A 64,322-nucleotide genomic window follows, 5' to 3' on the forward strand; every position below is an offset into this window, starting at 1 on the left:
GAACAGATCCCTACGCCTCCTTCCAGCGAAGCAGAAGCGCAACGCGGAAGCTCTCATCATGTATACGGTATGGAACATTTGGAAAGAGTGGAACCGGAGGGTCTTGAGAACAAGACACTGCTGCCACTGCAGGTCTTCAGGCTAATCAAGGACGAGGTCGCCTTCAGACTAATCAAGGACGAGATCGCCTTCAGGCGATTAGCTTGTGGGCAGCCTGAGTTACCTTAGTTAGCTCTAATTTAATGCTATTGTTAAACTTAGAGGCGCCTTTTCAGTTTCCTATGTAATCGCATCTGTTGTAATACTTGGTTTCTTCCTCCTACTAAAATGAACGAGCAGTGCTCCTGCTCATGGTTCCAAAAAAAATGTGGTGTTCATTAGTTGCAAGTCAACCGAGTTCTATGGTTTCTTTCAAAAAAGGAGGAACAGAAACATATAGAAGACTCACTCCGATCCTGCGCAGATTAGTCGTACCTTATGCTCCAAGAAACTTAATTGCATGTCTGAATTATCCTAAACTATGAGAGATTCATTGAAATTCAACTGTTCCTGCGATCTAGAAATTTCATTGAAGTTTTCAGAAGACTAATGGCAACATCAATGATCAAACTTACATTGTCGTACCAAAAAAGATTTTAAATAAACTGGGAAAGACTTGCAGAGTAGGATTACACAAGGGGATAGTGACCGAAGAATAAATAGTAGTGTAAATATTTCATTTTATATCAAAGTTAAGGACAGTTCTTGTGATGGAAATAACGCCCGTTCTTGTGACGTTGCAGGATATACGGTCAACTTCATGAAGTACAATGTTATAATCAAAAGATGATGGCCAGAATTGATTACTGTATATTCTTTCAGCTGTCCAGAACCAAATGATTTGTTACTCATAATACTAGAGGGAGGTTGCCTAGTCTGAACTGTATTTGTGACTAGAACTGTTTTGAAGGAAATATAATACTCGAGATTGGAATTAATTAAGTTCAGTTATTTATATTTGGTTCATTTCATGCTTATCTTATGGTATATTATCTGCTACCCTAAAGTCCAAACCTTCTGCTTTTAGTTGCAATTAATTTTTCTATCAGGAATACTGAATCAAAGGCTGCTTATCTCTGTTAGTTAAGCGTGCCTACGTGTTACACAAATGTGCTGCTCCTCCACAGGAAATTCATCACCGGAAGAATAAGCTAGTTTGATCAGTCAAGAAAGGAAACTCGATCTCTCTGAAAAGTCTGAAATGATAACACAAAGTACTTGTGCTAGAAGTTAGACTCAATCTGATCAGTGGACGCCACTCATTGATCCTCACAATAAACAGTCATGGTGTGCCTTTTGAAATCGATGTTTCATTCCCAACTAAACTGCTTTACTCCCATTAAGAGAAAAGATGCAAGGTACATGAGGCAAGCAAGAAGAGCCAACTGCTGATTAAAGCAAGTATTATGGGCAATGGTTGACAAGTCAGTTTCTCAATTGCTAAGTATTTGCCTCCCAGACAAATAATAAACCGTTGTCTCCCAGGACAGCGTATATCATGTTGGCTAATCTACGGTGAGCACTTAATTTCAGCTTTGTGCTGCTAAGAATTAAATACTGAGACATGATAGGATGATAAGTACTAAGGCTTTTTTTTATCAAATAGAACCATACTGCCATTTTGCACTAGATTGTGCTATTCTGAGGCAGGATACATTATTCCTTCAGAATATTTTCTTTTAAGGAATTACTTCAGAATATATACGTACGATAAATCAGACATTGATTTGTGGGTGGACGCTTCACGCAACTATGACATTGCATAACTCATGCTTTGCCTTTCGCTTTCTTAGCCGCGACTACTAGCCGTGACAACGGGCGAAGGTATTTATTTGATTATCACCGTTATGCTAAAAAAAATTGCTGTAACACTGAAACCTCTAACATTTTCACTAGATCTCGCCATTTGTAAATTGACAGAAGAATAAGGACCATTTAAACGGTCAAGGAATGTGATTTTTCATAGGTTATCAATTGGATAATAGAAATGCTCGCATCTTACCTGCACTATTTTTCTTCTGCAGCTCCCAGGACTTGTCATTCAGTGTGCCTCCGAGCAGATCAAACAGTGGCATAAACAGACAGAAGTTACTGTCCTTGTCCGTGTGGTGAATACTATGATATCTGTACCAAGCAACAAAAACAGATAAAAAAATCTCTGGCAATTTAACATCTGAAAGAAATATACGTGCTTATGTGGATTTAAAAAACAGTAATCCTCGAATAATAAATATAATTAGTACTATAAATAAGCAGAAGCTGTATATATGACTTCTACATCTGAAACATATGCAGAGAAGCACGCTGCACTTTGTTGCTCCTATTTATAGTATCATAGTATTCCAACAACACCATATCTGATAGGGATCCCTATCTGATAAGACTGGCGTGTAGCCAAGAGCTAGCAATATGCTACAGGGCTAAGTACTGACACGCTGAACTGTCGGAAAGACTCAAATACCTACTACCCACTTTATCCGTGATCAGTGTTAACAGATTCCGAAAATTATTTCACCTAAAGAATTCTAATCCAAATAATCTGTTCAATTCATGGCATTAATCAGACATGAGGGCACAAGAGTACCCCACAGCAAGTCAACATCTGCCACGGCCACGCACCATTCCTGTGCGATTTGAGTTTTGTGTCGCCCTGGAAAGCTACTAATATGATTGAGAATTATCTGAGTTTTGACAATTCCGAGTGCTCACGTTGGCGGGGCGATGAGGTATCTGGCGGCCGGGACGGCCTGGAAGAGCCGGCCGGGGAACACCTCCACGTTGCAGAGCCCCATGCCCCTGAGGAAGTCGAACGCCAGCGTGTAGCCGAACAGCAGCCCGGACGAGCCGAGCCCCGTCGCGCAGGCGGCCGCGATGGGCACCGCCATGAGCCCGCTCATCGCCAGGTGCTCCAGAGGCGTCGCGAGCCCGGCTGCATCGCCACAAGACGTGCTTTGACCAAGAAAAGAGGCTAGCTTGCAAAGCTCAGGCTGGAAGAGTACAAGTGGTCAGTGCTTACCTGTGGAAGGCTGGAGGACTTTGACGGAGTGGGGGAGCGAGTGGTAACTGGCGAAGAGCTGCCCTTTGTGGAAGGCCCTGTGCACGAGGTAGAAGAGGGGCTCCGTGACCGCGACATGGAACAGGAGCGCCATGGCCACGCCCCTTGCGTCCCAGAGTGGGAGGTGTCTCAGGGAAGGGAAGGCGTACAAGGCCATGGCCGCCATCCAGAACTGTAGGATCAGGAAGTTGTCCCTGCATGCATGCACCCATCCAACCATTAGAGAACTGGCCAAGGCTTTCATCGTAACCTGAGCGATTGATGGTGTGTGCATGACAGGTTCTTGGGCTGCAGACAGCTCTTAATTACCAGTGCCGCTCCTTGTCAATCTGCTCGAAGTCGGCGCCGTCCCGGACGATCAGGCGCCGCCGGTTGAGGAACAGCATGTTGCTGAAGCCGCACCAGAGGTTGTAGGTCAGCGCCCGGAGGCCGAACAGGAGGAAGAGGAGGAAGCACCAGTGGTCCGGGCTCGTGCTCTCCCATGCTCTGGAGGCTACGGCCTTGGCGAGCAGCGGCCCGTACAGCAAGTACTGCAACAAGTTATTAGCATCCAAAGACAACGTCAGAAACTAAAACAAGTCAAGCAGGATCGAAGGCGATCAAGCTGCATGCAAGCAAAAGACAGATGCATCCATCGTATCATTGTCGTGCCTTGTAGGAGCCCAGGTTCTCCCATGGCCAAGACGCCAGTGGGGCTCCCATGCGTGTTGATTTCTTGGTCGATCGTGAGCTAAGAGCTGCTGCTGGCTATGGAGAAGGTTTCGGCGGCCGGCGCTTCCTATGTATGCAGGTGTATATATCTAGGATCAGAATTCAACTGGACTATGATTGCGCGGAGGAGAAGACGATGGAGGCGCAGTGTACGACCAACGGCCCAGCTCTCCAACTTACCCCAATGAATTAACAACCAGTGGAATGATATTACAAGGAAGATTACATGTGGAGAGGGAGCTGAGGATGCGTTTACTTGCACCCAGGACGACGGAGCAAGCACATAATTTTCTCCGCGATAGCTGATTGGAAGCCGGCATTTGATCGACGCTCCCGAGCGATTAACATGTGCTGGGGTGGCTGTTGTCTACTGGTACATGTGGGAACGCGCGTGGTGCATATGCGAGCATGGATTTCATATGCGTCGAATTTGAACTAGGATGGTTTACACGTGATAGATTCTATGACATGGTTGCTAATATCTAGCAAATGGAACAGTGGGAGAATAATGCAACACAAAGATGGTAGAATAAGACGAACCCTAAGACAATATATGAAGGTCTGTTTGAAGAATAGCAATGGCCAGAAAAAGAAAGAAAAGACACTCCTCATATCAAAAATTGACATTTTAGACAAGAAGGTAGAGAACACAGCTTTAACAACAAATGAAATTGGGCTCAAACAATATCTCAATAAGAGATTAGCACAATTATTAAGAGAGGAGAAACTCAAATGGTACCACTGAATCCTTTGACCAACGGTCTTTTTCTTACTATACAATGTACGAGAAAGAGAAATGATTTCTGTATGGTTGTGGGAAGAGCTATTTATTTGTAGCTATTTTTCTTATACTCTGAAATTAGATAAATATGTTGTTCCTCGTAATGCAGCTGTTCAAATAGGCAGGTTCGAATCTTGTCCCCACCTAATCACGTCAGATACTTGTCCACCAATTTCAAGTCCTTATTATGATTCATTTTATGAGGAAAAATGTCTAATGATTTAGATTCTCTCATTACTAATCATTTGAAAAAAGTTCTTCTTCTTAAGAAGCAAATAGCATTGCCGACAAAACCCTTGGTACGTTACCCCAAAACAAAGCTTCACTTCATCATCTTGTTTGCTTCTAGCGAAGCTTAATGCACTATAACATAGTCATGCATGAAAGAGCCAAAGTGACAGAGCTACTAGAAGGAAATAACAATACTGAATATTTTCATCTGCTAGCAAATGGTAAACATAGAAAACAACAAATATATAAGTTGGGACAAGAGGAGGGTACCATAATAGGTGATAATGAGCTCAAAAAACACATCATTAAATTCTAGGGTTGTGTCACTCAAGGATGATATACCCCCAAGTGAGTGAATAAGAAAATAATTTCTTGACTACACCTTTTAATGAGAAAGCGATTAAAAATGAAATCTTCCAAATGTAACATAACGAGGCCCCAAGGCCAGGCAACTTCGTAGCATAATTTTACAAGCATTCTGGGAAGCAATGAAGGGAGATGTCATGGCTCTTTTCATGAATTTCGCCAAGAATCCTTATCGCTACATAGCCTCAACTTTGGGGTAACTACACTAATACCAAAGAAAGATAACACTTCTGCAATACAAGAATATCGGCCTATATGTCTGCTTAATGTCAACTTTAAAATATTCACCAAGTTTGCACTAACAGAATATGTAGAGTTGCTGAAAATGTGGTACATCCTACGTAGGCTGCATTCATACTTGGTCGAAAAATTATGGATGGTGTTATAATCCTCCATGAGACTATCCATGAACTACATAAGTGAAAAATAAACAGTGTAATTCTTAAAGTTGATTTCGAGAAGGCCAACGACAAAGTAAAGTGACCCTTCTTACAACAAACTTTGAAGATTAAAGGTTTCTCAGAACAATGGTGCCAATGGATACAACATTTCGTATATGGCAGAAATGTTGGGATCAAAATCGATGATGATGTTGGCCCATACCTTCAAACCCACAAGGGATTGCAACAGGATAACCTTTTATCTCCCATCATTTTTATAATAGTGGTGGATGTGCTCGCCATTTTGATCGATAGAGCAAAAGCGGATAGTCAGATTTCAGGAGTTGTACCACATCTAGTTGATGATGGTATGTCCATCCTGCAATATACAGACGACACCATCATCTTCATGAACCATGGTATGGAGCAAGCAAGAAATATAAAACTCTTGTTATGTGTTTTTGAATAACTATCTGGATTTAAGATCAACTTTCATAAGAGCAAAATTATGTGCTATGGGGAGGCAAAGGAGTGTGAGGACCAGTATACACAATTATTCAGATGTGAAATTGATTCATTCCCCTTTAGATATTAGGCATCCCCATGCACATCCACAGATTAACAAACAATGATTGGAACAAAGTTGTAGAATGTTTTGATAAGCGCCTGAGCAATTGGAAAGGAAAACATATGTCAACAGGAAGCATATTAGTATTGATTAACTATGTCCTCAGCAGTTTATCAATATTTAGGATGTCCTTTTTTGAAATTACTAGAGGGGTACTTAAGAGATTGGACCAATTAAGATCCAGGTTCTTTTGGCAGTATGGTGGTAATAAACATAAGTATAGATTGGCAAAATGGAACATCATTTGCTAACCCAAAGATGAAGGAGGTCTAGGTATAATTGATCTCAACCTAAAATAAATATCTCCTTAGTAAATGGATATTTAAGCTTTTAAATGAGGATGAAGTTTGGCAAACGATGCTAAAAAACAAATTCATAGGAATTAAGACTCTCAGACAAGTGAAAGGAAAATCAGGAAACTCTCACTTCTAGTTATGACTAATGACAGTCAAACAACAATTCCTAAAATGGGGTACACTCCAAATACGGAACGGCTCCCGAACTAGATTTTGGAGAGAGAGATATAGATACAAATGTCTCCACTTAACAAACAAAACACATCACTTTTTAACATTGTGAGTCACAAAATACCACAGTAGCGGAGGTGATGAGCACAATGCTGCTTCATATATCCTTCCATAGACTTATTGTATGGGATAACTTATAGCATGGCATATCTTAGTGAATAAACTATTATGCATACAACCATCTCACAGAAGAGATGTCTTTAAATGGAACCTACACACGAATGAAAAATTATCTGTCTGATCTTTGCATTGCCATATGGCTAACAAAGACAATATTCTTTCCTAGCAATTTTTGTGACATTTAAAACTTCTAGTGAAAATAAAGATCTTCATGTGGTATATGGAGAGAGGGGTCATCCTGACGAATGATGATCTAGCAAAACACAATTGGAATGAGAATATCAAATATTGCTTTTGTAATCATAATAAAAATATACAACACCCATTCTTTGATTGTTTGTTTCGCAAAACCAATATGGCGTGTGGTTAAAATTGCTCTAGATATAAACACACCAATAAGCTTTACATAATGATGGGTAATTAGCTAAGGGGTGTTGGGCTTCGGCTTTAGAATTTGTTTCTCAAAAAGGAAGAGAGGGCATCTATACACAAGGCGTGCCAACAACTAGAGACTGTTACTATAGAGGTCTTCACCAAGAATGGGTGGTGGTTTGATAACATGCTATGTGGAGCTTGAAATATCAATAATCATGTAGAGTATTACTTTTATGCATTTTCTAAGATGATCGCTTGTCGCGACAAATTGTAATAATGAACTAGGTAGTGTGCGTTGAATGGTGCAGAGGCCAAAAATAATCTTTTCATTATCTAAAAAATACGAGTTTCAGCCTCTTGATGAACCATGAATTGTTTTTAACATTTTTAAATCCAAAAAATACAAATATATATGTTCGTTTTGAAATTTTGCAATTCTATACTCTTGTTGCCTGTTGGAAGGGCAACAAAGAACCTGTTGCCCTACCAAAAGATGACATATAGTTGAATTTATTTTATTTTTAAATGAAATTAGGAATGATTATGAAATAGAAATTTCTAAATAAAATAAATTATTGTGAATCCATTCCACAAATATTTTTAAAAGTGGATTAATCGGATGAGGAGATTAGAAGCTGATAATTTGATTCGGGAAGGTAAACATCAACGATTAATACAAAGTTTGCGATATATGGTTATAAATATTACAATAATGGGATAGAACATGGATCCTATTGCGTGGATTGGGGATATTTCCTCTTCTCTCATGTACCGCTTCGCGCTCCTCTTCTTCCGGGCAATGCAGGAGAGCTTGACGCCTCTAAAATAGTCCTCATGCCATTTAAGTTTGACCTCATGCTTCCTTAAAATATCCTCCTAGAGGTGGTGTTGCTCGTCTCTCTCTTGAAGGTCCTCAGCATGCCACTTGCATTCCTATTCTCACTGTTGATGTTCTTGTTGCTTCTCACGATATGCCTCTTGCCTATGTCGTGCTTCCTCCATTGAACAACGACCTCACCATGTCGATCCATTACTTGAAGCGACAATGTTGTGGTTGACAAACGTGGTGTTATGAGTGTAGTTCACAATACGGAATCGGCATGTGCGGAAGAGTGGGAAAGAGGAACACACCATGCAATTGGGGTCAATCTCGGACACATGAAGAACCTCCTACCAAAAGTCTCCACATTAAAGGACATCGACATCCGGGCTCGGTTGCCACAGGAGCACAACATACACTCATGCCAGTGTGGCACTCCGAGGGGTTGGTTCCTCCAGGAATCGATGTCACCCTAGTAAGATGTAATATCACAATTTTTTTATATTAGTAAATAATTAGTAAATAAATAAAGTACTCCCTAAAACAAGAATTAAATGGAACAGAAACTTACAACAACTCAATCTTACAACACCAATATTTTATTACACTTGCTACACCATTTCACACGATGTCCGGCTTCGGATTCATCCATGTCATTATGAATGTGTGTGTTCTTGCGACATCCCTTCTTCTGCTTCATGGTGGCGAGATCTAGGACATACATTTTGTTAGGTCCAGGGTTCGCTATGAATGAACCCACTATACCGAACACATATAGCTCATGGTTCCGCGTCTCGAAGAGATATTTCTTCATGAAGTACTTGGAGACATACCTCCAAGACCGCAAGTCAGTCTCAGCACAAACAACAATAACATGGGAGCATGGCTTGTGTAGTAACCTTGCTTATAGCAACTACAAATGCATATTTCACTAGTGAGAACACACTCTTGAATAACTCTTTTATGATTGCACCCCCCCTCCTCTCTGGCCTTTGTCCCCACACAGGATTTCAAATTGGTGTTGCATAGTCCCCATAGGCTTCACCCATTACATCTATTCCTTCTTCATCTCATCAGTCATGTATTCAGTCAACTTGGACCCATATATCAAGCGACTTTCATTCATTGATGTTGACTATGCTGCAAATCGGTCCATGAAGTATTTGCAGGTCTCTTGCAAAATGATTTTCGCAATTCTGACTAGTGGTAGTCCCCTCACACTGCGCATGACCCAGTTGTAGACTTCAGCTAAGTTTGTTGTCATGATTTTATACCTTGCCCTATTGGTGTCATACATCAGAGCTCACTTCTCCTTCAAATCATTCTTAATACACTCAAAAAATGTCTTAATAGATGACCCGGTTGTGAGGAGCGGTGACATCCTAAGAGAGGGGATGAATTATAACACTTAAAAACTAAGGGCTCCAAAAGCTTCACAAGATAAACCTATATCAATTTATATCTAAATGAGTTATAGGTTTATCTAGTATGTCTACTTTACCGTTTAAAAAGTTTTGCAACATACTCTAGAAAGGTATATTGCAAGTATGTAAATGTAAAAACGTAAGTAAGGTAGAGAGAGCAAACTCGGCACAAAGGATTTTTATCCCGTGGTGTCGGTGGCACACAAGCCATCTCTAGTCCATGTTGGAGCTCCACAAAGGATATACTCTCGGTCGCCAAGACTCTTTCGGTCACGGCTCTTGAGCTACCAAGATACCAAAGTAAGGCCTCAAGCATGATGAGCAACCAAGTTACTAAGGCGAGATCTCACTACTAACCTCTCTTCTGGTTACTTGTACGCCGTCTTCACTTTCAAATTTTAGCCATCAAGGCAAGGGCCTTCGTTTTCCCATACACGCTTCTTGCCACCGCTCCATACCAAGTCAGAGGGTCAACAAGCTTGAGCCACCAAGGCCTGAGTTACCGACGAGTCACCAAGACTCCAAGACGTCGGTACCTCTCGGTACAAGATTAGATCACTCCTTGATCCACTCTCTAGGTTGCAGCATATAACAACACTTCTCTCTAGGCCTATAAGCACTAATCACTCTTTAATCTTATGCTTAGCACTTTGATGGCTTAGATGTCTTCTCAACTATATATGAGCTTCTCTGGACTTCAGCACCTTCAAATGACCAAGTGGAGGGGTATTTATAGTCTTAATCCTGTGGACTAGCCGTTGCCCCAATGGCTCGAATTCTTTATATACGTGAATGTTCCGGTGTAGACAAATTATACTCACCAAAATATTCATCGTGTACACCTTCCAAAAACTAGCCATCAGAACTCTATTCAAAACCAATGTGAACACCGGATGTTCCAGCATGTTCACCAGCTCCATCGTCAAACCTTTTAGCGTGTTCAATTTAGCCATCCTGCACCTTCCTCGGTGCAAAATACTCTGACATTGCTTTGCTTCATCGTTGGATCATTTGGTGTGTTAAACTACACCAAACCAGACTTTGATATCTTCTCTGCAATAAATGCTTCGTTGTATACTTCAGTGTGCACACTTCAATCGTCGGACCTTTCAGCGTGTAGTCCTTCAGTTTTCCTACTATTGCAATCCTCTCTGCAACAATTGCTCTGGCGTATACTCCATTGTGCACAGAACCGTGCGCCAGACCTTCCGTTGTGTACCATACTTGATCTTCAACTCAGAAATGCTCCGGGGGTCATATCTCCACATCGTCAGATCATCCGGCATGTAAAAACACCTGGCAAGAAAACACTCCGGCGTTCATAACTCCTCTGCGTCGGACCTTTTGGTGTAGTCATTTTTCCTAGGACTTCTCCAATTCAACCAAACTTTATCCCCACTGCAGTGGCTTCTTAATGTATTGCATCCATAAGACCTACTAATATATATTCTTGATAAACATGTTAGTCTCATTGACTATATTGTCATTAATCACCAAAATCACAATTATGGTCTAATAGGGTCATTTTCGCTACACCAGTCATCCTACTCAATTCTGAAGGATCCTATAGGAGTCTACCTAGAGCAACATGGATGTCCTTTTGTCCCCACACTGGCCACCATGCATGTTCTTCTATTTGCTTCGTGGTCAGCTCATCTAGTCATTTCCACAGGGCATCGAACTTCTGCTGCTAATTCTAACTACATAACCTCTTCAAAAGGTTCATCAAGTTCTTGTTCTTAAAATGTCTAAAGAAGTTAGCACCCAAATGCCTTATACACCATCGACTCTTTAAATCTTTCTAGATAGGTCCTACTTGGTGTTCAACTGAATCATTATGTAGGTCGAGGATTGCCTACAGAATCTCTGCATGTTGATTATGTATAAGGCAAATATCAGACCGATCCCCCACAACAAAAATCCTCACACACTCTAGGAACCAATACTAGTTGTCTAAATTCTCACTCTTGATAAAGGCAAAGACCACTGGTAGTACTTAGTTGTTTCCATCAACTTCAATTGCAGTGAATATCTAACCTTGCACTTACCAGTAAGGAATGACCCGGTGATGCAAAGGATAGGATGGCAATGCTGGAAAGCTCGAATACATGCTCCTAAAGCAAAGAATGTGCATTGCAGGACCAACATACGATGTTTTTTCATCGGTGGATAATGCGCGGTGTCAAAGTAAGGTCTAGGGTTCCTCTGAGCAATGGTGCGAAGCAATCATGGGAGATTTTGTACTATCATTCACACACCTGAGAAGGATCCCTTGAAGGCATGCACCCGCCATGAGCAACTCTTATTCACATACTTCATGTCATACTCCTTCATGTTGGACTTCACAATAGTGTATTGCCTCTGAAGAGATGTCATATATTGAACCACAACATCCTTGATAGTCTGGATGTTATGGTACCTAGCCCTTGGCACGTCTCGTTCTGATTGTACTCTCACGACACACGATAAACTTCATTCACCACTAGGTTCTCAAAATCATAATTGTTCCATCTAGAAGACATGATACCTCAGTTTGGAGGAGCTATCAGTTATCTGGATGGCATCCCAGTAAAAACCTTTACCTCCGTAGGGATAGGAACATTATCCTAATCATCCAAGATATTATCCTCAGGAGCTTACTCATCCTCTCGATCCTCTTACTCCATCTATTCAATTAAGCCAAGGATGAATTCCCCCTCGTCTGACTCACATGTTGGTTCCATCAGATTGGCTAAGGATTGCCCAACATCCAGCTCTGCCACCTCATGTACCACCATTTTGACATTCTCCTTCACATTACCTGTAGCCTGTAACGCCCCAACTCCCTCCATATACCTCCGTTGTACAAGTAACAGGTGGTCAACCTCTTTTAGTTGTCTGCTCTAGGTACCTCCTTCAAATTGAGGTATTAGTTATCTAGAAGAAATCCCAATAAACACCTTCATTTCCACGGTCTACTACAACATTAATGGTCATCTCTTGTTGCTCAGAATCTATTATGAAACTTCGCATTAACCAACCGTACAATGCCACAAAAGTATTTTTCATTGGTCTAGCTATACCCTTGTCTAGTGAGTCAAACCCTAATAAATCTACCCCTTGCAGACCATAAACAATATCTCATTCTCCATAAAAAATGTTGAAATGCCACTTATCCGACATACTTATCCACAATCGACAGAAAAACTATACTATTATTTTGACTTATAACAACTATATGCTCTAAATCTACAACAACATAACATAATAAACCAAACAGCTAACGTTACTCTACGTTGCTCTAAAAACCTAAATCTAATATTTTCTCTACATCCCTTAAAAACCTAGATCTAATAACAGTATAAATATTTATAAAGAAACTAGGTCTAATATCACTAAATCCTACATCTGATGTCTAACAAATGTAGTGCTAACCTAACAAGTTTGTAAAAAAAAAAAACACTAAGGTTAGGCTATTACGGTAGGGCTTCGGTACACATGTGAAAGCTGAATAAGCTATTTTATAGGGAAACCCGTCATCTGTTAGAAGGGCGCCTTCTAATGGACAACATGTGGGTGTCATTACCATAGCCTCGTCGCCTAGTCCGAGACCACTAACACCACTTGTTGCTTGTTGAAAGGACAATAAGGGGTGACTGGTAGATTGTCACCCTTTCAACATACGGCATGAGTATATAATTGTAAAATTTTAAAATAGGTACATATATTTATAATATTTGAATTTAAAAAAGATAAAAAAATCGACTATCCATAGGTTTTTTTAAGCCTCAATACTAGGTATAATCTGTAATATCTGAACTCACACCACACTCTATGTATATACACCCACATATATTAGATCTATAATCTATGCTCACATATGTCTATAAAAAGATTTATGAAGCCTCAGGCTACGCTAGCACGGACACATCACTATCTCATTGTAGTCCATCATACGCTTGAGACGGATCGAAAGAAATACCCCTGTGCGCACCAGCGGAATGGAGCCCGGGCGGGTAGCGTCCAGGATGGGACGACTTATTGGCGACTATCCATAGGAGTTGAGTGAGGAAGGGGGTGTAATGGGCTACGGCACAGCAAAAAGCTCTGTACTTCGGCCCTTATTGGGCCTCCACCCCTCACTTTTCGTTCATCCAAGGGCAGATCTAGGCCCGGTGCTGCTGGGGTCTGAAGTTCCAGGCAGGCCAAATAATATCTGCGGATCCCAGCGGGCCAGCACAATGCGCAATGGCCCGCTCATGCCATCAGCGTCGGGGCCCTACCATCGCTCGCTCCGGACGCAAGCGAACGGCGCCGCTTGGATCTCGTTCGCATCCTATCCTCCTCCTTTAGTCCTCCCCATCACCCCCAATTCCCAAACCCTAGTTTCTTCCGACGCTGCCGGCCGCCGTTGCGCCCCTCTGCCGCCGGGCACCCCGCGCCGTCGATCGCTCTCAACTCCCGTCTCCGACCGCGCCCGGGCACCCCGCAGGTGAACCCCCCATGCCCTTTGTTAAGCACGCCCTGCCATTGAATCCGCCCCAACTCACGAAGGTTTTTCTTTCTCCCATTTGCTTCTTTCTAGGTAGGGTTCTGATTCAGGTGTTACCGGATCTCGCGTTGAGGTGCCAGACCAAAGCAATCGGCCACCATGCAGGTTGGTAGTCCCTGACCTATCTCTCTCGATTGGTTCGCTTGTTGCCTTGTCTTCTCTAGGCTCAGCTGTAATATGCAGGCGTTTGACTTCTTCTGCGGTTAGGACCCCTTGAATGGACTAATTGGTGCATCCGTGTTCTATGTGCTGTGATCTTGACCGATGCTTTCCTGTCCTGTTTGGAGACTATGAAACTCTTAGATGCTGTCTGAAGCATAGAATTTTAAAGATAGAGGTTGGTGATATAGTGATGTCGATCCCTTGGGCCCCGATGAATTTACACCAGATGAATTGGAGGTGGTTTGTTTATGGGGTGGGGGTGGGGGTGGGGGTGTGTTTCGTGTTTGATGAGATCTTTGCTCATGTAGTTTTCCCCCTGAACTGAATTTACATGTTTGCTGGGGGAGACTCGCTGGTTCTTTATCCATAATTGAAGATTTGAAGTACTAGGGCATGTTCAATATGCTACTTGTCATTTTCGTTAACTTACAGTAACGTTATAGAAGATTCTGATTTTGTGTAAGATATACTTTTTTGGAGTTCCCTGGGCTGTTGTGAAGTAGGAATGTAGGAGAGCATATGTCATTACATATAGGTCATGACATACCTGAGCAACCTAGTTCTTTAACTGCAGAGATTCTTTTGGCCTGTTCTTTTACTTGTTAAAGTCCACATGCTGTCACATATTTAGAATTTCAGATGCTGTGATGTTCATTTCTCTGCTTGGCTAATTTTAGGACATTGTGGTGAGAATTGCCTGGTCTTGTAGAGTTCTTTTTCCCTTTAAACTCGATGCGGCTAACTGGATCATAGTATTTCAGCGCTACTTTAGCTAGATTTATCTGATATTTCTAATACATCCACTATTTAATAGGCTAGCGATAGGTTCAACATAAATTCTCAGCTTGAGCATCTTCAAGCCAAATATGTGGGAACAGGACACGCAGACTTGACCAGATTGTAAGTACTTGTTTCTTTATTTAGAAAAATGTCCTCACTAACTTGTAAGACATAATGCTTAATATTTCTTTATTTACAGTGAATGGGCTTTAAACATCCAGAGGGACAGCTATGCCTCTTATATTGGGCACTATCCAATGTTGGCATATTTTGCCATCGCTGAAAATGAATCAATTGGAAGAGAGCGTTACAATTTTATGCAGGTATGTCAACTTGTCTTAACTCTTCTACTAAGTTATAGCTGATAATTCTGTAGAACAAATCTGAGGCATAGATATTGGAATAAATTATGACTATATGACTTAGCCTTAGTTGGACGGTAGTTTTGCTTAGCTTTCTTAAGTAGTTTCAAATTGTTCCTAGTGGAGCATAGTTTGCAGCATTGCTGGTTTTTCTTGTTATGACTATATACTAGTATGCAAGTGCAATTTCCGTGTATGGACTCTGCAAGTTTTAAAAAAAATACTCTGTGTTCTGTTGGCCCAGCAATCCCAGTTGGTTAAGGTTTCTGTACTAATCCCCAATACAACTTGGTATCTAAGACAGAACTAGCTGGAACAGTATGCTATGATTTTCTCATTATGCTACCAAATGAATCAAGAGCGCTTCCTCTCTCCCTGCAAGAAAGATGAGATGATCGAGTAGAGTAGATAGAGGTCTACTTCAGACATGTATCCACTACCTAGAATTATAGGTATAAACTAACATGGCAATCTACATATTTTTTCCAAGAGTTTTTAGAAACAAAATCATCGATAAACTAGAATTCTTATGATTGTCATTATTAAATACAAATGTAGTTCAATTGTCTTTCCTTAGTCCAATCAGTTGCCTCTGATAAGAGGGCTATGTAAGTAATTACACAACTGTTGCAACTATCAAGTAGACGTTTTCAATCACTTGGTCGAAGGGATGGGATCTGTAATCAATACTTGTCAAGGGACCCGTCATAAATAGAACAAGCATCTCTTGATAAGATAAATTCTCTGTTAGCTAAACACTTACATTTGATAAGATGGCCAGGCAACTACATATGCACCTTAAAACGTGCACTGTAGCTAGAAGAAGTTTTGAAGTAGCTAATTATCCACACCAAGATCGCTGCAAGTGACAAAGAACAGATAGGTATTAGCCAATCAACCGCTAAATCCAGTTAAGTTGGGGATTGTACTGACATCTGTGTTGTGCTGTTTTATCTTATGAGATATTATCGATTGGGAATTGGACCCTGTATATTAGTGAGGCATCGAGTGTTACCCTTCTTGATCCCCCCTATATCTGCGGGCGTGTCTGAGTGCCAACGTTTCCAGCGAGTTGAGCCCTACTCCCACTCCCACTACACACTGTCAGCACTGCCCTTCTTGTTAGGAATACAAGGACCTCACTACCTTGTTTTATATGTGGTGTTGTGTCTCCTCTGCCCACCAGACATCTCTTGGCCTCGCCAAAGCGAATGATGACACAGATTGGCGTGATCAACTTTTGTACACAAAATTTTCTGATGTGCACCTATACTGAATGCAATCATCACTGTTTCAAAATTTGGCCACCTTGCCTAGGTACCACTTTCCCACCTAATCGGCACCTAGGCACCACCCCACTGCCCACTTAGCTTATCGCATAGCACTTTTTAAAACTCTAGCGATCATGCCTTTTTTCAATTTGATTTTATTGCTGTTTGATTGAGCAAGCTAAAAGTGTTTTTCTTCTCAGCTGGTGAATGGTAACCAGTTCTCATGAGTTCCAGTGTTGCCAGGATCTTAACAGTCACTTTTTTAGCAGTGGTTTTCTGATATTGCAATTTAAATTGTTGCAGAAAATGCTGCTTCCTTGTGGCCTCCCTCCTGAGAGAGACGAGGACTGAGGAGCTGGTGCATTACTTTAGTGTCACCGCTAGAGCAACTTATGTTCAGCCCCAGGTTGCTATTGAAGTAAAAGAACCAGGCTAGGTAGCCACCTTAGTACTGTTTGTGACTTTGTTTGAATGCCCTGAACATGTTAAGCGCAGGCATGCACTTTGGATTGTCCTACATGGATTTTTTTACCATGATTCGTAAATGTTCAGAATTTGTATGCGGTGTTAAGAAAATGTCGTTTCTGTCTTGTGAGATTTTATGGTATGATTTATCCGTGGCACAGAAAATGTATCGGTGCCTACTGTACAAGTACCTTTGCAGAACGTCTGATATAGACGAAAATATGGTGAGTGTTCTTTGCAGGATATGCTGCAGGTGGGTACTTACCCATCAAGTCAAGTATTTGGGAGTGTCGGTCTTATCTAGAATGCTGTCAGTTGCAAATTGGCAGTTTCTAAAGAGATGATGGATGCTTATCTAGAATGATTGTATGCCTGAAGAGATGATGGATGCTTTATGTTTATCCCAGGGTGGCAAGCTAGCTCTTTCGGACAAGCGCAACCGTAGTGTGCAATCGAACCGAATGGGAAAAGGTCGAGCCACGTCTGTTTGATTTCTATTCAAGTTCAAGCGAACCATAACGCTCCAGTGTGTGTGGGACCCGCTGCAGTCCGTCCTCTTCCTCCCGATCACCAACCGTAGCCCGCTCCTCTAAATCGGCGTCGCCGCCACCCAAATCCCCTGCTCCCGCCGCCCAAAGTCGACCGTGCAAACAGGCAGCGAGATCCTCGATTGGTGGCGCGGCCTAAGGATTTAGCGACCGGTGTTCTCTTGATCTCTTCTCAGGTACCGCCACCCAAATTCACTGCCGCCGCCGGCCCCCGCGCAATGGTCTCTCTCTCCGAAATGCGAAGACTGCCACTCCGTTGTGTTTCTATGATTTCTTTATTCCCCTGTGTTCGAGCCGAACAGACGATTCGACACGATAATCTTTTCCCTCGGTTCGGTAGCTCAGTGGCGGTCCGCTTGGATAAGTGCAGGTATATAAGTTTGTTTTAGGCATGGGACCAAGGTTGATCGAAGTTGAACATTCCTATGGAACTCCCCTTCAGACGACTTCTCTGCGCTTTCCCAGCACCTTTCGTTTTATGGACCAGGACCAATTTCACCTCAGACCATGGTGGCTGGATAACGTTCTCTCAAGGACCTGCAAAACTCTCTAATGCTGATGATCAAACGTTCCTTCAGATGTGTATGAGAAGGAAGCGTCTCACAGGACTCTTAGATAGAAACCAGCATAGTCTATGAATTAGCATGAACAGTTTATTAAACTTGGTTGCACTCGTAAAGCGAGCGTGAAGAGAGCTGCGAAAGAAGCCCACGGGACGGAGCGGTTCTTTTTCCTGACTAGCAAGTGGACAGGCTCTGATGGCGTAGCTATTGGTAAAGCTTTAGTTTAGATAATATAGAGTTGATTATTTCTAACTCTAAAATTTTTTAAAGCTAGAGCTATTAGTAGACATTATGGTCTTATTTTAAACTGAAAATGGATATTAAGCCACTTTATTTTATCCTGCAAACTATAAAAATCCTACATAGATCTCAAAACTGAGCTCTATCAAACAAAGTCATATTCTTTTAGAAATGTATCAGTTCTGAATTCTATCTAAAAATGTTTTTCTAGTGAACCAGAATCTCCTCTAAAAATTGTTTAGGAGCTTATTAGATTTAGTTTCTTCAAAGAGAGAATAACGATGCAATTAACCAATTTACTCTTGTCCTATTTACTATTTTTTGTTTTTAGTGAGTATTTCATGGTTAGTAGTAATTTTAACATGTATAACATGTCAATACCTGCTCAACTCTATCCTCTCTCGCCATTTCGCTCTGGGTTGCAACCCGGTCCATGACCGGTTGGCACTAGGGCATGACCTGCCCTCTCTCTCTCTGAAGGTGATGACCGCAAGGCAATGGCGAAGGGCAGCGGAGCGTTGGTGGGGAGATGCTAGGAGGGCAGATCTGGGTGGCTCCCCACCTGATCTGGTGGAGCGTGGGGGGTGGGGGGGGAGGGGAAGTGTAGGTAAGGGTAGCGGAGCTTGGAGGCATGTTAGGAACTCATCCCCTGGGTTTCTCCCACGAAATGCCTTCTAGTCCGTTTCGCGAATCGACTTGTATTTCAACCGACCATGATTCCAAACCAAACGCCTTCTCTCCCCTCCCACAGTTCAGTTTCCATGCACACTGGAGCTGCTCACCTCAGTTCTATTCCAACTTATTTGATACGTAAAACTCCGTCCTTCAATGAAATGGACATTGGGTTTCTTCCCTTCGTCTGAAACTCACATGCCTATTGCTCTGTTGGAACTCCTAGGAAATTATAACATTGTAACTGTATTGATTAGTGAGCAATTACATCTACTAGTAAAGTGTACATACATTGTAACAATTCCTAAATCTCTCACATCCATTATCTATTTGATTCCCCCAACGAAGTTAACAAAATATGAAGTTAAAGACAATACTTAGGCCCTTAAATTTTCATTAAAACTTAATTCAATGTCACTCGTCGTTGGACTTCAGCAATACGACTATGATCCCAATTTTGCCCAAACCTCGTCCCCACGCACGCCACGCTCCACCATCGCTTGCTATGAGCCTCCACCACCTCGGAATACTCTTTTCTTGATAAAGCATGATCTCATTCCTCGAAAGAGAAATGTCAATCTTGTAAGAAAAACCAGTATCTTGACTAAGAATGAACGGACCACCATCCAAAACAAATACTAAAAGACTGAAGCACATCCTCGTGCTACTTTCCGGTGCTTTCATATCATCTTCTTTGTGTACTCATTATGTTAACTCATCTTTGTCGTAGTTTCAAATCCTACACGAACAGCTCTACTCCTTGTACTCTTAGGTCGCAAAAGAACATGCTACAGTAAAGGGACAGGAACACTCTTAAAGCTCTACACATGCTCGAGGTTCCTCGTGCCCACGTCCTTGGTAAGTTTATCTAGCACCAAAGTAGCATGCCTCTCAAGGTCAACCACACTCCAGCGACAAGCACACTACCTCTAGCGCGACCTCCAATCTCCAGCACCTGGAAATCGAGTGGCAGCTTGTGCTCCGTACTGTCGCCTCACTAAGATAGGGCATCTGATCTCATGGCAATCCGTCCTGCTTTTCCACATGGCCATCACCACCACATTCACCATGTTTAGATTCCTGATGCTACCTTGATTGGTCAAGAAAGAGATAATAATAATATGGAAATTACAAAAGGGAAGAAAGCAAAAGAGATTTCCTATTCACCACATAGTCATAGTTTGAAAGAGATAAGAAAGGATGTGTTTGCAGGTCAAATCTAAACCAGCAAACACAACCATAGTTATCATGGCATCACCGTATCGTCGCCATATCGACAATATGATGACGTGATGGTGTATTGCTCCTCGCCACGGTGCCAGAGTGTATGGCGCCCGCCTGGAGCTGGAGCGGGAGAGGCGCGAGGGGCGCGACGGCGCGCTAGGGCTGGGCAAGGCGGGGTGGGGAGGTGGCGCCAGAGTTGAATGCGGGTGGAGGGATGAAATCCCTAACCCTAACACCCCCACCCCCAGCCTTATATACGTCAGACTGGGTGGGTCGGGGTTGGCATGGGCCGAAAGGCTATTAACATGGTGGGTGGCGCAAATTTTGTAGAAACCTCCTAGTTTTTCAATATATTACACACTGATTCCATATAACCTCAATTATATTACAAGTTTTTGTATTTAAACCTCTCAGGGTATTAATAATTGCAAAAACTATTGTGCATTTCTGCATTTTACACATATTACCTTAGTAATACATTGTTATAAAATTTTTGTATTCACCATGCTGATATGTCTATGGCGTCGCCACACCACACGCCATGACGTTGTAAAGTTGTGAAGGTGGTGAGTTGCCGCGTCTCACCACACCGTGTAACAACCATGAACACAGCCACTTTGAATGGCCAGCAAATATTAAATCAAGGGCCGTTAAGTCTCATATTGAAAAGACAAAGGCTTTCATCATGGAACATATGGAATGCATGCCATTGAGAACAAAGTACTGAACTACTTTTTCAAACAAAATAAGACTGAAATTAAGAACAAGATTCTGCATGGTTCACCCGTTCTACTAAATAACTAAGTTAACCATCCAAGTGACATGCGAATTTCACAAGAGTTTCTATTTCAGCAATAAATCAACATAAAAGAAATCTAGGGGCGAAAAGAAAGTGCAAATGCCTGTCTAGATATCAAAAGATTATCAATTACAGGGCCATTACCTGCTTGCTTGAACTGGGAATCTGAATAATACCTACTTGTTGCTGTTTGCCCACACACCATAGGCATGTTGTATAACCCTTGATTCCTTACAATCTGAACATAAAACTATAGTTAATTTGATTCCTCATAAAACCTAGAGAAATATACAAAAAGATATGCCTTTTTATCTATCAAGTATATAGAAATGACCACATGTCAAATTATACAATGTAGTCACTTGGAGAACTTTGCAAAAACTGCAATACTTGGAAAATGTAGAGAATTTGCAATATGCAGACACTTGTTGATATATAAATATGTGAAATTGAGACGGAGCACCACTTCTACAGGCACTCATCTAAGTAATAGCAAAAATATCAAATTCCGTACCAGATTAATTTGATGAACATACCTAAATTTCTCATATCCATATAGCAGCCCAAACAATTAAGTGCCTGAGTCTCTTACCATCAGAATACCATATCACCACACAAATCACAACCCATTTTAATCATCACGTGATAAATATGTACCAAATCATGCAAAAGCCCAAACACTCAATGTTAAAACCCATGATTGACGCATATGCCCCTTGTCTTACTAAGCTGCTTCTAAATCTACAACCAAACAATCTCATGCCTATCTAAACCACTAACCGATTCCAAATAGAAGCAATCAAACTTCCATCAAACTGGGTCAGCACATGATCATATTATACAGAGGAGAGGGGAGAAAGGAGAGCAGAATTAGGCACCTCGGTGAGGAGCTCCCATATCCAGTAGGAGAGGAGACGGAAGAGCAGAGTTGGGTACCTTAGTGAGGAGCTCCCACACCCATCAAATGGCCTCCTCCTTCTAGTCCCCTAGGGACGAGTCCCAAAGCATCTCAAAGAAGGTGTGATGGTATGTGTCCTGGACTGGGGCCTTCTGGATGAGCTTCCTTTGACTGGATGTGGGAGGGGAGCGGCGGGTCTGACTGGATAGGAGTGTCGGCAGGCGTAAGGCATAGTGGATAGAGGGGAGGCAGCGGTGACCCCTTGGATGGCCGTGGAGGACCGATCCACGACGGTGATAGTGTAGGCAGGAGCAGTTGGGGAGGGGGTTTGCAAGCGGATGTTGCTCCCAATCACTCGCTTAAGTCGCTTCCAGAGGACGGAGTGGTGGCGGAGGCATCCCCGGAGGAGAAGACGGTGGACGCGCCCTGGCTGAAGGGGAGGAGACTGTTGGGAATGGGCAGGCTACGCTAGCCTAAAACAAAAAATTTCTACCACATTCACTAAGGAAATCATGTTAGTATGAGATCATAAATCTTTACCGCTCGACACGCAGTGCAGCGGAAGAAGAGTTGGAGTAAACCGATATAACATCGTGGGTGTCAAAATCCTCAAGCAGCTTCTCGATCAGATCTGCGACCAGTCCCGCGCAGGTGGCTACATTCCTCAACCAACTCCAAGCAGATGGTCGTGCTCTTCGACCAACTCCGAGCAAGTGGTCGTGCTCCCCGACCAACTCCGAGCAAGTTATTGACTAGTCCTGAACACGTCGCGTTCAACTCGCCGAGAAGATCAGCGCCATAATAGCAGCAACGCCTCTACGGTATCCACATATACTGGGCAGAAACGTCGAGCGTCGATGTGCTAGCACCCACGCGTGGCTAGGGTTTTGGGAGATCGTGTGAAAGGCAGCATGCCTCTAAAGCATATCACCTTCAGATACTTCAACGGTTAACAGATGCGTCCACGCACACGGGGATGAGATCCGTCCATCTTTGATAGGGAACAATAGATAAGTGCATCAACAATACAGTGGGGTGCTTATAGAATAAAATCTCAATTGCATTATCACATATGCCTAAAAGAAGGATAATATACTTATTTAAATATCGATGTTTATATTAGTATTAATATAATAATCGATAATATTTAAATAATTGTACTCTTTGTTTACATTAGAAATTACAACTTTTAAGTAGATGTTTAACACGAGTCCTGCTATTTAGCGCGCGTGAAGAAGTGAACGCACGTACCACCCTGACAGCCTCTACTCTTTCCCTTTTGGGAAAAATATTTCCTTCCATGTTTTTTCGTTTTTGGAAAAATTTGCATGAGAAAAGTTTTAAAAAGTTTTGAGAAAAAGAGTTTTTTTAAAAAATTATGTGAGCACACGCTATTTCCTTAAACACTTAGCATTTTTTGTCTTCCCTTAAACAAGGAGCAATGTTTATATCCTAATAGGTAGATGGTACATGCAGTTGGGAGAGAGGGGATGTGAGCAGTAGTTGCGCTAGCGAAACGATGTTTTCTGTTCTTTTATTAGATAGGGTTGGTAGAGATTTTCTTTTAACATTAACACCGAGTACGAGCTATAGTATCTAAACGTCTACTTACACGCATCCACATACATCCTAAGCTATAGTAGAGATGATCTATGAAGAAACAGACAGTGAAAGAATACTGATATAATGTAGGAAATCATGGAACGTATATATACATACACAAAAGTGGACAAAGAAATGAAAAAAAAATACAGAGCCTATCCCTGATTATTCAGAGTTTCAGATAGCCAAATATGGCACTGTTCATGTGCGATACCGTTTATAGCCAGGCCATATTCAGTACATGGTGCGCCGAATATATTATTGTAGCATAGATGTGCCGAATACGGTGCTACAGACCATATTTGACACACAGTGTGTCGAATATGACATTTTCAGGGTACGATATACTGAAAGTTAATTTTCGGTAAATAAGATATCAAATACGAATATTAAAATTATAAATACGATGATATGTTAACTATTTTAGTAAATAGAATCACGTATGTTATCTAATTTTATATTTTTATCCAGACTCTCGTATACAAACTACTAGTGCTAAACTAAACCAGATGAAGTAGAAGACGATGAATAAGCACGAGTAGCACCCGATCATTCAGCCAAGTGCATGATCCGAACTCAAGACTCTCATATACAAGCAGCAGCTGGTGAATCTGCTTCTGGTCAGTAGTTTAATTAAGCGTACCCGCCTTGCTTCCATCCGCCGCCGCTGTGGTAGGCGTTGTTGTCCCGGCGGCTGTTCCTGAACGCGCAGCACCCGATGGAGTAGACGACGATGATGAGCACGAGGAAGACGACGTTGACGATGGCGGCGCGCTTCCAGTCCCGCTTGAGCGTGTCCACCACGCCGGCCTTGCACGACTGGCAGCCGTAGCAGAGCTTGTCCGCGTCGTTGCTCCACGCGCTGCAGTCCGGGTTGGCCGACGCGAAGCTCGCCGTCTTGGTCCATGCCGTGCCGCCGGCGTGCGTAAAGTTGCAGCTCGTGGGAGGCTTGCAGCAGCTAGACTCGACCGGGGACAGGTCACTGCTCAAGAACTCCGCCAGCGTCGAGTTCTTGTCCTGCAGCCTCCTGCACACGTCGGCGTCGGCGATGCAGCTGCGGATCCTGGCCCAGTTCTTGCCGCTCCCGACGTGGCGCTGCATCCAGGTGGAGTAGTCCCCGAGGCGGTACTCCTTGTACCCTGCCCCCGACACGGCCTCCCCGGCGCCCCGGTTGGTGACGGCGAAGGCGAAGGCGGTGAAGCAGAGGAGGGCGACGATGAGCGTGAACATGGCGAGGAGGTAGAGCCAGAGCAGCCAGGTGACGCGGCAGCAGGCGCCGACGAGGCCCACGAGGGAGACGGCCATGAGTACTGCCCCGAGCGCGATGGCCGGGGACCAGAGGAAGTGGTCGCACTCGGTCCCGTCGGCGCGGGTGCGCAGCCAGATGCCCGCGCCGAGGACCGGGACGGAGAGCAGGAACGTCACCAGGTTCAGCGCGCCGATGACGTTGTTGCTCAGTCGGAACGCCATGGCTGCCGCCGTGACCAGCTCACCTCTAGCTCTACTGGTCGTGCGCTTGTCCGTGCTGTGAGCCTGTGCCGGTGAACCGTCGCGGTGCGAGGCGGGGCATGTTTTTTTCTGTGATGACGTGCTGCCGATGGGTTTATGCGGTGGTTGGGGCGGCACGTATTTGTAGGATAGTGGGCACGGAAATGCGGAATGAGTTGTGTCGGCACGGGAAAGTTCGTGGGTTTTCCCATGGGAAAAGACGGGAAAACGTGTGGTCCTTGCGGGGCGCTACGAGCCGCTCGGCAACCGGCAAGGGAAACCTGCTTGGTGGGGCGAGGGACACGTTGCGCGGTGCGCGGCCGTGCCCTCTCCACGCCGGCACGCGCAGTCGTGATGCACCCTGCTAGCCGTACCGGTTGCATCGCCGGCCACGGCTCGCGACTCTGGACTGACTACCGGCTGCGAGCTAGACTGGTTGTAGCGCGTCATTAGTGCACAGGTGACCAGGAGACCAGGACAAATGAGAGCGACGTGTGTGTGTTGAGTGTTGACTGTTCGCGAGAGTCAGCCGATCCAGACTCGAGAGACGAGTTGTTGGTAAGGCCCACTCTATTACCCAAAAGTTTTGGTCTTCTAATCTAATTATTTTATTATTTTATAGGGAGTGATTCGGTAGAGAAAATGAATTTATGGTTAAAATTGATTATTTAAAATAAAATATATGAAGAAAGTGATTTTGTACGGGAAGTGAATCAGAGAAAACTGTTTTTTTTTACTCCTTATCTTCTACTTTATTTCAGATAATCACTCGCACAAATTTCACTCAAAAAACTAAAAGCTGAAAGCTACTGTTTAGCAGAGCTCTCAGAGCAGCTTTCTAGCTCTCTGATTACAGAAAAAAAACTACTCTGAGAGCTCTGTTAAACAGACCTTTGGGCTCGATCTAGTTTCGCTCTTGAAGGAACAAGCCCCTCCTTCAATCCTGATCTTATTTGAGCCTTCGGACTCACCCTGTAGGCCATTTCTGTTTTGTGGACAGCTACTTTATTAGTAAGCACATGTGTACAAGCAAGCAAGCGCCTAGGAATTGTGTTGCACTAACACTTCAAAAATCATTCCATCCATCATCTGGATAGACAACAGATAAGTAAACAATTAAAATATTGAATGTGCTACAACCATATAGTCACATAGATATCTCTCAACGCATAAAGTTTTCTTTAAGGGAAAAGTTAGTGTCCAGATTGCCATTTTAAATAATCTCCAAAAGTATCCAATAGAATAATCATGTATACATTTGTAAGTAGGATCCTAATCAAAGATATTGCATATGATCTTGCAAATAGTAATAACAAAGAGAGCCTAAACTAAAAATAAAGTGAGTATTCTGAACATCCTCATGTAGTAAGCAAATTGCTTCTCCTCTTTAACTCAACTTTTTAACTCCTGTTGGTAATGCATGTAGTAGCATCTTCTTCCTCTTCCAGCTCAATGAAGCTATGTCCTCCATTGGTTGGCCTGCATATTGAATAATGAAAATATTAATAAAATACTGCTTAAACTGATGGTAAATATTGCAGTCATCATCAATTTGCCTTCATCTTCTTCACTAAATCCAACGAACCAATCTCTGGCGCAAATTAGAGTCTCAAGAGTTTCAGGAGATAGACATGTCCTATTTTTACCAAGTATTCTTCCAGCAGCACTTAATACATCGTGCTCACATGAATTACTAGAAAATCTTCGGCCATTACAGACAAGACAAGGTAGACGTCTGCATTTCTTTTCCAATACCCTACAACATCAAAGTTCTTATCAGGCTTTAAAGGGACCCTAAGATCTTTTAAGTACGAGTCTAAGTCAGACTGTTGTGTGTGTCTCTCTGTATCTTGTGAGGTGAATTCAGCGAATGCAGACTCTACCCGCCTTTTACCAAAAAGTGCAGCTACAGAAGAACTAGAATTGAGGTCACTTGCTACTGCATGCTCATCGGATTGGATAAATGTTGGAAGTGAATGACTCCTCACAATTTTCTCACGCTCTAAATAGTACTTTTCCAAAGATTCACGCAATAGCCTCATCTTTTCTTGAATATTTGTTCCAATGGTATGAAAATAGAACCTAAGGAAGTCAAATTTCAGCAAGGGGTCCAACACAGCAGCTATAAGAACAACATTTGGTTTATCCCAATACTTCTGAAAATTTCTTGTCGATAGTGCATTGTGACATAAGATACCCGAAGTTTTGATTAGCAGTCAAATTAACATGTGAGACCAAATTTTCAACCTTGTTAATCAATTGGTTCTTCTCTTCTTCATAAGAAAGACAATTTGAGTGAACACTTTGTCGACCAACTACCCTCATTGATGGATGACACTAGTTCATCATTTTTTTCCAATATGGATCATCAGCTTTTTGGAATGCAATCTCGGAGCTGATACAAAATTGGGCAATTAAATTACGACACATTTGGGGGTCAAAGACAATTTGGTCCACATGAACAGATTTTGGCTTCAAGGTTAGCAAGAATTTCTCTCTATCCTCAAGTGGAATGCTATAACAGTGGAACCCAATATGGCTATTCAGGTGATTTGTTCCTTTCCCAAGTTCAGATGATAAGTGTAGCTTGCAATATTTGCATATTGCCTTTTCTTTGCCATCTACAAGTTCTGATTCAACATATTCCCAGACATTAGCCCTTTTCTTGGATGTATGGCTTGACTGGTCAGCCAAGAGAATGTTATAATTATCCACAGAAATTTCTAACATCGATGGAATCCTATCCATAATATAAAATTACCTAATATGCAGGAGCATGCGTAATTGTATGCTTAATATTGATGTCATTTCAGGATATATATATATATATATAGACACACACACACATACACACAAAAAATGTAGGATATGAAGCAGCAATTAATATTAAAAAAACGATGAAAACATACACCAGCTACAAACCAACAATACTACTGTTTTGTTCACCGGTTACAATCATCATAATTGCATTTGACATCCTCATGCAAACACAAATATATTAATTAAGCTATCCAAGGAGACAAATATTCAACTAATTTACAACTCTATCAGGCACAAGGCATAATATTAAGGATTCAGAAGTCCACATTATTAATCGTACACTAAGCTAAAAGAAACATGGAGAAGCAACTGCTAATATCTAGAAATAATGAACATACACACCAGCTGCATCAAGGTACGTCCCTGAGTGCCAAATAAACCAACAATGTTGTTCTTTTATTCACTTGAGTGTAGAATAAAATTCCATCAGGCATCAGCAACAATATGTTGAAGTTGCAGCACACAAGAAGTATAGGTAGCACAACAACACTGGAGAAGCACTAATCCAGCAACCACTAATCATGTATTCTCAATTTTCGATACTAATCATTAGCTAATTGCAGAGATCATACCATAAACAAACACCCGATGGCGGCAAACTAGCAGGAGAGGGCTGCAGCGATAGTAAAAAGAGAGCCAGAGGACTGGGAAACGAAACCGGCGAAGGTGGGAAACCCGCATAGCGCCATGCCGTTCTCGCCTCTCAGCCCTCGTAGCGCTGCGTCGCCATGGCTACTTTCCTGCTCGAGCCGACACAGAACGACAAAAGCAACAAATGATTCATGCTAAGGAAGCTGGCGCTCATGACCCACGGCTTGAGTCCTTTCCTCACGGCCCACATGTTGACATAGGCCATGTCTAGAGGCCAGCCCATGGAAGCCCTTTTCAGACATGGCCCGATCCAACCCTGCCTTTTTCTTTAGAGAGCCCATAAAAGCCCTTTCTTTTCAGCCCGTTATCTGGTAGCCTGTATGGCCCTCGGGTTGTCACGGCCCATTTTCAGGCCTAGGTTAGTACCGTGACCGTGGCCATGACTTGGTTGTGATTTGGAGCACGGGCTCAACTGCTTGTGAACGGAAACAGGAACGTTTCCTTCTGGGAGTTGGGCGCTGCGCAAACGGGATTCCGCGCCCGCCCCCATGCCATGGCTTTTGACGAAAAGCTCGAAGTTTATAAGCTAATTTAGCTCGTTTTTGGTTCGGTTTAACTCAGGCTCGGCTCATTTAAAACCGAGTTGACTTAGAGTTTTAGCTTTTTTAAGATAACGAGCTGGTTTGAGCAAGCTCGTGAGTTGGCTTGTAAATCAAACGAGTTAGGTGATAGTCCATATAATATTGTGCAGTTTAGACTAAGTAGCTCATTTGCACAACCAAATATATACCCTTGCTCCTAAGAATCCTAATGCAACGATCCATTTCTGTTCTTCCATAGCCAGTGACTCAGTAAACGGTGAATCGGCAATGCCATCCTTTGTCCACAGCAGTCCTCAGTCCCCCGTCAGCCGTCCACGACGTCCATACTATCGGCCATCTAGATCTCCATCTACCTCGACTACTCGACGTCATCGTGAATCTCTATTCACATCACCGATAGTTCTTCGACAACCAAACAAACTGACTTACGAGCATAACGAGTCAAGCCAAATTAGCTTTTTTCTCGTTTCATTAACGAGCCGAGTCGAACTAGCTTGTTATCTTAACGAGCCATAAAAACCGAGCTCACTCGTTATTGAGCCCTATCTCCAGCCAAATGCAACACGACATTGCCGCTTCAGACTTATTTTCCTATTCTTCTGAGAATTATCAATGCCTCTTGACTCTTGAGAGTCGAGGACTGGTACTACGTGGTACGTACGTATGTAACATGTTAAAAGAAAAAGATGGACTCGATCTCGATCCCTTCCATCTCAGAAGAGAAAATGTTCTTAATTCCCATGGGGCAACTAAGTAAGCAAGAAATGACGCAAAGTTGAGCTGGAGGGAATCATGAAAGCTACTACTCCGTACCGCGAAACCCTTGTCCAATGCCGGACGACAAGAAAGCCACACGTATAGCATACAAGTATGTGTATACATAATGGTGACTGGTATTTTCTATTCCATGCATGCCTAATGGTATGAGCGAAGTAAATGGTATTTTCTCTTCCTGCTACTGTAGCAGCTGGCCCAACAACCAGCCGGCCTCCCACACGCCGTGCCTGCTTGCTCGGCCCGAGTGCCCGCGCACACCCTGTCTCCCCTGTGCCCGCGCCGCTCACCCTGCGCGTGCCACACGTCCTCGCACCCGCGCCGCTCGCGCCAGCCATTCCACACGTGCTCCCACCCGTCCAGCAGCGCGCCCAAATAGTCTACAAATGATGGTGACTTACGCCAGTAATTCATATCATGATTTCTTTCTGACAACTCTTTTTTACTGCATGTAACGTACGCATACCTAATCATGCATTTCACCATCCACTTTCATTTAATTTTTCACATGCATTTGTATTTGCATTGTACCTACTTTATGCGCGCCGTATCAGTTGTTTGTATGAGTAGTTCGTAGTAGTGTTTTTTTAAGCTATAAATTTGTTCAGTATTGTGTGTCAGTAGCGTTAGTAGTTGTATTAGTTATTAATAGTATCAGTAGTTTGTTTAGTATTGTTAATAGTTTAATTTAGTAGTTGTACTGTAGTTCTAAATCGTAGTAAAATTATTCAGTATTTTTAGGTTAGTTAGTAGTTAAGTATACAGTAGTTTTAGCAATTCTAAGTTAGTAGTTATCAAGTATCTAAGTAGTTTCAATAGTTGTAGGTTAGTTAATAATTCTTAGGTATTTATTAGTTTTAGTAGTTTCAATAGTTAAGTATTCAGTAATTCTATATTAGTTAATATTTTTTAGATATTCAGTAATTTTAGTAGTTCTAGATTAGTCAGTAGTTAGTTATTTAATAGTTTTAATAGTTATAGGTCATTGGGCAGTCAAAAATTTGATTTTAGCTAATTCTACTATTAAGAGCTAATGAACTACTAATAACTACTGAACTTCCATTAACTACAAAATTAATGAAACTCCAAAACTCCTAAATATCTATTAAGCTGCGAATCAAACTATTTAGTAGTCATCAGTAATTTTTGTTTTTTTTCTGCTCTGAGCTTTTTTTTTATTGGCATACTAAGATAACATCCTGTCTCATGTATGCATGCATGCATATTGTTTTAGCTACAAAATATATGCATATGATTTTTAGCTACAAAATACATGCATATGGTTCTGCACTCACATACTTATTTTATACCTAAAAATTTAAGTAAAATACAAAAACAACCAAATTTTGGGAATTTTCGTTTAAAATCTGTAAAAGGTTTTTAGTTGGAACCAATTGTAATAGGTTCTCTGTTATTTATTTTATTAGTATAAAAATTAGTATGATTTTAAAAACTCTATAAAGTTATTTTTTAATTCGAAAGAGGAGAGAGTAAATGGAGTTGTGAAGCATTTGGCTAATTGCTGTCGTTTCTTTCGCTCTCACCGACATGCACACGTGGCGCGCATGGCATGCAGGCAGGCCCACGCGGGGTCGCGCATGGAGAGCAGGCGCAGGGTCGCATGTGGCGGACTTGTTGGCAGGGGACCAGCGGGACACGTGGCAGGTGTGATCAGGCAGAGGAGCGGGAGGCAGGTTCGATCGGGGCATAACACCGGAGGTAGGTTCGCTGAGATGTGAGTTAAGTGTAGAATAACGTTCTCGTGTATATATATAATTCATAATTGTTTAATTCGATAAATAAAATAAAGTTAGTCGTTCATTAATATTTTATCTATAATTTTATAAAATAAACACGTTATAATAAAACCTAACTAACTTAACAAACGGCCCGTCCTTCAAATTCGTTTAGCCTTCCCCGTCGCTTTCTTTTGCCAGCCGCCGCCCCCTTCGCCACCCGCCGTGTCGCTCCCAAAACGCGGGGCATAGTTGGAGTGAACTGGTGAATGGTGATCACTCTTGACTCTTGTCTAGTGTCGCAACAAGAGATCATGTGATCGGATAACACCTTGATGAATTTCATGTCAATGTAGGCAAATACCTTTTCCAAGCTTCTTTTTCTAACACAACCTTTTAGTTAAAGATCTGAGTTCCATGTATGTTGAAGATACTGTGTTCAAAGGGCGTGCCCGAAAGCTGAAACCACTCCTTGGCCAACCTCGTTCAGGTCAAATTGAAGCTGAAGTACTGAAGCCCACACACTTAGTTTTTTCAGAAGAAAAATCGACAGTTCCAAGTGGCTGTGTCAAATAGAACTGAACAATAAATAGCTTAACTAAGCCAAAATATAACCATGAAACACAGTCCTTGAATCATGATCACGATGAATGCAACAAAAACCAAATTGGCCATGACGAACTTGGGCAACCTTGTTCGGATCAGACTGAAACTGAACCACATTGATTCAGTTTTTCAAAAAAGACATTGTACATTCAGTTACAAAATTGAGACGTAGTTTCTTATTCATGATCACGGAGAATTCTATAAGAAGAATGCTAATTGACCAAGATCACTAACACTATTCTCACAAACTTTCTCAAGAGAAAACAAAGTACAGGAAGCTGGAAACCATCAGCTCTGCAAAATGATGGAATAGTTGAACTGCTCAATCGGAAACAAATCATTGTAAAACATCAGCTTAGCAAGATGATTAATTTGCCCATTCCATTTGCCAGGTCATATCCTCGAGAGGCTCATAGAAGATCACTAAATCACGACCGGTGGTGGCAATCTGCCGGTAACACGAGCTGGAAAGAAACCATGCACAAAACTTATAACCATTTTACTGAACAACACTCACACTTGCATGAGCATCGTACCAATTCTGAAATTTTACAGCATTGGGTCTCGAGTCTGGACTGTGATCTTCAGAGTGGCCGTAAGGGAAAACAAAACAACGTGATCAATTCACTGACTTCCTATGTAAATCGATCGGCCTCACCACGATTGAGTGGGTGAGATTATCCCGATTACATTGAGCTATCTCTACTGATTTCAACATAGAGAACAACTAATACTAATTTACCGGCAACCAGCATAAGTAAAGAACTAAAAGACATGTCCGCTTAGATCATAGAGATCATGATTTTCAAGTTGCAAAAATATAAACAAACAATTTATGGATTATATCCATGCAAATTTTACAGCAGGCATAAAGAAAATAAAGAACAATGATAGAGTCAAGAAAATTAAAGATTTTTTCAATTGAAGTTTTTTTGCTAGGATTAAAATTTATTTGTAGAAATTATATGAAATATTAGTTTTCCAACTGTGAGGACTAGTCAACTAGAAAAATTCTTAAATCCAAAATCAAGATACCTTAGCCATCCTTAATTAAAAAATTGGAAATGAAATAAAATATTGGGATTCTCGATAATATAAAAACTAGACAAGAAATTGAATGGGCCATTGAGCACTTAGGAAAATGCTTAAATGAAAAATTAGTAAAATGGGGGGCACGATGCTCCTTAAATTAGAAAATTCAAAGAAAAAAACAAAATTCAAGGATAAATAATGAATTGTCACCTACAAGCTAGAGCCCGCTAGGTCGCCTATGTGTTGATAACAAGAATTGGCATCTATGATAATTTGTACATGTGTATATGCTTGAATAGTTTCCGGTTAATTGTGTAACATTTTTCGGTTTCGTGGCTAGTTCAGTGCTTTCTGGTTAATTATGTAGTATTCTTTGGGTTTGTAACTAGTCCAACATTTTTTTGTTAATTATTCAATATTTTTTGATTTCATTGCTAGTTCAATATTTTCTGGTTCATTGCAATATTTTTCAGCTTCATGACTAGTTCAACATTTTCTGGTTTGTTATGCAATATTTTATAGTTAGTTATTTAATATTTTCCGATTGTGTTACCAAATAGACCTTTTCCGGTTAATTATACAACATCTTTCGGTTAGTGATACAACATTTTTCGGTTTTTATAGCACATTTTGGCATACGACTGAATAAAGTGATTATTTTTCGGTTTAGAAGCATGGGCTTTCCATATTTGAATACACAGACGGAATTGTGCAACATGTGAGAGGCTATTCAGTTAGATGTTCATTTTATAGTTCAGAGATATATTTGAGAACATGTGTGATCGAATAGGAGAACATCTTCTTGACTAGGGAAAGATATAAACAAAATTAAGATATTCTATATCTATGTGGACGAGTCAAACAAGGAGTTGTATTTGATTTGTATGAGGGAGAGTCCTGGGCGGTTACTAGCGAAGACTTGTGCCACATAAAAAGGGGTGACCGATTCGGAGAAACACAATCAACTTCAATCTACCAGTATCGTTCTTTTGTTCTTAGAGCTTTGTTTAGTTTAACTAGCTATCTTCTTTGTCGGTTAGCTTGTAAACCCTCGATGCATCTCCACGTAATCAAGATACTCTTTGTTGATTAGCTTATAAATCAACTATGTGCTACTACACAAGTGAAGCGATCTATTTACTTTCGACCTTCATTCATTGGTGTAAGAGGGAAATAACGAATGGCAGACAACTGAAGTTGTATTGCTCAAAGGCTTACGCCTATATACAGGTACATCACGGTTGAGATTAGCTACAAACAAGGAGAGCCTTAGGTCGTGCAGAACATGGAGAAAACTGTTCGCTAACACCCCCCTGCAGTGTGAGCGTCGTTACCGGCGACGCACAGACTGTTCCGGAACTCCTTGAAGCTCGCCGTCGGTAGTCCTTTGGTCATCACGTCGGCAAGCTGCTGCGTCGTGGGTACATGAAGAACCTTGCATTGGCCAACGGCAACTTTCTCCCGTACAAAGTGCACGTCGAGCTCGATGTGCTTCGTTCTTTTGTGATGCACTGGATTGGAGCTCATATAGCAAGCCGAGACGTTGTCGCAGAACACGATTGTGGCCTTGGTCAGTGGACAGTCCAGCTCGCCAAGCAGCTGCCGGAGCCAAGTGCATTCAGTCACGGCATTTGCGACGCCGCGGTACTCCGCTTCGGCGCTGGATCGGGAAACTGTTGTTTGCCGTTTGGAGGACCACGATATCAGCGAGTCCCCCATGAACACACAGAAGCCCGATGTTGAGCGCCGCGTGTCGGGACACCCCGCCCAATCAGCGTCTGAGTAGGCAGTGAGATCGGACAGGTTAGACCGACGGAGATGAAGGCCGAGCGCCGTAGTCCCGCGGATGTATCGGAGGATTCGCTTGACAAGTCCCTGATGCGCTGTGGTCGGAGAGTGCATGTGGAGGCATGCCTACTGGACGGCGTACTGCAGGTCCGGCCTTGTCATGGTCAGGTACTGAAGGGCCCCGACCATGCTGCGATAGTCGGAGGCGTCGGCAGACGATAGAGGACTGCCAGCAGCACCGGATAGTTTGCCGGCAGTGTCAATCGGCGTGTCGCTGGGGCGGCAGTCCACCATGCCGGCTCGTTCCAGCAGGTCCATGGCGTATTGTTGCTGCTGAAGAAGGAAGCCGTCAGAGCACCGGGTCACTTGAATGCCAAGGAAGTAGTGCACCGGCCCCATGTCTTTGAGCTTGAATTCAGCATTGATATCGTGGATGACGCGCCGCAGGGTGTCACTGGAAGAAGACGTGAGCACGATGTCATCGACGTATAGCAGCAGGTAGACGGACTCCTTTCCTTGTCGAAGCACGAGGAGGGAGCTGTCGGATCGTGTTGGCTGGAAGCCTATGGTGCCGAGAAAGCTGGCCAGCCGCATATACCAGGCCCTGGGCGCCTGCTTGAGGCCATAGAGGCTCTTGGAGAGTCGGCACACCAGATTGGGGTTGTTGGTGAACCCAGCAGGTTGACGGGCGTACACCTGTTCGTCGAGGACGCCATGAAGGAAGGCGTTGTTGACGTCGAGCTGGTGCACAGGCCAATCACGCTGGGTAGCCAGAGTCAGCACGGTGCGCACTGTCGCCGGTTTGACGACGGGACAGTACGTCTCACCGTAGTCGACGCCCGCGCGTTGAGTGAATCCGCGAACCACCCAACGTGCCTTGTACCGATCGAAGCTCCCGTCTTCCTTGAATTTGTGACGGAAGATCCATTTTCTGCTGACGACGTGGGCGCTGGGTGGGCGAGGAACGAGTTCCCACGTGTTGTTGGCGATCAGGGCATCGAACTCGGACTGCATGGCTGCTGTCCAGTTGGGATCCTTGAGCGCCTGATTCACCGTGCGCGGGATCGGCGAGATGGTCGTCGTGGTTACTGTCCCGGCGTAGCGTGGGTTCAGCTTGAAGGTCCCGGCGCGCGCCCTGGTCAGCATGGGGTGCGGTACAGGAGCAGCGGGCGCCTGGGTAGACGAGGAGGAGCCGGTGGCCGCGTCCGGCGATGAAGATCGCGGCCCTGTCGGGGACGCACGTGACGCAGAGGTGCCGTGGGACGGCGTGGACGATGGTGAACGCGCCACGGAGGAGGAGGGCCGTGGCGTGGAGGCGCCGGTTGACGCAGCTGTCGATGGTGACCGCGGCGACGATCCGTCGGACGGAGCTGGGGAAGCAGTCCGGGGCGATCCTTGGTTCGCGCACGGTGTCCTGCGTGGCGAAGCCGGTGTGGGAGGCGGGAGATCCGCAGCCGTGCTGCGTGGATCAGGCCGCCATGGATCGTAGGCGATGGTGGTTGGAGAGGCAGACGACGATCCCGAGCGATACGGGAAGACACCTTCGTCGAAGTAGACGTGGCGCGAGGTGATCACTTTGCGCGTCTGCAAATCATAGCACCGATATCCACGATGATCCTGCGAGTAGCCAATAAACACACACGCCACAGATCGTGGAGAGAGTTTGTTAGGGCTGGTGGCTGCGGTATTTGGGTAACAAAGGCACCCAAATACTCGCAGGGAGGTGTAGTTAGGATCGGTGTGATAGAGAAGGGAGTAGGGAGTGGACAGGGAACGCGGCTTGCACGGTTTGCGATTGTGTAGGTAAGTGGATGTGTGCAAAGCCTCGACCCAGAAGACAGGTGGGAGGCCGGCGTGCAGAAGCAGTGTACGAACGCCGTCGTTCAGAGTGCGCAGCACACGTTCCGCTTTGCCGTTTTGTTGCGAGGTGTAAGGGCAAGAAAGTCTGAATGAGATGCCATGCTCGGAGTAGAACTGACGGAGTGTGGAGTTATCAAACTCCCGGCCATTGTCAGTTTGAAAGGAACGGACACTGCTCCCAAATTGTGTGCGAGCAAGGGCATGGAACGACATGATGTGTTGGGCAACCTCAGATTTGCGGCGCAAAGGGATGGTCCAAACAAAATGCGTGAAATCATCCAAGAGCACAAGATAATACTGAAAGCCAGTGAAACTTGCAACCGGTGACGTCCAAACATCGCAATGAATTAATTCAAAAGGTGCAATTGTTTTATGCTGTGACTGTGAAAATGGGAGATGAACATGTTTGCCAATCCGGCAAGCATGACAGGTATGAGGGAGATCTTTATTACAAGAGAATGCAAAGGACTGAAGAAGACGACGGAAAGACTCGCGCCCGGGGTATCCAAGTCGTTGGTGCCACAGGTCTGCAGAGAGGGCGGTGAGGCAGTGGGTGGGTGCAGCGGCCGTCGGATGTAGAGGATAGAGGTCGCCCTGGCTATCACTGCGGAGAATCACCTCCCGGGTGTGTCGATCCTTGATAGAGAAACCACAAGCGTCAAATTCAACAGTGATAGGATTATCACGCGTAAGAGCGCGAACGGAAATAAGATTCTTGATCAATGATGGAGAGATAAGAATGTTGTTTAGAGATAGAGAGGTGGAAGAGGTGGGTATGGAAGAGGAACCAGTGTGGGTAATGGGAAGAGAGGAGCCATTACCAACAATGATCCGTGTTGAGGAGGAATTGGGAGAGAGGGAGGAGAGGTTACCGGAGCCTTGAGACATGTGGGAGGAGGTGCCGGTGTCAAAGAACCACTCGCCGGTGGACTGAGGCTGGTGCAGCGATATGTTGTTGAGAGTGGCGAGGAGCTGCGGGTCCAGCGGAGAGGAAGCACCGGCGACGTGGGCTTGGGGTGTTGTGGCAGGAGGTCTAGGGCCGAGGACACCTGCCGTCGGAGCGCGTGGGGCCTGGAACGGCCACGCCTGGACCATGCCAGTCCAGGGGTTCATGGAGGGCCAGAAGCCCGGCGGTGGAGCCTGGGAGGAAGGCGCGCCCTTCTTCTTCTTTTTCTTGGCGTTGGAGGAAGACTGGAACGAGTGTCCGCCGGAGGCCGGGGCAGCAGGAAACGTGGCCGGCTGTTTCCCGGCGCCAGTGCCCTGCGACGGGTGCGCGTTCGGGGCAGCGTGGGCGACGAACGTGGCCGCAGCCTGAATATGTGCAGCCGTAGGTGCTGCAGGAGGCGCACTGGACGAGGTGGAGCTGGCGGTTGCGGCTTGAGCGACCAGCGCCGCGGCGGCCTGCATCTTCTCGGATTCGGCGATGCGGTGTTCCTCGAGCTGAAGCATGGATCGAGTCTTGAGGAACGACGGCAGGCGGCGACGAAGAGTGATGTGTGGGATCGCGTGATGAAGACGGGGGTTGAGGCCGCGCACAATGTTGTAGATGAGGTCTTTGTCGTTCACCAGAGCGCCGAGCCCGGCCAGCCGATCCGCCATGACCTTCATCTTGGAGCAGTAGTCGAGGACGGGGAGGTCGCCTTGGTAGAAGTTGCGGAATTCAGCACCAAGGTAGACGGCACGAGTGTCCTTGTTGTCGCGGAAGAGGTTGCAGACGCCACGCCAGAGGGAGTAGGCGGTGTCGGCGTCGCCGGAGACCATGGACAGGAGCTCGGGGGAGATGCGGTTGTAAAACCACGACACGATGGCGCAGTCATTCTGCACCCAATCGTTGCCGCCCTTGGCGGGGGTGCCGTCGACATGGTCGCGGAGACCGTATTGCCCGAAGACGGCAGAGAAGGAGCGCGCCCAGGCGACGTAATTGGCGTCGTTGAAGTCGAGGACGAGCGGGACTCGCGACTGGATGTTGATCCCATGGACAACCGTCGGAGCAGCAGGTTCGGTCTGGACTTGGAGCAGGTGGGGAAGCACGGACTCGGCGTCGGAGTTGTCGGAGGTCGACGACGAGGAGGAGAAGGAAGAGACCATGGCGGCGGTGAGCGATTGGTGGTGAGTGGGCAGCGGAAGAATTGGATCGAGGAACGCCAGATACCATGTAAGAGGGAAATAACGAATGGCAGACAACTGAAGTTGTATTGCTCAAAGGCTTACGCCTATATACAGGTACATCACGGTTGAGATTAGCTACAAACAAGGAGAGCCTTAGGTCGTGCAGAACATGGAGAAAACTGTTCGCTAACAATTGGAGACCTATGTGTTGGTGCCGTGTGTAAATTTTGCGCGTCAACAATATGTTTATTTGGCCCATACGCAAAGGTGAAGCGCACGACGACTCGAGGCACTCCTGCGGTGCTGCTGCCGACTCCAAGGTTGACAAACGAAAATGACGAGCACTAGCAGGTGACCATTCCTGCTAGCAGTCTTGCAGTAGCCGATCAATCAATCATCCACGCACCCAGGGAAAGGCAGATGCATCAGGGGTAAGTTGGCACGAGTTTGATTGGCGTTCTCGAACCTTCCAATCTCCACAAGTCGAAATGCTCGATCGTATCACACCATCACTGGACTGGATAACTGGACAACGAATCGAGTCAAATTCTGCCCGAGAAGCTGGCTAGCGTGCATCCGCGCGCACCAAGACGATCGACCTCGGAGCTCGGACGTGTCGAGCGGCGCGCGGAAGGTGAGCCAATCTGCGCGGCGGCTGGCATTGCTCCACTACTGAAGCGGCCTCGCCCAGCTGGCCAGCGCCACAAGCTCGCGCCACCAGTCCAAACCCACTACCGCGCGCTGCGTTGTCGTGTCGTCACGCGGCTCACGCCCCTGGCCCTGGGTCGTATAAATAACGGCTCGCAACCCGGCATCTCCGCATAGACCGATCGCCCAGGGTTGCATGCACGCCTAGAGAGCTAAGCTGAAACGCATACTCGACTCCGGCCGGCCGGCCTGAGGTGCGCGGACACAAATATAGCGTCGGTGCAAGTTCAATCTCACGGCTTGCGCGCACGAAACGATGGCGTACACGAAGGCCATCGCCGTCCTTGGCTTCGCGGTGGTCGCCGCGTTTGTCCTCGCGGCTGAAAGCCGCCACATCGCTCGGAAGGACCTGGGCGTCAGCCTCGGCGGCGGCGGCAGTCTGGGGGTTGGTGTTGGTGGCGGCCTGGGTACCGGCTCAGGGATCGGGATCGGCATTGGCGGTGGCAGCTCCGGCTCGGGCTCCGCGTCCGGATCAGGATCCGGGTCTTACTCCGGCTCCGGCTCTGGCTCTGGGTCCTGGGCGGGGTCAAACTCGGGCTCCAGCTCGTGGTCTGGCGCAGGGTCATCGGCTGGGTCCAGTGCAGGCTCGTACGCCGAGTCGGGAGCTGGCTCGAACGCGGGGCCTGGCGGCGCTGGCTCGTACGCGGGCTCGAGAGCTGGCTCGAACTCCGGAGACGGAGGGTCTGGCGCCGGCTCGTACGCGGGCTCTCACGCCGGCTCGTACGCAGGCTCTAACACCGGAGGCGCGGGCTCATACGCTGGCTCCAACGCTGGCTCGTACGCAGGGTCAGGCGCTGGTCCGCACGGGGGCTCTGGTGCTGGCTCGTACGCGGGCTCCGAGGCTGGCTCGTACGCAGGGTCTGGCGCCGGCCCGAATGGGGGTTCTGGTGCCAGCTCGTACGCCGGGTCCAGAGCCGGCTCTTACGCTGGCAGTGGGCACGGCAAGTGATCGAGCTTGCATGCGGCTTATACCAAAATCTATATTGTGTGTGATATATTTATTTGCATGTTCTCCCATGTATTTGCTCCAGCATTACTGTGTGTACCCATAAATAAGCCTAGAGGTGGCGAATTATGGTTTATGAATAAGGGGCTAGTATATGCCTGTCGATGTAAACATTTTTATGAACGAATAATTCAGCATGTACGATTGTTTATGTACCTTTCACATTCGCAGTGTTCAGTTAAATGAGTTCCTGCGTAAGAGGTAGAGTTGTGAGTTGAAAATAAACTGGGCGATCGTTCATTCATTTACTTTAAGAAAGAAAGGTAGCTACGAATGTTTCTTCGAATTATTGGTTCACTAATCCGCGCCCAAATTGCCGGGTACCTGAAGATTGCTTGACCCGATGCTAATAAATGTCGATTATTACAAGCAAAACCAGCACCGCAAGTGTTTCAAGGATGAATTTCGACCAGGCACTCTGCCTCAATCCGACATAGGTGTTAAAATATACACAAGTGAAGCACTGTCGGGGTCCCGGCTTTGTTAACAACAGAAGCGCAACGATGCAGTTCAGTCAGAGCGATGGACTCGGCATGCTAACAACGTGCGTCCCTGGTCAGGCGCTCTGCAACCGCCTTAGTGCGGCATTATCTCCGTTTAGTTACCTAGTCTGTTAGCAGCACGTCTGCTCATTTACTTGTATAAATTCACATGAACATTAACATGAAAGGTGCACTGGTTCAGAGCTTTACAGCCAACTGAAACTATCTAAATCTTTTCAATAGGATATGTTTGGTAGAGTTTCAGTTTTAAGAATTCTCAGTGCACTGGTTCAGAGCTTTACAGCCACCTGAAACTATCTAAATCTTTTCAATAGGATATGTTTGGTAGAGTTCCAGCTTTAAGAATTCTTAGAGCTGACTAACCCTAGCTCCAAAAATCTATATAAATTTATGGCGGTCTGCAGCAAACAATGGAGAAGACTGTTCACTTGCAGGTGACCTGACACTATGAATATGAGCACGGCAAAAACAATCAGTTTATACAGATGTTGCACCTGCAGTAGTAAATTAGACTCGTACCAACACAAAATTATTTTACAATACCTTCTCTACCAGCCAACTATCACAAGAACTTTGAATTTCCCTTGCCCGTGTTTCATATCCTATTGCCTGTCCATTTCCTTAGTACTGTAAAAAATAGGCCTTGAGGGGAACCACAAAAAATGAAACTGTAAGCCATACATGTGAATGCCAAAACAGCGGATTTCGAATAAGTGAAGCAGTACAATGTGACATGAATCCATTAGTCTTGTTAATTCTGGTAATTACATCCTCTCCCATTAAACAAAGGGCACTACAGAAGAACAAACCAAATTCAGAAGAAATGACGGCTGTCTTGTTATTTCTTCCATGGATTAAAATTGCATCCACAAGGAAACGTACATACAGACAAAACAAAACGGCAACTGCACCTTTGCCTCAGAGTAACTGTAACGCCTTACTTTATAACTAAGCATATTTATTTGAAAAATAGAAAATTTTGACAGCATTTCTTCTATAGGGACGGTATAACTGACAAAAAAAAAAAAAAAAATCACAGACAGACAAAATATGATATAACCAACATATATATAGAAACCTTCACGACGCTATCAGCGTCTCACCACAACATATACAAAACAAACGACATAACACCAAAAATACAACTTATAAACACCGGTTGAGTTATCGACATCGTGAGGAGGTAGTGCGTGCAACTACCAAGGTCCATCCCCAAAATGCATGTCAGCATTCTAACATACCTGTAAAAGATTTAACAGTGGGTGAGACGAGCTCAGCAAATAACAGCTATGAATATAAACATATCTCACTCCATTCAAAAGTATTTGGGAAATAAATATTCTTCTCACAACAACAAAAAAACACATGGTTTTAAAGAGAATATCTTTTCAGAGTATTTATCGAGAAAGTAATGACAGACTCCAACCCAGTCTCCCACAAAAATATGGCATTCAACTTCCAGAATTCTGTATTCGCCAGATATCATAAAAAAAAATGTATGAATGCCATGATACAACTCCATTTGAGAGCTGGACGATGCCAACATCTCATGCAACTCTATGTACCGGTACGAATCACGCACGATGGTAGTGATCAACCTTTATCACCATATGAAGTGCATAAATACATATGTATGCATGTGAATTGACGTCAATTCTTAATTTCCTTTTGAATGACTCATGATAAAAACCACAACTGATTCATGAAGACAAAGGTACAATCCAAATCAATAAGAAAAGCATTGATTTAAATAATCAAATGCAACATCATCCATGATTTGAATGAATAAAAAAACCATATACTTCGATTTTATTTGCAAAAGAAGTAAGACATGAATATAAACATAGCACGGAATCACACCCCCACGTTACTTGCCTTTTACCAAAAGCGACGAAGAAATTTCGATCAAGAACATCTGGAAGTAGTACCACCTGTACAGGTATATTATTAGCACTAAAACACATTTAAAACACATAAAATATGAAGCGTCAATCCTATGCCTGAAAACGTCGCATATACGCCTATATTTCGGAAAACCGAACAGAAAACTGTATCACATGAAATGAACACTATTTCCAATTCAGAGTCGAATCAAAGTTCCCACTAATGAGACTTTGCTCCGTTGAAAGAAATGAATGTTTCAACTCGGATACCGTATCTTTGAATCAATAACGATTATCGAAACGAATCAGACTATTGATTATATGAAATGATACGACAGGAATTGATTGATTTGATTCAATCCAACCACAAACCTCTAGGAATTACCGAGGAATCACCTTCGAAGGATCGACGACGAATCTGACGAAATTACGAAATTTCCAACTTTTTCTTTTTTTTTCTTCTCTTTTCTTTTCTTTTCTCCTTTCTTCTTCCTGGCTTCTTCTTCCTGGCTCTTCTTCGGCCGGCTCTTTTCCTTCTCGGTTAGGACACAGAGAGAGAGAGAGAGAGAGAGACCACGGCGGCGGCGTGCTGGGCGCAGGGAGCGACGGCGGCCGGCGGTAGCGTAGCAACCGACGGCAGCGAGCGGCCGGCGCGATGGACGGCAGCGCACGGCGCGACGGCGGCGCGCGGCAGCGGTGCCCGGCTCGCAGGCGCGCGACGGCGCAGGCACACGGCACAGAGGCGCGGCGACGCGCACGCGGGCGGCAGCACGGCTCAGGCCGGTGGAGACAGCACGGCACGGCAACAGAGAGAGAGAGAGAGAGGCGGCACGAAAAATTTAGATGGGTCGGGGTGACGACCGATCCATCCGGAGCTTTATCTTTTTTTTAACAACAAACGATCTAAATTTATTGGACTTGCTACGGGTCACAAAGTGCCTGAAACGGACATATGAATAGCAAAATGGGTTCGTCTCGACGAGATGAACGCAACCACGGTCTCCGATCGTTCATACGAGCAACGGATCAAAAAGTCAATTTTTTTGGTCAAAACTCTTTTTTTTTCTAAAAAAAATTCGGTATTACAGTAACCTCAGGTGGATGATTTGGTAGCAACACCAGCCTGTTGAAATTTGGTATCACGTTCACTGGAAGCCGTTGCATATGGTGGAACATGCACCTTAACTCTGCGAAGAATTTCAGCAACAACCCAATGCTTATGTTTGCTCAAGGGCCTAGAAGGATCCAGCCTAACCTGAAATGATATAACCCAGCCATTATCAAAAAGGGGTTCTTGGAGAAACCAATGTACTGTAAGTTACACTTTCGACTGGTTGGCAGAATCGAAGTACAAAGGCCACTGGTCTCCAGTAAGCAAGCAAATAAACAGACACAGCTAGTTAAGCTCATTGATGTATTTGAAAAAAAAACAATTGAGGATCTACCAAACTATTTATTTCTAAAAATCCCACCATCATAATGTAAAAGAAAACTGCAATTTTGAAAATCTGAGAGCAACCGTTCAGACAAGCTTCTTTTAGGTCCATTTGGTGTTGTGTGTTAGTGCATAAAACAGATCACATGTTATAATGACAACACTATAACGCATTTGCATAAAGCAAACATGGTTAGACATCAGATGTAAACACTATTACAACGTCCCATGCATCAGGCATTCACATCTATGAAAGTTTGAGGGTCAAAATGTTATGGGATCCTGGAAAACTCAGAGGCGGAAAAGAAGTCACTATTCGAGTATCCACCATCACCTTACACTTTCTCGGTGGCCAAATTGTTTAGACTTTTTTAGTGTAGATAAGGTGGTTCATTGTTTTTTCCAATAAGCTAGCTAGCTTACTGAAACTACAGCCCACAAGCTTCACAAGCATGGCCAACTTCATCTTATTTGGAGCTCCTAGTTTACTGAATACGCCAAGAAAGAATGCACATTTTTTTCCTTAGCTTCAGTTGATAATATCGTAGGATGGAGCTATAGAAATGTCAAAACAGTCGCATCTTCATGCGACACATCCAGCATAAGGTGCTTGATAACTATAGATTGGGATCAAAAGCTAACAATGTGCAGATTTGATTGCTTTATCTTGTTTTCAGAAAAGCTTAAAATAAAAAAGGAATAAGTCCTCTATGTGCTTTTTATGGATCTCAACTTACCCAAACTAGGTGATCAAGTAGATGGTTTGACAAACACAAACTTAATCACAATAATAAAATGTGTAAGATAAACTATCTCCACAGAAGCAGGAAAAAAAACACGAGCATAACTGAAAGAGAACCAACTATGTAGTACTCTAGTAGTATCAACATCATACAGAGCTGACAATAGCATTTGTATTCTGAGAATAGCAGTACATGTATATCAAATGGCTAGTGCCAATAACAGCCAAAACCAAAGAACTATTACAACACCACGATGTCGTGTGAAATAAACAATCTATACCGACGCTTGTTGATAAGCACGGAGGAAGGGTCGTGTGTGGGTTCGTGACCCGGTCGCCGATGTTGCAGTCATCGGCCTCGTTGTGCGCCATAAATTTGGAGGTGCGTGTGACGTAGCGGTTGTACAGCTTGTAATGGAAGAGGTGGTGCACGGCCACCACCACCGACTTCCGCATCTTCTTCGACACAACAGTCCCCACCACCGGCTTCATCACCGCCGGAGAAAGCGACTCCCTTGACAACGGATCAGCTCCCGCGCGGCGTGCCTGCTCTGAGCATAACTGGAGGGGAAGGCGGCGGCGGCGGCGCACGAGTTGGCTGGCGGCGAGACAGGTAAGCCCTACGGAAGGACGCGAACGGGAAGGGAAGGCAGGCCGTGAGGTGCCACCGAATTGCCAGGATCGTAGCCGTTCGATCAAAAAAGAAGCGGCAAAGATCTGAACGGAGGAACATTACGTTGTCCATTTCACGCAAACACCCCCGTATTTATCATTTATTTAGGAATAAATGGCACATTTTTTTGGTCCGCCACCCTGGGTTAGCTATACTTTCACTTCAACTCCTTCCTGCAGTCTCCACAGTCGGCTGTTCTCTTACTGCTCTCTTATGGTCCCTCAACTAGTCTAACTTGTGACCTCAAAAAAAAAAAATAGTCTAACTTGTTATATTATTTGCAGAATGTGATCTAAAAAGTCTATTTTTGTCCTCTCCACTTTCACATTAGTTCAATTTACACCCTCAACTCAAATACCGTTTTAAGTTCCATTGATCCACTATCAAAACCATTGCAAATAACACCATATGCCTAAACTATTGTAATAATCAGGTTATCGTACATTAATCAAACAATAATTTAAAGTAACAGTACATAAAAGAAAAAGATGTAGTCCGACACTGCTCCACTTTATTATTGATTGTATGTACAACTTAAGAGCCACTCCTCTGCTTAGATCAACTTCAACTATATTCCCTTTATTTCGTTTTCTTTCTGATCCACTTCCCGTTCCTATTTTCTTTATTTTTTCTCATCTCCAACAGTTTACCTTCGAAGAGATTCGCCAACGAAAATAAGAGAGGATCCTAAGGTGAAAGGAATGACCTTGTAAATCTCTTTGTAAATAGAAACATGAAGGGAAACCGTTGGAATACTAAATGGAACGAGAATATCTTCACAAAGGGAACTGAACTCGCGAAGAAAAACGATTAGAAATGGCCTTATATAGGGGGAGGAGAGACCTTTTTATATACATGAGTAATTTTTTGAGACTCAATTTTCTGTCACTAATGTGACTTATATGCCTCGTGCCCTATGGGTATGTTTAGAGTAAGTGTCCATATTGGGGTGATCTCCCCCCCCCCCCCGCAGGAGGATAGCTCGAAGTCTACTGGAAAGATCACATGCTTGTCACTGCAATTTCGTTTCAGGAACTGCATTTGAAGGTTGCAAAGATTGCAAAGCTTCATCGATACCGTGCCCGCAGTCTCGGTTTCTCAGGCCGGGCGAAGACGATGGCGAGCCTTCGACTGAAGGTCGAAGTCCGTGCCAGCGGTCCTGATTGACCGCGGCGGGCGAAGGTAGCAGCCAGTCTTTGCTCAGAAGCCGAAGGCCATCGGGCGGATGACAGAATGGAGAAGACTTCGGTGGATCTTCGGAGCCGAAGATCACGACTGGATAGTGGGGCCCGCTTTGGTCGTTCGGGGCAGAGTTGTAACTATGTAAATATGCTTACTTATACCATAATGCCCCCGAATATTCCGAGAATGTAGCAGGTAAAGGGGTAGGACCTGTAAACCACGCCTGGAGTGATCGAGTACGGGTTATAAATAGGGTCATACTGTACCCAGAAGATCGATCGAAAAACTGTTCCACCCCAAATACGTGTCACCCCGAGGACCCTTCAGTATTTTCGTAAGCGAAAGTCCACATTGTCTGGGATTTCAGTCCCAACAGCCCACATAATTAGTCCATTACATACGCCTAACCTAGAGAAAATAGGATAGAAATCCCACGTTAATCTAAAATTGATAGAAACAGAAATTCTCACGTTAATTCTAGAGGAAATAGGGTACAAATTCCCACATTAATCTAAAGTTGCTAGAAAATCCCACGTTAATCTAAAATTGATATAAACAGATTCTCACGTCAATTCTAGAGGAAATAGGCTACAAATTCCCACATTAATCTAAAATTGCTAGAAATCACACGTTAATCTCGACGGTTAATTTATATTAGACATGCAATGCACGACTTGGTGCATCCACTACTCCGATTCAGCTGCGACACTTAATTATGTTTCGAGACTCCTATTCAACCACTATATCTAAAGCACATGCATGCAATGCTATATAAATGGATCACTATCGGTTTAAAAACTATATTACTGCTAGTTATTGAACCGGCAGTGATTAAACGGGAGTGATACTCATAGATTATCACTATCAGATATAGAACCGGTACTGATATAACTATTACTATCGATTCTTGAGCTAATTCTGCTAATTGATATACTTATTATCGTCGGTTTCAGCTACGTACCAGCCGTGATATTCAATTCAAGGGATATAATTTAAAATTTAAACAGGCAAGCAATAATTTAACTGAGTTTTATATTACTAATCTCTAAAATTACTGGTTTATATCATACTAATATATAATTAAGTCATTAATAATTCCTAACTCCATCATCATTGTACACAAAAAACAAAAGACATGATCACATGTGCAAAAGAACCCAGAACCCACGCTCGTGCGTCTACCACTTGCGGTCGATCATGACAACAAAGAAGTAGTAATTGTCATCGTCGTCGTCACGCATTCTCCTCCTCCTCATCCGAGCTCTGGGGCCTCTTCGCCTTTGGTTCATCGAGGAAGTAGTCACACACGTCATCTTTAGAGGGGGACCCCGCCAAACCATCGGAGTCCAAGGACTACGCCTCGTCTGAGCTCTCTGGCGGGCTGAAGCCTTGTTGTCGGACCACGACGCAGGTGTGAGTGACGTGGGCGGAGAAGGTGCTGACGGAGGCAGTGGTGGAGTGGCTGGAGCGGGAGAAGATAGTAGGTAATTCATAGTGGGTGCGGTAGTGGGGGCAACAACGGCAAGGATGGAGGGGAGAGGGCGGAAGAGATCGATTGAGTGTGAGAGTGAGATGAGCGATCACGAGTGAAATTTAAAGGCATTCGAGAGAAGCCGAACAGGCGGGTGTTGGAATTCATATGGTTTTTGGGCTATCACTGTCGTTTGTAAATATAACCGATAATGATAGCTATTATCACTATTGATTATTAAAGGCACGTCTTTTATGGACTGGTACCACTACCGGTTCTTGCTGACTCAGCTTTTTATATACGTCTTGAGCTTACAAACTGTAGTGATATATTATCACTGTCGATTATTACTGAAACAACAACAAAAGGGATGTAGGAATGACACTTTTTTGTAGTAGTGATGCAAAGTTAGTCTAATTTAGCATCAAACTATGCTATAATGCATGCAAGATTCCATAAGTGTGTTACAAATAAGTTTGTACTATTGACACAACAGAATTGCTAGCTATCATTCGCGTGATTATTTTGGGGGCAAATTGTTCAAATTTAGACACACATGAAGATGTTGTCTTCTCCGACAAGGCGCCGAATTAGGGTGCAGGGTCGACAGCATCGTCTTCTTTAACAAGCCACCAGATTAGGTTTTGGGGTAGAGAGCTCACAAGCTTAGAAGGAAGGCATGTGCAGCTACCTAGCAGTGGGAGGCAAAGGTGGTGGGGCGCCGATAGTGCTGCCAGATCCGCGGGATCGAAGGTAGGCGATAGGCGGTGAAGGAAGTGGGGCATTAAGGAAGCAAGATATTAGGAAGCAGCGAGTTGTGGTGGCAGATCCAGTTGTTGGATCCACCAAAGATGAGGTATGAGTAGGGATGCATGTTTGAATTGATGAGATTATTGTTATACTTGCTGCTATGTTCACTACATGTTACATGATAGCGGACATACGGGTGTGCTCGCGGGCCATGGTGGCCACATGCAGCAGTCGTGGGTGGTGTTTCTTACTCATGATAGATAATGGGTGCGGGTGTGGGTTCAGAAATTACCTCACGAGCATGAGTTTGCCTTGGGCATTGTGCACATTGCCATCCCTAGGTACGAGAATGGGGCGAGAGCAATCAGTACGAAAAAGGAGGTATGGGGAGGATGGTGACAACAGGGAAGGCCAACAAGCCTAGTCAGTACGAAAAAGGAGGCATGGGGAGGATGGTGACAACAAGAGAAGGCTAATAAGCCTAGGCAGTACAAAAAATGAGGCATAGGGAGGATGGTGACAATAGAGGAAGACCAACAAGCCTCGCCGGCATCAGATAGGCGGGATGCATGGGTTGGGAATATGGTGGTTGAGGGTGGCACAATCATAAGGTCGAAGGTTAAAGACGAGCCGACTAAAACCATTGGAGTATAACAGGGACAGGCTGGTGGATTTGGTTGGTTAGATTTGTATCCAACTATCAAGAAAAAAATTGTGCGTGTGCTATATAGAGAGTTTTTTTTATTTATATATTTTTTCGAGTTTAAATTTAAATAAATAGATTCCCGGCGAAAAGATTTGCAAAAGTAGGCACCCACCGCCCTCTCAGAGGGCTGCAGCCCTCTCAGAGGGCGGGTACGGGTGCTAACCGCCCCCTGAGAGGGCGGTAGGCCTAACCGCCCGGGCCCCACAGCTTACCGCCCCCTGAGAGGGCAGTAAGGGCTCCTCCCGCCCGCCGCCCCGCGCCGGCCCCCTGCGCCCTGAGTCTATAAAAACCCCAAAAATTGGAGAAAAAAACCAGAAAATTCGGAAAAAAAAGAAAAGTTGAGAAGAGAGAGGAGAAGAGAGGAGAGGAGAGGGGAGGAAGAGAGATCGGCGAAGCCCTGCTGCATTTGGGCTGCGGATTTGGAAAAAAATTTCAGGTCAATCTTTTTATCCTTTTTATTGTTGTTAATTAGTGCAGTAGTAGTATATGACATAGATTTTAGATAGTTAGATCTAGGGTTTAGAAAATTGTAAAATTTAGTTATAAAATTGCACGATAATAGTTGAATATAGAATATTATTTTTAGTACATTATTTTCAATTTGTTACCTGTAGTATATTATTTTTAGTATGTTGTTTGTAGTATATAGTTTATAGTATATTACTTGTACATGCAGACGTATGAGTCAACAGTAGATGATAATTTGTGAACCTAGGGTAGCATTTAAAAACTATTTTAATCCAATAATCAGAAATATAGTTTGTTGTCTTAACATGTGTTATGTTTGCGGGTGTTTCCAGGAATGGGAGATAAATTAATTTTTCAGATATATTATGGTGAGGGTGAAATTATGTACGGTCCCAACGGTGTAGATCTCTCTGGATTTCGCCATGTTATGAAGGGGCTTAGTAAGGCTAATGAGAGGACTATTGTGGGGGTGTGCAAATGGCTCATGCGGTTTTTCCAACTGGATCCGCAGCAATATGAGCTGAAGTTGAAAGGTGTTCTGAGCCGTGCTAGTCATGGATACTTTGGTGAGCTTATTCCCATCGAAGCCACATCAACTTGGAGGTAGTATGTAGATATATGCTGTGAACGTGGCATGCCGCTTGTTTTATTAGCTGCGGCGTACCTGAAAGATCAAAATGAGGTGAACTCTGAAGAAGCAGTAGCAGGACCAAGTGAGGCAATGGAAGATGAGTCAGAGGCGGCTAATGTAGGGTCCAGAGAGGAGGTTGGTGATGTTCCAGACCTAGAGCCGATGGGTGTAGCTGATGAAGGGGAGCACATCCCTAGCATCATTGAAGATATGGATTTGGAGGATGAAGAGTTGGAGGAAGGCCTTGCCGATGGGGATTCTTCTGATGAGGAGGGTAATGCTGCAGTTCCTGCGGAGTGGCGGGATCAAGAATTTTCGAAGTTGGTGGTTAGCGAGGCTGACCAGACACCGTGGCCATACCATGAGAATGAGGTGTCACAGGGTGCTATGTACCCTACAAAAGAGGCAGTTATTGATGCTGTGAAATTCTGGTCGTTGTCTCTTCGTAGGCAATTTAAGGTTGTTAAATCAAGTAAAAGAGAGTACGATGTGAAGTGCTTGGTTCCTGAGTACCCTTGGCGGGTGCACGCATTTAGAGGGAAATGGGCAGACTACTGGCAATGCTCAATAGTTAAGGAACATAATTGTCATATTGAGGAAATAGAGTTCGCCCATCGGAACCTGTCTTCTTCTTTCATTGCAAATGTTATGTACGGAGAGATTGTGGACAACCTAAGGTATGAGCCACGATCAATAATCCGTGCTATTGAGCAAAGGTTCCAGTACACAATAAATTATGCGAAGGTATGGAGGGCGAAACAAAAGGCTATTGAGATTAGGTTCGGTACATATGAAGATTCGTATCACAATCTACCTCGTCAATTAGCCACAATTTGTGCAAGAAATCCAGGCAGCTACTATGATATCAAGCATTACCCCTCTACTGATGTGGAGTACAACAGAAAAAGAGTGTTGCAGCGTGCTTTCTTTGCATTCGGTGCAACTATCAAAGCATTTAGATATTGCCGATCCATCATATGCCTAGATGGAACATTCCTAACTGGGAAGTACAAAGGGCAGATATTGTCTGCAATAGGGGTTGACGGTAACAACCAATTGCTGCCACTAGGGTTTGCGTTCGTGGAGAGTGAGAATGGGGACAGCTGGTATTGGTTCCTAGAGCGGGTGAAGCATGCAATTGTTCTTGACCGACCAGATGTGTGTCTCATTCATGATAGACATGCAGGATTATTGCAGGCTTTGCTGGATATGCAACACGGTAGCGTGCGACGGGGTGTACCAGTACAGTGGCCAGATCTCAAAAGCAGGTGGTGCATGCGCCATATGGGTGCGAACTTCTACAGACAGTTTAAAAACAAAGAGTTAATGAAGCTCTTCAAGAAGTTGTGCAGTCAGAACCAACAACGTAAGTTCAATGCATTATGGGCAAGACTTGATGAACTGACTCTTAAACAAACTGCGGAGGCCGCACCTAACCGTGAGGAACCAATAGCTCTCGGTCGGCTCCCAACCGATACTCCGCAGATTGTACGGAGATCTGGCTCATCTATTAGGAGCTTTTCACAGTGGATACGCAATGAGCCCAATGAAAAATGGGCTCTGCTGTACGACAGTGGTGGTGCCAGGTATGGAGTAATGACTACAAACCTTGCAGAGGTTTATAACTGGGTCATGCGAGGAATGAGGTCCCTACCACTAGTTGGAATTGTATAAGGCATTTTGCATGGCACCTGCAAGTACTTCATTGATCGGTTTGCAGCTGTTAAGGTTGTAATGGAGGACAATCGTATGCTTTATGGCCGGATGCTATGTGAGTACATGGAGAAGGCAAATAGGAAGGCCCACATGCATCGCGCAAATCAAGAGGGCACAGCAGAGCACAAGTTCAGTGTCCTGTGTCGGGATAAGGGTCGGAGGGGGGGGGGGGGGTAGACGTGAGCGTCATGTTCAAGAGTGTGTGCTAAGGAGTGAGACATGCATATGTAGTTGTCAGAAGCCACAATTACTCCACAAACCTTGTACACATGTCATAGCTGCGTGCGCGGAGCACCATATGCTTCCAAGGCAATATGTGTCACAATATTTCATGAAAGATCAAGTACTGAATACCTGGAACCAGGAGCTGTATGGTTACGGCATTGTTGACACTTTTACAAGTAACCCAGGGCCTTCAAGAATATATGTGCCTGATTTGGGAAAGATGAAGAACGCACCGGGCCGAAGACAATCTCGACGGATTCGTAACGATATGGATGAATCCGAGGCTGGCCCTAGGATGTAGCGATGCAGTCAGTGCAATGAAGTAGGTCACACTTACAAATATTGTCCCAAAAGTGCAGGCGGTGATGCACCTGTTGTCTAGGTCAGCTAGTTTTGTACTTTGTATTAATATGTGTTAATTTCGCGTACGGTTAATTTGCATTCGAAGTTTGTTGTTCTTGTATTTATTTCTCAATGTACTAATGTACATATCTTTCAAATGCAGAGATGGCTCAGCCTTCGACCCCAGAGCTTTTGGATCCTGCCGTGGACAAGAAGCATCGCAGCTTCTTATCCGCCGAGCACCAGACGGACCTAGGAGTGTTTCGCCCACGACGCCCTAGAGAGCTGCTGACGGTAGATGAGCGCTGGACCCACATGTACTTAGAAAAGCTGATGGTGTTACATATCATTTCGCTGCTGTTGTTACATATTATTGATGTACTGCAATACTTATAGGTTGGGAGCGGCCGGACTCCTACCGCTTTGCCGGTTGGTCGAGGCCCGAACGACGGAGGACCCCGAGGTTGCAGCCCGTCGTTTCTACTTCGATCGGTCGCTGATAGCAGCACTGGTCGACCGTTGGAGGCCGGAGACACATACGTTCCACCTACCGTGCGGAGAGATGACCCCGACCCTGTAGGACGTCTCCTACCTCTTAGGCCTTCCTTGCGCGGGAGCTGCGGTTGGGGTGATCGATATGCAGGCTGACTGGATGAACGACATGCATCAGCGATTTGGGCCGGTGGAGCGAAAGGCGGATGCACCCCCGTACGTGCCTGAGTTCTTAGCCGATGCGCGAGGGCCAACGAAGAAGTGGATCCTACAGTTCCAGGTATGGTAACATGCAACCTATCGATTTCTAACAAATTATGTCGTAATGATTATTTCTGACACCAGTCATATATGCAGCCGACGTACATCCACCCACAAGCCAACGCATACGCGGTCTCGAGACATTTGGAGGCCTACATCCTTTGGTTGTTTGGGTGGGTGATGTTCACTAGTGGCCAAGGCCACCTGGTTACGAGGACCCTTGTGCCGTACGCCCGGTCGATAGCGGACGCGCATGCAGAGGATGTACCGCAGTTCAGCTGGGCATCAGCTGTTCTTGCTGCGACGTATCGGGCGCTCTGCGATGCATGCATGAAGAAGGAGGCGCTAGCCACTTTTGCCGGGTGTCCACTTCTTCTTCAGCTATGGTCGTACGAGCATTTCGCCATAGGTAGGCCGGTGGTGGATCGCTCCCCGTACCCAGAGGAGTGGTACGGCGAGATGGAAGAGGACGCGCCGACAATGGCCTCGCTGTGGTGTCGTCGACGGGTACGTAATTTACATTAACAGTTTCGTTCGTACTATGTTACTCTCTAAATATCTGTATTGATGTTTGTCACTCAGCCACACTGGGCCCACGAGCAGCCTCGCAGCGCGTACGAGCATTTTCGTACCCAGTTTGACAGGCTACGTCCTAACGATGTGGTATGGGAGCCATACAACGTTCGGGCCGTTCATACACGTGCAGGGTCGGGATTGTCACCCTTGTGCACCCGTGACGAGGAGTACTGGCTCACCAAGGTGCCTCTTGTCTTCGACATCTACGTCGAAGAGTACTCACCGCAGCGCGTCATGCAGCAGTTTGGTCGTCACCAGGCATTCCCGCTCGTCCCCATCCGTACAGTCCCCTTGCACGTCCACAGGTACATTTGATAAATTTTAGTTTGAGCAACCTTCATTTCAGTTTGCCTTACATTTACCGTGGTTTCAATGCAGGTACACGCGGAAAGGCCAGCCAGCTGACCACCTCTGGGCGGACCGCTTGGCCCCTTACGTGGCAACATGGGCCCAAGCGCTACAGGACGTCGTTGATGAGGCGCGTCCCCACACCGAGGGAAACTTTAGGGAGTACCTACGGTGGTACGTACCTCGTACGCGGACTCGTGTCACCTACACCCCTGATGATGTCCGGGGCCACGTCGCATCGACAACAGAGACATACCCGGTGCATTGGGACGAGGACGCCGCTTTAGCAGTAAGTCATTTTTTGAAGTCCGTACTACATATTGAATGAACATAACCGTATACTTTAATTGTTCACTATTGTTCGTATCCGCAGACAGATATCATTTATGATGTAAATAGGGATGCAGCTGCTGCCATGGACCGCGTCCGGCAAGGGCATCACCTAAGTGCGTCGGATGTTGCGAGCTTCATTAGACGGGTTTTCGACAAGACGACGCGCGCCCTAAAACTCACCTCCTGCCGATCTACCACAGATATAGCAGGGCCGCCTCACAGGACGAGTGGTGCACACGCCGAGTCGTCTCGGCCGTCAGACGTGCACCGACGTTCTTCAGTGTCGGCACCCACACGACCCCTTCTATCACGTTTTGGAGGGTCCGAGCAACATGGTACGAATTATACTTTTGAAAATTATTGATCAATATCCTTTACTTATTGTTATTAAACATTCATTAGGTCCGTCTGCACAAGTGTCGACGCAGCCTCACAGATTGAGCCCTGTATGTCCACAGTCAGGTACTCCGGGAACCCTTCTTCCTAATTTCTAGTACTTTCAGCAAAATAAGTTACATCTGTGCTCAGATTACTTCGGTGACGAGGCCGGTCCGTCTTCGGCGGCCCCACACCCTACCCCCCCGTAACGTACTACGGCACGTCAGCGTGGCCTTCTTCTGCTGCACCGTCGTACCACGCAGGTACAATTATACATTTTTTACTACTACTTTCAATACCATATTGTTCGTATCTAACGTGATTATTTGTTCACAGGCCCCTCCAGCCAGTACACATGGACGCCTGCCGAGCCTTCACAGTCCTCCTACCCTAGTCAGGAGGATGAGGCTGGCCCCGACACCGCATACGACATTATCCGTGACTTCTTCGGGGGCACACCTGACTACGACGTCCTTCAACGGTCCCAGGTTTCCAGTGCACTGCTTCGGACCCAGCCCACGCATGACGAGCCCTCGACACCGGTGGTCCCTACTAGGCCTAGCAGACACGTCGGCCCACCTGACCCCCTCACCTACTCCAGGGGTCACGTGAGGGTTAACCAGCGGCATCGGGACCACGATGGGGCGCACGGACGACGGCAACGAGGGAGGCATGAGTAGCATTTTACATTTTTTTAACTAACATATGCGTATTCGCTTCGTGATGTGCTCATATGTATTAAGACACGTTCACTTTGTATGGTCGACTTAGCATTTCGTAAATGCATTTCATATTCAGACACGTTCAATGAACAAGTGACCATACCACTAAACTTTAACCATGACTTGACAACACATGCCTCCTACCGCAGGCTTTAAACAAGATGTGACAGCACTACCTAGCTTTTTCAAATCAGTAAATGACAACACGGGTACCAATAAACGTGGAATCTCTGACCATGGGCAACGACAAAACTGTCCTATTCTTCAAGATGGAATCCGATGCTCCTCCCGCCAGCTACGCCCATGCCCTAATTCCTTTCTTTAAGAGCGAATCCAATGCTCCTGCCTCCCCCAACTATAAGTAGCCAAACCTCCTTACGGAGAAGCATCGCTCATTTCTCAAATATCTCAAGTGCAATGTCTTCCTCAGCTCCATCGAGCTCACCAAAGAAACATTGGGGGACTACCGTACCTGAAGGTCTCGAACCACCAATGTGCTTCTGTGGTGACCTTTGTAAGCTCCGCGAGTCGCAGGACATCTCATACACCTATGGACTACGCTTCTTCATGTGTGCCAACTACGAGTATGACAAGCCTCGCAATGCAACAACTGGTTATCGACCGGTACGGTAACAGATGTCCGCCTCATCTCTTCCGATTACGCACCCTCTTTTACTAACCGCTCATCTTGTTCCATTTGTTCAGTCCCCTCCACCGCTCTGTGATTTTATTCAGTGGCTCGATAATGAGCAAAATGACTCACAGAAGCTGTGGGTCGACATGAACATGAGGTGGAGAAGGGAAGCGTATGCACGTCGGGAGTACGAGCAACAGCAAGAGGAACTTCGTCTCAAGCGGGAGGAAGAAGAGCGCATGAGGAAGGCGGCGCACGACCGTACCATGGCTCAGGCTCGAGAGGCTGAGAGGGAAAGGAAGCGGGAGAGAGCCCGCCGTGCTAAGGCGGTAGGACCCGATGCCCTCCGAAAGGGAAAGTATCCTAGATGCACGCAGTAGAGAGTACCTAATGTAACCCGACATACTTTCCTTCCCTAAGGCATGTTATAATTAGGATCGGCGCACTAATAAGGTCTTAGTGCGAACCGTACATGCCACATTTGTTTCCTCATCGTGTCGTCGTGGTTACAGTGTATTGTAATATTTTCACCATGTGTTCAATACTATGTTTGTCCTCGTTCGCACCCCATACCCACGTAAAATGCTGCAACTACTAATTACTGATTTTTTCCTTCCGTTATTACATAACCTACTCCAAATTTAATTTCTTAATTTCCTTACACCCCTTCTTTTTTTTCCTTCAATTAAAAAATAATACATTTTTATAGGATAAAATGGAAAAAAATTAATTTTACATGAAAAAAGCCCCTAACCGCCCTCTCAGAGGGCGGCTAGGGACTAACCGCCCCCCAAGGGCCTAACCGCCCCCTGAGAGGGCGGTTAGCCCCTCTTGCCGCCCTCTGAGGGGGCGGTTAGGCCTACCGCCCTCTCAGGGGGCGGTTAGCACCCGTACCCGCCCTCTGAGAGGGCTGCAGCCCTCTGAGAGGGCGGTGGGCGCCTACTTTTACAAATCTTTTCGCCGGGAATCTATTTATTTAAATTTAAACTCGAATATATATATATAAAAAAAACTCCTTTATAGACAGTCTTGACTAGACCTGAGCATTTTGTGGGCCAGGCCGGACTTGAGTATGGACTGTAAAAAACCCAATTTTTTCAGGCATGAAATCTGAGTCCAGGACCACCCATCAAGCAAGCAAAATTTGGGCCTAAATCGAGCTGGGCTCGAGCCACCATTTCTTTTTTTTAGTGTAGAAACAATTAAATTTATTATTTCGGGCCGAGCCAGAATTTTTGGGATTTGAAAGTGCTACCAGGACCGGCCCATCAAGATCATCGGGCCTGTTTTGGGGGCTTTTTCAGGCCGGGCCGGGCCTATTCTGCTCAGGTGTAGCCCTGAAACAACGGTTCTACCATCTATCTACCACTAAAAATATTTTACATAGTTGATGTTGGAGAAAGTATGTTTCTAATATGTCAAAAAATGCGTTTCTAATAGCAAAACTTAAAATTGTAATCATAAAATACTGCTATCTACTTTACAAAATCATGAAACTTGAACGTACAGTAATTTTTTCAGAACTTCCTTATGTCCTTATATGTAAGTTGATGGACTAGTAGACATCAGCATTGAGCGAAATAGTACCTTTGCTTCTTTCTTAATCTGTTCTCGTTGAACCTGCCCTGCTACTAGCTGAGCCCCTGATCTTTGGCGTCAAGAAACGAGATGACTAAGTTAAGGATGGTAGCCGTAAAATTTGGATGGCATACGCATACGCATACTCAATTTCCTTGTGCTATCATCGTTTGTTGCATGAAACCCCTGACCAAATGCAAGCGAGCTTTTCGGGTTCAGCAACTCGGACCAAACCCAGCCCCAATCTGATAAATTCTCGTTCGGCTCTAGACGATTCCGTGCACGTAGCATATCAGTTCTTCAGATTTTTTTTTTTTGGCTGAAACCTGCTCCGGGTTCAGAATCAAACACGCCACGTTCGCCTCCCGTTGCCGAAACAGGCCGCTCCCGTCGGACGCGGCAAACCATGGCAGCGCCCGACACGAGCAACCCTCTAGAATCTCGATAGCAATCCATGCAACACGCGAGGGATCAATAGATCATGGCAAATTGGCAAGTAACGCGCCGCGCCTCGCATCGAGCTCACACATGATTCCATCCCCGGCCGACCATAATTCTCTTTTTCAAGTTTTTCCCATCCGGAGTCCGTGCTGCGCCGGCAATGACGGAGATTAGATCTAAATTCAGAGAGGGTGGTGAGGCCAAATAGACTCCGAAATCAATGAAATATGATGAACTTAGGTTTAAAATGCACTACAAATACATAAAATTTGTTAAATCAGGAAAAATACACTATAAAATATATAAAATTTATTAGTGCACCCTCAGGATTGCAAAAAAGAGTGGGACACAATGAGTTTGAGAACCAGTGGAGACCGGCCGGGGGAGACGAGAGCCATGGTGATACCGTGATAGTGAGCACTGAACAGCTGCAGGCCAGCCGCGGCAGACAGCAGCAGAGCGGTGCCTGTCTCTCTGCACTCGGCTGGCTGCCTGCCTGCCAGCCTGCCTGCTACATACTTCTTTTCTCCAAATCACGGTTCAGCGTCCTACTGTCTCTTTTGATCTTTAGTCTTGCTTCTTTTTTTCCCCTTTCATTGCACTTTCTCTCTCTTCTTTGTTTCACTCTGTTCTTTTCCTTGTCGTCTTTTGTTGGCTTTGTCAGAACCAAGAAAGGAGACCATCACGTACATCATGTGCTGAAACAGGGGGCATTTTTTGTTTTGGATCAACGGAATACAGTTTTTCTTTTTCTTTCATGGCGCGAAATGCATTGCATTGCCTCAAGCGTGACATGATCAGTTTTACCGACCAGTACACGGCTACCGCTACCAGTACAGGCTTTGACCCGTTAAGCTTCACGCGACCATGAACCGCCAATCGCTTGCATGCGGCCCAGAATATTTTACGGGTCCACATGTCACAGTAGACATTTTTTCGGACGGAAATTTTATAGAGCAGATCTCACAAAAAGATTCTTTCTTAGGTATACTATATATTCTTTTTTTTTCTCAGTTGTGCGTACTAGTCGTTGGATAAGGAAGAACGGTATGGATCAGAGTCTCGTAGGAGCCTTTATGTGAAGGATCTCGTAGGATTTTCTTCCGTTTTTCTTTCCACTGAGATACCTGTGTTGATAGAAAAAAAAGGCACAGGCAGACTTTTTCACACCGAATAGTCCGGTGCTTAAGACCATGTCATCACCGAACTATCCAGTGAGTAGAATGAGATTTTTGTGTAGAAAATATGCTCTCTGTACAAATTGGTCTGACGAGTGCTCCGGTGCAAACGTCGTACTATCTGGTGCTTATAAGTTAATATTTGCCAAAAAAACATGTTCTTTGCCAAAAAAAAAAAAATAGTCTGACGAGAGTTCCGGTGTAAACGTTGGACTATCCGTTGCTTATAGCTTGAATCGCGTAGAGAGAATTGCTCTTCGCAAAAAATAGTATGGTGAGTTATCCGAGTTAGCGCTAGATCATCTGATGAGTTCAATTGCAAAACTTGTAGAGAAAATTGCTCTATGCGAGAATTAGTCCGGTGAGGCTTCCGGTATCAACGTAGGATCATTTGGTGCATGTATTTCATTCGGCGATAACCTCTGGTGAGTGTATTTCAAACATCGGACTATCCGGTGTATATTAGGAAAGAGTTCGGAGTCTAGCCGAGTTGAACTCACTGGATAGTCCGACGATCAAAAGTTTGTTCTCATCGGACCATCCGATGTTCAATCCGAGTCCGACTCGAGTTAGATTCGATAATCTGTTCGAATTCTTTTCACGTTTTTGGCTGAACAGAGTGTGTTTAGTATTAGAATAGAGTCCTACTTTGATTCCCTAGACCAAGACCACTCCCCCTTATAAATAGTTGAGGGTGGAGGCCAATTGCAACAACAACTTAGTCAATCACAACTATTGCATCTACTTTTCATTTTTTCTGTACTTTTCTGCACATTAGGGTAGTTTTAGAGTAGTTCTTCGCAGCTACTTCAAGTCCCCACGATTTGGGTAGTAGTTCTTTGTCAATTTTCTTTCAAATCGTCTGGGCGGCGATCCTTAAGGTTGCTGATCGAAATTCTTTGCTTGTTTGCTCGTAAACAAGTCACGTGCCGTTGCGAAAAGCGATAGTTATCTAGGATGGATTCATGTTGCACAGGATTACCAAATTACACACCAACATAAATTGGCGACTCCGCTGGGGAATGACGGTTCTCTTTCTACATCTTCACCTAGGGTTTCAGCGACTTCACCCTCTGTAATTTACTGTTGTGTCATGTCTCAAGAGGGGATCAAAATCAACCCCAATAACATCATCGCCCCAATGTTTGAGGAGCTTCCCGAGGAAGATCGCCAATCTATTAAAGCTCAAAAGCGGGAGGTGGAGAAGATGATGCTTGCATGCTAAAAAAAACATGTCAAGGCATCATCAAGAAGGGCGATCCAATGTCAATCGTCCATGACAAGCATGAGGTAAAGACTAATGTAAGTGATTCTACTCATGATTTATAAGAACACACTGCACATATGCCTGATCAATCTGTTGGTGCTACTATGTTTAATAATTCTAAAATATTGGTTAAAAGTCTAGATCATGCCCTATCTAGTCGTGTTAGGGCTTTGTTTATTGAATTACAAGATGAGAAAGGTAAAACAACAGTCCCAATTGTATGATGCTAGCACCTCGAATTCTAATAGTAATGATACCTCAAATTCCAATAGTAATGATCAATTTCAACAAGCACCCTTTTAGGTTCATCGGAACAATTTATATCACCTTTGCCTATACAACAAAATATGTCGATGCAACAAACTCATAACCAAGCCAATGAAGGTTCAACCAACATGATAACACCTTCGTTTAATACAATGAGTACCAGCAACCCAGAGGTTTTTGCATTTGTTTTTCTGGTTCTTAGCACTTCATCTGGCATAACTAGTTCAGTTCCACAAGCAACTAATATCCGAGCTAATGGAATTTCAGCGAGCATGATATTAGTTTCCTACAACACCGTGGCATATAGCACACCTCCTATACCCCTATAAGGTACTGACATACCTTATGGTCCATTACCGGATATTTATTTCAATGTGCTTTTATAAAATACTCCACACCGGCAGCCCATAGCTTCACACTCTCAAGATATGCCACAACCACAACCTTTTAGGCCACAACTATATGCTAATGTGTCATCCAATCGGCCCATGCCCGAAACACTTTTAGGGTCTGAAAGCATCAACAAGCAAATGACTAATATTTTGAAGGAATATTTTTGGGTAGCACTTAAAGGTAAGTCACGTGTTTATCAAAAACCATACTCTAATTATTATGACAAAATTCCATATCTCAGTAAGTCACGTGTCTATCAAAAACCATACTCTAATTACTATGACACAATTCCATATCTCGGTGGGTTTAAAGTTCCTAATTTTGTTAAATTCAATGGGGAGGATGGTAGAACCACAATGGAACACATAGGATAATTTCTGAAGTAATGTGGTGAAGCTGCTGGTAGTGACGCTTTAAAATTACGTTTATTTTCTTTGTCACTTTTCGACAATGTTTTTACTTGGTTTACTTCACTTGTGCCTAACTCTATTCATACATGGGCACAACTTGAGCAAAAATTTTATGAATATTTCTATACTGGAGACATGGAGTTGAGGTTCATTCACTTAACATCGGTTACACAAAAGTATAATGAGTTTGTTTCTAAATACATTAGGAGGTTTAGGGATATAAAAAATGATGCTTCAATGTATCGCTCTCCGATAGAGATCTAGTTGAGTTAGCTTTTGCCGGGTAGTATACACACATCAAAGAGAGGTTAGAGGGGCAGGAATTTTTGGATGTAAACCAAGTTTTGCAGCGGGCTCTGGCTCAAGGAAGTCATGCCAAAGAGTATAGAAAAGTTCCAAAATTAAGTGAAAAACATAAAGTGGATCGTCCGAGTGTTAATGTAGTTGAATGTGAGGACGATTCATCGGATGATGATAGTGTAAACATGTGCGTAGCCGAATGAGCATGGAAGTCTAAATCTAAACCATCAGATTGAAAGAAATATGTCATTGCTACCTGGGACTAAATCACAGCCTCGATGGTGTCCTAGAGGTCTCTCACACCCCCAAAAGAGAATGCTACAAAAGGCTACTCAAGCAAGAGTTAGGAGAAGTTCAAGCTGAAAAGGTGATGGATCAAGTGTTTAATTAAATTAAGCCAATGTTGCCTATTTGGAAAAATGGAGAGCAAAGCAAGTTGCAGCGCCTATTGTGACACCTAGTGATGATGAGGAAGACATGTTAGAAGACTCTCCGGTAATTAGAGATAATACTCCACCTCATTATATTATGGATGTTAATATGATTTTTGTTTTTCCTTTAGAGTTTCGAGCCATTAATGGAGAGGTTGCTCAGCTAAATCTTGATCCGAAGGAAGCCATATTTGAGAAGCCAAAAGAATCGAGCTAGCATTTGAGACCATTGTATGTCAAGAGACATATTGATGGATGGTTGATTTCTATAATGCTAGTAGATGGTGGAGCTACCATGAATTTAATGCCATATTCGGTTTTCAAGAAGCTAGAAAAGGAAGATAATAAGCTTGTGAAGACAAATTTGATGCTTAATGGCTTCACGGCGATCCTACGGAGGCCAAGGGTGTGATTTCCATATAACTCACTATTGGTATTAAGACGATGCCTACAGCTTTCTTTGTCGCTAATGTGCAAGGTAACTACAATGTATTACTAGGCCGTGATTAGATTTATGCAAATTTTTGTGTACATTCTAGTTTGCACCAATTCTTGATTCAATGGGTAGATGATGGAGCAGAGGTTGTACATGCGGATACATCAGCTTTTGTTGCTTTAGCCGATGCTTTGGTAGATTGGCAACACAGGAATGTTAAATGTTTATCCAGTTAAGATCTTTCAGGTTATGATTTTCTTAGTGTTACTAGGGATGATTTTGTACACGTATCTGTACAGTTGATTTCTTCATCTCGGCTTAGAAATGTAATATTATAAATGGATAAACAAAGTAATTTAGAGTGGTTGCAACTCCGTGTGGAATAATATCGGTCCAATGACAACTATATTTGATATTTGTGAAACTATTGATGATTTTCATGAGGTAGAAAAGTTA

General features: G+C 44.4%; 6 protein-coding genes across 6 annotated transcripts in view; 2 read left to right on the forward strand and 4 right to left on the reverse strand.

The window, feature by feature from the left end:
- Window positions 1-4,058, reverse strand: part of LOC133895680 (very-long-chain aldehyde decarbonylase GL1-1-like) — a 6,389-nt gene extending 2,331 nt beyond the window's left edge. Inside the window, exons 1-5 of the mRNA XM_062336148.1 lie at window positions 3,746-4,058; window positions 3,404-3,624; window positions 3,056-3,288; window positions 2,749-2,968; window positions 2,042-2,163 (exon numbers count right to left, since the gene is read on the reverse strand). Coding sequence (XP_062192132.1) covers window positions 2,042-2,163; window positions 2,749-2,968; window positions 3,056-3,288; window positions 3,404-3,624; window positions 3,746-3,796 — 847 coding nt within the window. The 5' untranslated portion in view covers window positions 3,797-4,058. The remainder of the gene's footprint in view (window positions 1-2,041; window positions 2,164-2,748; window positions 2,969-3,055; window positions 3,289-3,403; window positions 3,625-3,745) is intronic.
- A 9,693-nt stretch (window positions 4,059-13,751) lies between these two features.
- LOC133895671 (uncharacterized protein At4g14342) lies at window positions 13,752-17,153 on the forward strand. The gene is made up of 5 exons (XM_062336138.1): window positions 13,752-13,928; window positions 14,022-14,093; window positions 14,965-15,050; window positions 15,130-15,253; window positions 16,867-17,153. The coding sequence occupies exons 2-5, from the start codon at window positions 14,088-14,090 to the stop codon at window positions 16,912-16,914; spliced, it is 264 nt and encodes an 87-aa protein (XP_062192122.1). The 5' UTR covers window positions 13,752-13,928; window positions 14,022-14,087; the 3' UTR covers window positions 16,915-17,153.
- Window positions 17,154-23,640: 6,487 nt separating this feature from the next.
- On the reverse strand, window positions 23,641-25,199 carry LOC133895349 (tetraspanin-8-like). The gene has a single exon (XM_062335601.1). It carries the CDS (start codon window positions 25,042-25,044, stop codon window positions 24,208-24,210), a length of 837 nt encoding a protein of 278 aa, XP_062191585.1. The 5' UTR covers window positions 25,045-25,199; the 3' UTR covers window positions 23,641-24,207.
- Window positions 25,200-37,254: 12,055 nt separating this feature from the next.
- On the reverse strand, window positions 37,255-39,160 carry LOC133895828 (uncharacterized). Its single transcript, XM_062336347.1, has 2 exons — window positions 37,744-39,160; window positions 37,255-37,507 (listed from the first exon to the last, which is right to left on the reverse strand). Exons 1-2 carry the CDS (start codon window positions 38,957-38,959, stop codon window positions 37,473-37,475), a joined length of 1,251 nt encoding a protein of 416 aa, XP_062192331.1. The 5' UTR covers window positions 38,960-39,160; the 3' UTR covers window positions 37,255-37,472.
- A 784-nt stretch (window positions 39,161-39,944) lies between these two features.
- Window positions 39,945-40,637, forward strand: LOC133895129 (glycine-rich cell wall structural protein 2-like). The gene has a single exon (XM_062335314.1). It carries the CDS (start codon window positions 39,945-39,947, stop codon window positions 40,635-40,637), a length of 693 nt encoding a protein of 230 aa, XP_062191298.1.
- Window positions 40,638-44,172: 3,535 nt separating this feature from the next.
- On the reverse strand, window positions 44,173-45,911 carry LOC133895829 (uncharacterized). The gene is made up of 2 exons (XM_062336348.1): window positions 45,588-45,911; window positions 44,173-44,335 (listed from the first exon to the last, which is right to left on the reverse strand). The coding sequence occupies exons 1-2, from the start codon at window positions 45,747-45,749 to the stop codon at window positions 44,174-44,176; spliced, it is 324 nt and encodes a 107-aa protein (XP_062192332.1). The 5' UTR covers window positions 45,750-45,911; the 3' UTR covers window position 44,173.
- Between the last annotated feature and the right edge of the window lie 18,411 nt (window positions 45,912-64,322).

This window comes from Phragmites australis, chromosome 16 (assembly GCF_958298935.1).
Source record: "Phragmites australis chromosome 16, lpPhrAust1.1, whole genome shotgun sequence".
Taxonomy (NCBI): Eukaryota; Viridiplantae; Streptophyta; class Magnoliopsida; order Poales; family Poaceae; genus Phragmites; species Phragmites australis.

Coding starts and splice junctions, on each gene's coding strand:
- LOC133895671 (XM_062336138.1), top strand. Junction 15,051..15,129: donor CACGCAGACTTGACCAGATT/GTAAGTACTTGT, acceptor CTTTATTTACAG/TGAATGGGCTTTAAACATCC. Junction 15,254..16,866: donor AGCGTTACAATTTTATGCAG/GTATGTCAACTT, acceptor AAATTGTTGCAG/AAAATGCTGCTTCCTTGTGG.
- LOC133895129 (XM_062335314.1), top strand. CDS start 39,945: ATGGCGTACACGAAGGCCATCGCCGTCCTTGGCTTCGCGGTGGTCGCC.
- LOC133895829 (XM_062336348.1), bottom strand. CDS start 45,749: ATGAAGCCGGTGGTGGGGACTGTTGTGTCGAAGAAGATGCGGAAGTCG. Junction 44,336..45,587: donor ACTGCAACATCGGCGACCGG/GTCACGAACCCA, acceptor ATATCATTTCAG/GTTAGGCTGGATCCTTCTAG.
- LOC133895828 (XM_062336347.1), bottom strand. CDS start 38,959: ATGGTCTCTTCCTTCTCCTCCTCGTCGTCGACCTCCGACAACTCCGAC. Junction 37,508..37,743: donor CCACATGTCTCAAGGCTCCG/GTAACCTCTCCT, acceptor TTCTCTATCAAG/GATCGACACACCCGGGAGGT.
- LOC133895349 (XM_062335601.1), bottom strand. CDS start 25,044: ATGGCGTTCCGACTGAGCAACAACGTCATCGGCGCGCTGAACCTGGTG.